The following is a 61,208-nucleotide window of genomic DNA, read 5'->3' as shown; positions in this document are numbered from 1 at the left end:
CAGGTAAAAGTGGCCTGGTGCTTCTCTGAGCTTTCATACTCTTGTCTGGCAGTTTTTGTTTTTCCTTTTGGATTAGAGGGGGTCCCTGTTGAAGCTTGAACCCTCACCAGCCTTCCTCTCCCTGCAGCCCTCACCCCCACCATTTCTCCATTCCTGGTGTCTGCAGACCCTGAGGGTCAGTAGGCTTTTACTTACTAAGCAGTTGATTAAACCCAAGGTTGGGCTCATCTGCCACAGCCCTGGCTGTTCTTTCTCCTCTTTTTAAGCAATCGGGCTTCCCTTACTTTCTCACGCAGTTTGGTTAAATAAAGGTGTCTGGGCCCAGGTCTAGGGAGGCCATGGGGTTGTGGGCAAATCACAGTTACTTTTGAGGGACTTTGCAGAGAGGGATGTTTCTCCTCTTCATATAGGGGTACTCTGGTGAATTACCTAAGAACATTGGAGCCCTGACCCCACACATCACAGCTTTATCCCATCTGGGCAGTGAGTGAATGTGGTTGCTGTGATCTGTGCTCTTTCCCCTAGGAAAACCGTTTCCTGGTTTTCCTGGGGGGACAAGGTCTCTAGTCTGATCTAAAAAGCAGCCCTCCCAAATCCCACCCAAGTGATGAGGCATGGGGGTTTCCTTGACCCAAAATCTAACGTCTTGCTCTCTCTTCCCCTTGGTTCTTTCCTGCCCTTCCCTCCCAACCTCTCCCCATACTGACAGTGAGGAGAAGGAGGAAGTGACCATGGACACAAGTGAAAACAGACCTGAAAATGAGGTTCCAGAGCCCCCCATGCCTATTGCAGACCAAGTCAGCAATGATGACCGCCCAGAGGGCAGTGCTGAGGAGGAGGAGAAGAAAGAGGTAAATATCCAAGCCACCTGCTGGGGTGGGTGGGCAGGAGTGGACCTGGGGGAAAGAATAGAGCACTCTGGTGATCCCTCGTACACAGTGGGATAGCTTAAAGAAGGGACTAGGCAAAGACTTGGATCAGGATAGGGCCAAGGGAGAATTCGCTGGTTTAGCAAGGGAGACCCCTTGTGATGGGAACAGGGCTCCTTTATTTGCCTTGCCTTGTTGGGGAAGTAGTGCAGGTGGGGAAGTTTGTAACCAGCGGGAAAGTCAGTTAATGGCCCTTTAAGACCCAGGCTCAGCTTTACCGGCTACCTTTTCTAGCTTCTCCCTGTTGTAACCCCTCTAGCTTTCCCTCCTTTTTAAAAGTGTGTTGGCGATCAGCGCCATCTAGTGGGCCATGGTGGTTCTCAGCTGACCACCATGCTGAGGAATTTTTGTTCCTCATCTGCCCCCTAGTGGTCTCACTGCAGAGACGTAGCTACTTAGAAGCCAGCCCCTGGGGTCATCCCAAAGGCCCCTTCCCCATTTTTGTGACCTCTTTACTTACTTTTTTGGCATATATCTTATCTTGTGTCCTGAACCCAATTCAGGGGGCTCCCCCCATCAGAGCCAGCGAAGTCTTCTTGGCTCTTAAAGTAATTAGAGCAAGAATTAGCTGGGTTTGGGAGTAGGGTAATAGGGTGGGAGGGACTGTTGTGTGTGTAGCCTTTCTTTGGTGTGTGTTGCGGGGGTGGGGGCCGGTGAACGTGATTTGATGTGCAGAATATTATTTATTACAAGGTCCTTCTTCCCCGTAAAACTTTGTCCAAGTACCTCATGTACGGTAATCCGCCCGTAAAATATAACCCTGCCCAACTGGCCAATCGCTGATGCCGCCTCTTCCTCTGGACCCACCCGCTGCTCCTGAGCTGCCCAGTCAGCCGAGTCTGCTATCCAGGTGTCTTGGCCAGAGGGGGGCATGTGTATGGGATCCTGTGATGGGCCCCCTTTTGCCTCCCTGCCTTGCTTACATCAGGGGGCCAAGAAGAGCACTGTTCTGGAGAGACTTGTATTGAGAAAGCAAAAAGCATTTGGAAAGGGGTGGACTTGCATCATCTCCCTCTTTGGGACACCCCAAGAAGAGCTTGTGTCAGTGCTGGGGCGCCTGCCCACACGCCCTTGCCCTTTTGAGGACTCTGGGTTGCCTTATTTGCTACAGACTGTTGGGATCCCCATCTAGGGCACCAAGACCTCCTAAAGAGTCAATGTTTGTGATCACAGTGCCATGCTGTAAAATACTGAGTGGGGCTCTCGGCTTAAGCTGTGACGACTAGGAACCCTGCAGAGAAGTCTAGGGTCTGAGCCCAGAGATTTAAGGCTGATGACAGCCCAGCCATGTATCACCACTTGCTCATCAGATGGACTTTCCTTTGGTCCCTGTTGTCCATGGTGAAGGGCAGCATATGTTGGTTGCTCCAACTTCTCCTCCATCCCTGGAGGCAGGGGCTCATCCACCCACCTGACTGGAACCGCTGTCTCAGCTGGAGTCCCTGAGGAGATGCCACACACCACTCGGAAGAAAAGTATTCTGACCTTGCTGCTGAATGTGTGCCAGGTCCTGGGGCTACCCACCTACTACCCCCAGGCTGCCTTCAACAGAGGCTCCATGATCCCACTCGGTGAGAGGACCCCCTCCCCAGTTACAGGCAGAGGAGAAAGGGACTCTGGAGTCATCACCTGGATTCCAAGTATCGGGTGGTGGTGTTGCTGCAGCTTGCCACTGATGGACATAGGGTCCTGCCTCTCACGATAAAAGGCCAGGACCATTTCTGCTACTTACAGGCCATCTCATCAGGGACTGCAAGATGATGCCCCTACAGGGCTGGGACTGATGTCTCTGCCCCCTTTCCCCCTGTACCCCTCGCTGAGCCTGGCCACCACCAGTTGAACTGTCTGACATCATGGAAACTGGGCAGCGTCCCCCCACACGTTTCCCTCCCGCCCCCCCTGCGCCCCTGGGAGGACTCTGGCAGTGCCGTGCTGACCACCACGCCGTGCGCCCACCTTTTTTGCCAACCCAACCCCCCACCAATTGCACAGCGCCTAGCAGGGAGGGCTCATTCTGATTGGACCGGCGGTTGACTAGATACAGTACACAGTGAGGTGCGATTGGCTGAACTGAAGATCCCAGGTGTGAGATGGTACCTGGAACATTTGTCATATTCCTAGTTTATTTTCCTCTTTATTTTCTTCTTTCTCCTCTTTTTTTAATCTTTTATTTTAATTTTTTTCTTTATCTTTTTTTCTGATTTCTTTATTGGATTTGTTTATTTATTTGGTTCATGTTTTTCCTGTTTTAATTAAGACTTTTTTTTTTTCTCACTAACTTACCCATCGAGAGCGGCCTGGCTAGGGGTCAGGCTGGCCCTTAACGGAGACCAAGGAGACTTGGTTAGACGACACAAACGGGGCTGGGGGGTGGATGGGGAAAAGGGATTTCATCAAGAGGGTTCCTGCCCTACCCTTTAGAAGGGTGGTAGGTCTTAGTTTTTCCAGAAATAAGCACTTAAATCTAAAATGCTCTATTCCCTTTTTTGCTCTCTCTTCCTCTTTTTGCTCTGTCCACAGTCTTTCTCCCACTGAGTGTTTGGGGCAGAAACTTGCTCAAAAGCAAGTTTGGAAGTTTTTGGTCCTTGGCAGAGCCCCTAAGGCATAAGCCCTGTTTGGAGAAGAAACAGAAAGGCTCTGCTAGAGCCCTGTACAGTGGTCAGAAAGTCTGAAACTCCCTAGGGACTGTCTGCCCTGCATAAAAACTTGTCTTTACCAAAGACACCTTTCAATTCTTTCTGCTGGCAGTTGGCTCAGGAGGCTCATCTCCAGTGAGTCTGGTGCTGCCGTTTTCCACAGTGTGGTGGGCGTCCGGGCAGTCTTAACAGCCTGCTGTCCAAGCTACTCAGAGCCGATGTCAGGCTGGGCATTGAGAAGAAGAGAAGGGTTATGCTGTCAAAAGTCCCATCCCAAAGTTGGTTTTCCTTGTTTCCTCGTGTTTTCCTCGAGTTAGCAAGGAAGACCTTAGAAGGACTAGATGACCCAGCTCTGGACATAGCTTGTTGGGCTTGGCATCCTCTCGACCAGTAGAGACAGTGGAAGAGGGCATGACCAATGCTTTTAAAGGGCTGGGAGGCTACTGAAATTCTTCCAGCTTATTTCTGGTTAAGCTAATACATAGGTGTGGTATGGACTAGATGACTTTTCCCTGCTGTGATGTTTGGTTTTATTTTTTTCTCTAACTTGCATTGATTCTGCTTCGTTTTTGCCGTTTGCCGCTTCTGTTTTGGTCTCTGTCTGTCTCTGTGTCTCTCTCTCTCTGTGTCTTTGGAGCCTATGCTAAGACTGCCCCATCTAACCTCTTTCCCCCCTCTCTGTGGGGTGTGTCTCTTTCTCTTTTTTCCCCTTTTCTTCTCTATACAGAGCTCGCTGCCCAAATCATTCAAGAGGAAGATCTCCGTTGTCTGTAAGTCTAGCCCCAAATCCCTGATACAGGTCTGGAATACCATAAAAATCAGAGTTGATAGAGAAGTAGATTCCCATTCTCTGTCAGCGGCATTCTTGCGTCACCCCCTGCCATCCCACCACCTCCACCCAGCAAATCTACATCTTTCTGGCGTAGGTAGTGTTTCATTTTAAAATTCAGAACTTCACAAACAATCCTTGTTATTTTTCCCCAGTCACACTTCTTTCTTAACCCTAATGAGATACACCGTGAGATGTCTTACCATTTCTTACCTAGTCCTCCTGCTTTTATTATTTCAGATGTCTGAACTCTCAGAGTGAGGAGTGGGTTTGAGGGATTCCTATAAAATGCTTACCAGTTTATGCTTTATTCTAAGAGAGCATCTGAGAAAATGAGAGTGCCCACACCTCAAACAGTAACATCTTTAACATTTTCCCAATGAGGAACTCCAAGTTGACAAAAGTGTAATAGGTCTTTATGACTTAAATATATCAATCTGTAGTGTGAAAATAACCTAAAGCATGACCAGGTCACATCATGATCTAAAATTAAATTAACTTGGATTTTAGTATCACGTAGTCTTGTTTTTCTCATTCCCATGTCGTCCTCAATCTGTCTTCCCCAGTACGTTAGACTTTTCTACCACTAAAAGTTTAAATTGCTTACCAGCCTAGTTAGCTCTCCCTTGTTGCCTTCAGAGATCAGTAGTTTTCATCTTTCAGGAAGTGGCTCCAGGCCTTTTATTGTTTACTCTGAAGCATGGTTTCCCAAGTCCCCAAATATGGTTTCCTTAAGTTAACCTTTTTCTAAAATTCCATTCGAAGGCTCTCTGTGGGTGTTGTGGTGTGAACCAGCAGAGGGCCTGAGAGCATCTAACTGTGGGGTCCTATTTCTTGGGGACAGCAGCTACCAAGGGGGTGCCAGCTGGAAACAGTGACACAGAGGGGGGCCAGCCTAGTCGGAAGCGGCGTTGGGGAGCCAGCACAGCCACCACACAGAAGAAACCCTCCATCAGTATCACCACCGAATCACTCAAGGTGAGGTGGGAGGGGCCGGGGAAGGGAGGATGAGACATGACGTGGGAGTAGACATGGGCCCAGTGTAACGGGGTGGGGGGTATCTGTGTCCCAGAGCCTCATCCCCGACATCAAACCCCTGGCGGGGCAGGAGGCTGTTGTGGATCTTCATGCTGACGACTCCCGAATCTCTGAGGATGAGACAGAGCGTAATGGTGACGATGGGACCCATGACAAGGGGCTGAAAATATGCCGGACCGTCACTCAGGTAAGGCTCCTGCACCCCACTTTGGGGGAGGGGACCATGGATGCAGAGTGGGCAACTGAGTGAGGAGCTAAGGCAGAGTCCTAGAAGGGAAGTCTGCCATCTGTGCAGAGGGTTGTGTTAGTTGGCCCTTGTAGGGTAGGGGTCAGCAGGCTACCAGATCTAACCTGTAGCCTGTAATAAAGTTCTGTAAGAACACAGCCACCCCAGTTCATTTACTCTTTTTTTCGTTTGTTTATTTTTGGCTGCGTTGGGTCTTCGTTGTGGTACGCGGGCTTCTTTCTCATTGCGGCAGCTTCTCTTGCTGCAGAGCACGGGCTCTAGGCGCACGGGCTTCAGTAGTTGTGGCACATGGGCTCAGTAGTTGGGGCGCACGGGCTTAGTTGCTCTGCGGCTGTGGGATCCCCCAGACCAGGGCTCGAACACGTGTCCCCGGCATTGGCAGGCGGATTCTTAACCACTGCGCCGCCAGGGAAGCCCAGTTCATTTACTCTTGTCTCTGGCTGCTTAAGTGCTATAATATCAGAGTTGAGTAATGCAACCATATGGCCCACAGAGTCTAAAATGTTTAATATCTTGCCCTCTACAGAAAAAATTTGCCAATTCCTGCCTTAGTTTTCCTCATGGCAGAGTTGAGGCACTACAAATCCCAGGATCTGGTGGAGGTGAACCTAATAATGAAATCTCCTCCCTAGTGGAAGAAGCATGTTAGGTTGACTTACCACCATCTCTCCCCGAGAAACCAGAAACTGAAAAGAATGTACCTGTTTGGTGTTTAAGAATCCCTCTGTAGGGACTTCCCTGGTGGTCCAGTGGCTAAGACTCCACACTCCCAATGCAGGGGGCGTGGGTTTGATCCCTGGTCAGGGAACTAGATCCCACATGCCGCAACTAAGACCCGGGACAGCCAAATAAATAAATAATAAATAAATAAATTTAAAAAAAAAAAAAAGAAGAGGAATCCGTCTGTTTTCTGATAACCTTACAGGTGGTGCCTTCCGAGGGCCAGGAGAATGGGCAGAGGGAAGAGGAGGAAGAAGAGAAGGAGCCTGAAGCAGAAGCCCCTGTACCTCCCCAGGTCTCAGTAGAGGTGGCTTTGCCCCCACCTGTGGAGCATGAAGTAAAGAAAGGTAGGTGCAGCATTATGAGTGAAACATGCGGCCCCCTGAATTCCCAGAGCACTTTATTTGGACCTCTTTTAAAGCATTTAATGTTTTCTGCCTTGTGTTCTAGTATTTTACACGTGTCTTCTCCTAATTATCAAGCTGCTTGAGGGCTAGGTTTGATTCTGTTTAATTTTTGCATCTCCATAATGAGATCAGCCTGGACCGTACGTTGCACAGTGCAGGTGCTCAGACATTTAGATGGAACAGTGACTACTGGTAGGGAATTTTAAAGTCCTGCTGGAGGTGAAAGAGCCAGCATTGCTCCCTGCTGAAAGTCATTCTTGTGCTCTATTTGATAGTGACTTTAGGAGATACCTTAACTCGACGTTCCATTAGCCAGCAGAAGTCGGGAGTTTCCATTACAATTGATGACCCAGTCCGGACTGCTCAAGTGCCCTCCCCACCCCGGGGCAAGATCAGTAACATCGTCCACATCTCCAATTTGGTAAGTCATTTTTTTCCCACAGTGCAGCTTGGTTTAGAGTCTGAGCTTTGGACTCATGTTTCTTAGGTTCAACTCCTGGATCTGCTGGTTACTCACTCATTGAGTGAGTTATTTAACCTCACAACCTGTCTCATCTGAAAAATGGGGAGAAAAAAGTATCACCCTGCAGGGTTGTCTTGAGAATTTGTAGAGAGCCTGGCCCATGATGTCTCAGACAGTGTTACCACTCTTCTCACATTCCTGATGGAGGGTTCCTAACCTCTCTGGCCTCACCCAGACTTGGAAGCTGTACTCCTGTGACAGTGGTGTGGGAAATCTTCAGACTAGTTACATGAGTATAGTTCTTGCCTTCTTTAAGACCCTGAAATTTCATTTTCATTGGCAGGTTCGTCCCTTCACTTTAGGCCAACTGAAGGAATTGTTGGGACGTACAGGAACTCTGGTAGAAGAGGCTTTCTGGATTGACAAGATCAAATCTCACTGCTTTGTAACGGTGAGGGGAAGAAGCTGATTCTCTAGGTTTTGGCCTGTATTTCCTTTTGTGACCATCGTGGGCAGATTTGAGGGCATTGTGGCAAGTGGGAAGGGTTGAAGGCCTGTTATGACCCTCTGCCCTCTCCCTCCCTCTGTCAGTACTCGACAGTAGAGGAAGCAGTTGCCACCCGCACAGCTCTACATGGGGTCAAATGGCCCCAGTCCAACCCCAAATTCCTCTGTGCTGACTATGCTGAGCAAGATGAGGTAAGAAACCAAGGGAAAGGAAGGAGGCGGGTAGGGGCAGGGGAGGCTGTTATCCGCTAGATTCCAGCTGAGATCCCGGCCAAACCTGCAGTCACTGAGATTCCTTTTCCCTCCTCTTCGGTTCCTTTAGTTGAACCATGGGGCTCCAAAGTCTGTTCACTGGGACCTGGGCTCCTTCGGTGGGAGTGATGTCATCTTCATCCTGACTATCCTTGTCCCTCCTCTACCCGCAGCTGGATTATCACCGAGGCCTCTTGGTGGACCGTCCCTCTGAAACTAAGACAGAGGAGCAGGGGGTACCACGGCCGCTGCACCCCCCGCCCCCGCCCCCAGCCCAGCCACCACAGCACCCCAGGGCAGAGCAGCGGGAGCAGGAGCGGGCGGTGCGGGAACAGTGGGCAGAGCGGGAACGGGAGATGGAGCGGCGGGAGCGAACGCGATCAGAGCGTGAATGGGATCGGGACAAAGTTCGAGAAGGGCCCCGTTCCCGATCACGGTCCCGTGACCGCCGCCGCAAGGAACGCGCAAAGTCTAAAGAAAAGAAGAGTGAGAAAAAAGGTACTTAGCTATGGGGGGCACACATACTCAGTAGTAGGTGGGAAAGGGACCCAGATGGGACGGGGCACAGAGTCATATGCATCAAGTCTGACTCACTTTCTTCCACCTCAGAGAAAGCTCAGGAGGAACCACCTGCCAAGCTGCTGGACGACCTTTTCCGTAAGACCAAGGCAGCTCCCTGCATCTATTGGCTCCCACTGACTGACAGCCAGGTGAGCGCATGCCTTCCTGCCTTGAGGGGCACTCTCAAGCTCAGGAGGACCCACCTGCCAAGCTGCATCAAGGCTTGGGAGTGAGCAAGGGGAGAGTCATGTGACTGCGAGAGTGACTAGGCCCAGGTATTGGCTTAGAATAATAAGGCAGAAGCTAAGCATCACAGAAAGAGGCAGTTTTAAGACCCAGTTGATTGAGTGGGCCATAGAGAAGCCAGACCCAAAAGGATAGAGGTAGACACAAGATCAGAACTCTGTGTCCCAGGAAGCTGGTGGTGCCAGCCGTGCTTCTTGGAAGTTCATTTTAGTTAGCTGAGAAATCTGTATTTAATAAACTCAGCCGTTTCTCTTTCTAATTTCTAGGGGTTTTAGCTTTTTAAATCTATGTTTCTTTGTGATGGGCCTTTTGGGAATTGTAGGCTTATGCTACTCCACTAGAGAGAATAGAGATTTGTTCACATCTAGTTAGCTTAGGAAATACCAGAGGCCAGGCATGGATGGTGCCACTACCTGTCGTGGGCATAAAAGATGAAGACTGGGAGGAGGGCTTGGGGCTCTGAGACGAGGACAGATGTGACTGCTGAGGCCCTCCCCCTTCCTGCATAACAACAAGGCTGACAGTGGTCCCGAGCTAAGAGTACAGGGTCCAGGTGCAGGGAGACCAGGTGAGACTCATGTGAGCAGGGCTGAGGTACCTGTTCTCTGCCTTCCCTGCCTGCTACAGATTGTTCAGAAGGAGGCAGAGCGTGCTGAACGGGCCAAGGAGCGGGAGAAGCGGCGAAAGGAGCAAGAAGAAGAAGAGCAGAAGGAGCGGGAGAAGGAGGCGGAGCGGGAACGGACCCGACAGCTGGAGCGAGAGAAGCGGCGAGAGCACAGCCGGGAGAGGGACAGGGAGAGAGAGAGGGACAGGGAGCGGGACAGGGGAGATCGAGATCGGGAGAGGGACAGGGACCGGGAACGAGGCAGGGAGAGGGACCGCAGAGACACCAAGCGCCACAGCAGGAGCCGGAGTCGGAGCACGCCTGTGCGGGACCGGGGTGGGCGCCGCTAGCCGCTAGCCGCTAACCGGGAGAACACTAGGGAGAGCTGCAGGCATCGGCCACCCTGCCCCAGGGGGGGTTCAAGGCCACAGAGGGATAGGTACAATCTCCACCACCCTGGAACCAGGGGTCTTTCATACCATTTGCCCAGTGCTGAAGTCTGGCTGCCACCTGTCCCCACATACCAAATGGAGCAGTGGGCATCTTCCCACCCTACCCCCGTAATCTGTCTCTTGGGACTTAGCCCTCTCCTCCCTCTCATTTCCCATTAAGTCTGTGAGAGGGAGGAGCTATGTTAGGGAGGGAGGTGGTTGGCCCAGAGCTGGGGAACAGCCAGGAGCCCCAAACCTCTCTCTCGTTTTTCCTCCATCTTGCTCACCACCTCCTTTGGTACTTGCACCCCCCTTTCGGGAACAGCCGGGGCCAGGACTGGGTCACCTATGAGCTGAATCAGCATCTCCTCCTGAGTCCCAGGGCCCCTGCAGTTCCCAGTCTCTTTGGTCCTGCAGCCCATGCCTCCTGCCCACCGGTTCCACTTTATATCCACCTTTTCCTTTTGTTCAATTTTTATTTTTATTTTTTTTATTATTAAATGATGTGGTCTATGGAAAATAATAAAAATCTGACTTAGTTTTAACTAGTGTGATTGAGTGGCTTTCCTTGGGCAGGGCCTGGGTGAGAGCCATGTTGAAGGGGAGGCTGCAGCATGCAGTGCAGCCAGCATTGCTTGCATTCCATACACTTAGGCTGCTGCTTCCTGGAGCAGGGACTTCCCACCCTCCCTCCATCCCTGCCTCGGCTCTGGCCACACACAGCTGTGGATCTTCCTCGCTGGAGGGCCCAGGGGAGGACGCCCTGGGAAGAGGGGTGTCCTGGTGCTGTGCTAGAGGCATTTGGTCACCTGCTCACCACCTTCAAGGTGCCGCCCATAACTGCCACCAGGGGGCGGCAGCCGCTCGCTCAGTAGGCTCCTGTAAATGAGCTTCCCAAAAAGGCTCCGTGCCCTCCCGCCGACGTCGCCTCGGTCCCTGACCTGTTTGTTCCCTGGGCCCAGACCGCGGACTCCCTGGACCTTTCTGCTGTGCTTAAGGCCCCCAGCCGGCCCGCTACCCTTCCCTGCACAGGTTCCCAAAGTGCCGCCGCCTCATGGCCGGGGTCCACAGCAGCCCCCAAGGCTGGTCCGGCGGCGGCGAGCCGGGCCTCCGCAGTGGGCTCCAGATTCCCCTGCTCACCGTGCGCTCGCCCTTCGCCCAGCTGCGGGGGGCGTGCGGGCCGCTTCGCGCTCCCGGGTGCGCCTTCTCCGCTAGCTCTTCGGAAACGGCCTGGCGCCGTGGCCTGGAAGCCCTCCCGCCCGAGTGGCCCTCCAGGCGTTGCGGGCCCGGCCCGCGAGGGGCACTGCATCTGTATGCGCCCGGCAGAGCCGAGGGGGCGGGCAGCAGGCACCGCCCCCGCCCCCCGCTGCGCGGCCAGGGCTGGCCGGGGAGGGTCGGAGGCTGGGCCCTCCCGCGCGGCGCGGAGGCGCCTTGCTCCTCCGCAGGCGGAGCCTCCTTCCCCCGCCCCCTCCGTCTCGCTCCCTTGTTCTAGCCGGGGCTGCTCAGACCTGCAGCGGAGCCGCTGCGCCCGCTCCGATCGGCTGGGGGCTGCGCCCCCGGGACCCGGCGACGGGGGCGGGTGGGGGCGCTCCCCACCGGGCTGGGCCCCTTGGCACTGCCAGGTAAGGGCGCCTGCCCTGGAGCCCGCGGTTGGGAATCCTCGGAGGGGCAGCAGGGGGCCCGCAGCCTGCGGGTGTCTTCAGAGCGGTGAGCGGTGCGCTCCGCGACTGGGAGCCCACTGCCGGCTCCCTTCTCCCGCGCTCTACCGCTTTCCCTTCTTCCCTCACACCTCTCTCCCTCTTTTTCCCATCTTCCTCTCCCTCGATTTCTCTTCATCCTGCCTTCTCTCTGCCTGTTTGCCTTTTCTGCCCCTTCCCTGGCTCCCCAACCCTTCTCTCTCCCTCTTGCCCTGTCTTGCTCCATCTCCTCTTCCTCTTTGCCTTTTTCTTCCTCCACCTTTCTCTGCTCTCCTGTCTTTTCTTTTTCCCGCTTTCCTTCCCCGTTCCTTCCCTCTGCTCTCCTCTTCCCTTCCGCTCCCGCTATCCTGTTTCCCAGTCCTCTGTCGCCTTCCTTCTCTTCGTCCCGGCTCCCTCTCTGGCCCCCGGCTTCCCTCTTCCCTCGGGAAGGAAAGGACTGTCAGGTGTATGTCTGCTCTAGGGGAGGAGGGGCGCGGCCACAGCCACCTGAGGGCTGCCCCTTGGAGGAGAGGGAGGAGACAGTGGTGGGAAGGGTCCTCTAGCTTCCTTCCCACAGCCCCTCCTGGCTGCCCCTTCTCCCAGAATGAAGTTCCGCACCGGGGCGGCCTGGTCTGACCCCGGCAGCTAAAGCTGCCCCTTCCTGGTCATCACACGTACTGAAAGCCCCTCTGCCCCCTCTTCCACCCATTCTCAAGCCTGGCACCCGTGACTCCTCTCTGCCTTTCAGGCACCCAGGCTACCTCCTTTGATCTCTTTCCTCCTGTCTCTTGCTGCCATTCTGTCTCTGTCTCTGACAGTCCCTGAGTCTTGGTCTCACCCTTAATCACACTGTGTCTCTAGCCTCTGGGTCTGCCTCTGCTCCCCCTCCCCAGTCTTCGGCCTCTACCACCCCTCTTCTTTCAGCTCTGGCCCCCCACTCTGCCTCTGGAGCCCAGTCCCCCTTCAAGGACTTCAGCTAGCTGTGTGCCGGGGGCAGGTTCTGGAGAGGCGGAGTTCCTGTGGAGGACAGAGTTTCACAGGCTCTCAGCCCTGTCTGAGGCTGCCCTGCTTGTCATCTCGGCCTGACCTAGGCACCCTGAGACCACACCTCCATGAATCCCAATCCCTGGATTTTAAACCCTTTCCCTGGTAGCCCCCACCTCCTCCAGCCCCAAGCTGCGTGCCCACCCTGGGAGCAGAGGGGCCACTTTGGGGTTCCAAGCCCTCCCAGCATCCCCTCGCCTATTTTCGTCCCAAGCTTCTCTACTCAGAGTTGAGTGGCCAGAGATTTATCATCTTGGAGGGCTGGAGGTGAATACGGGCAGAGCCTGGGTGGAGGAAAAGATCAGACTGTCTGCTTTCTGTCTTAGTCTGGGTTCTGGGCAGTGGGGCGTCTGGTTCCTTGGAGGTGTGATCTTCCGCATCTAACTTTGAGGAGGGGAGGTTTAAGGGTTTCCTTAACCGTAAACAGCTGCCCATCCTGCAGGTGTGGATCCATGGGGCAGCCCCAAAGCATCTGCCCCTCTGCCCCAGCCAGCTCATGCCTCAGCACCCGGGAGCAGTGAAGAGAGCCCTGGCTGAGCCCAAACATGTGGGGCCTGGTGAGGCTCCTGCTGGCCTGGCTGGGTGGCTGGAGCTGCATGGGGCGCCTGGCAGCCCCAGCCCGGGCTTGGGCAGGGTCCCGGGGGACCCCAGGACCAGCACGGCTTCGGACCCGACGGAGCTGGGTGTGGAACCAGTTCTTTGTCATTGAGGAATATGCCGGACCAGAGCCTGTCCTTATTGGCAAGGTAAGGATCAACCCCTCCTATGTCTACCCTGACCCTCAAGGCCCTGCCCTGCAACTTCATCACTTCTGCAATGACCTTGGTCCCTCAGGACACCCACCACTCCACCCAATCCTAGATTTACATTCTAACTTTCTGTCCGTGTGCTTGGAACCCGCTGCCATGTTTCCCCGATCCCTACAGCTGCACTCAGATGTGGACAGGGGTGAGGGCCGCACCAAGTACCTGCTGACCGGAGAGGGGGCAGGCACTGTATTTGTGATTGACGAGGCCACAGGCAATATCCATGTCACCAAGAGCCTGGACCGGGAGGAGAAGGCACAGTACGTTCTACTGGCCCAAGCTGTGGACCGAGCCTCCAACCGACCCCTGGAGCCCCCATCGGAGTTCATTATCAAGGTGCAAGACATCAACGACAATCCACCCATCTTTCCCCTTGGGCCCTACCATGCCACAGTGCCCGAGATGTCCAATGTCGGTGAGTACCCCAGGTCTGGACATCCCGGATCCCATCTCCTAGAGTGCCCTCACCTCTCCTTCCCCCACTGCCTTCTGCCCCAGAACCCACCTCCTGCAATGCAGCCCCGCTCAGGTCTGGGTCCCGCCCATCTACCCTTCTTCCCCACTTGGCTCTGCCCCGGCTGAGCGGGGTGCCGGGGTCCCCCACAGGGACATCAGTGATCCAGGTGACTGCTCACGATGCTGATGACCCCAGCTACGGGAACAGCGCCAAGCTGGTGTACACTGTGCTGGATGGACTGCCTTTCTTCTCTGTGGACCCCCAGACTGGTGAGGATAGAGCTTGGGAGGCGGGTAGGGCGGCCGTGGCGACAGGCACCCCCTGACTCATCGTCTCTCCCCCTATAGGGGTGGTGCGGACCGCCATCCCCAACATGGACCGCGAGACACAGGAGGAGTTCTTGGTGGTGATTCAGGCCAAGGACATGGGCGGCCACATGGGGGGGCTGTCGGGCAGCACTACGGTGACGGTCACCCTCAGCGATGTCAACGACAATCCCCCCAAGTTCCCTCAGAGTAAGGGACAAGTGCCCAGCCTGAGCCGCCCTTTGACCACCCCCAGCCCTACAGCCTCGGGAGAAGCCTCCCCCACCCCTCCCCCAGCCAGGCCTGGGAGAAGGACGTGCTGGGGGAGGGAGGAGGGCCGGGGACCTCTCTCAGAACGTCTCCCTCCATCCACTCCAAGGCCTGTACCAGTTCTCCGTGGTGGAGACCGCTGGGCCGGGCACCCTGGTGGGCCGGCTGCGGGCCCAGGACCCAGACCTGGGGGACAACGCCCTCATGGCATACAGCATCCTGGATGGGGAGGGGTCCGAGGCCTTCAGCATCAGCACAGACGCCCGGGGTCGAGATGGCCTCCTCACTGTCCGCAAGGTTAGCCTCCCGTCTGCTAGCGCTGCGGACCCACTCACACCTGCCTCCTGCCCCACGGGACACGCTTCTAACTGGGCTAGAACAGGCTCGGTCGGGATCCCTGTGTTGGAGCTTAGAGATTACGGTCATGTCCTCATCTTTCAGATGAGGGCCTAAGGCCCAGAACGGGGGAGTGACTGGCTCAGGACTTTGCACAGAGCAAGTCTGTGATGGAACTGGGGGCAGACCTAGAGTTCTGACCGAGTAACCCATGCCCCACCCCACCCCGACCACCGAGGCCACTGCCCCTCTGGTGCCCACCTCCCGGGTTCCCCCCTGCCTCAGTCACTCCATCCCCCTCACCACAGCCCCTAGACTTCGAGACCCGTCGCTCCTACTCCTTCCGTGTGGAGGCGACCAACACGCTCATCGACCCAGCCTACCTGCGGCGAGGGCCCTTCAAGGACGTGGCCTCAGTGCGCGTGGCTGTGCAGGACGCCCCAGAACCACCCGCTTTCACCCAGGCTGCCTACATCCTGGCAGTCCCCGAGAACAAGTCTCCCGGGACCCTGGTGGGCCAGGTGTCCGCCGCTGACCTGGACTCCCGGGCCAGCCCAATCAGGTGAGCTGGGGTGCAGGCGGGCTCAGGGCCAGGGCCCAGCAGCAGGCTATTCCCGCCCGAGGATGTGCCCCCTTTACTGCAAATCACGCTCACCTCCTGGCAGAAGTCTCCCTCGCTGCAGGCCTGGGCCCAGGGCAGGGCTAGAGGACCTTGCTAACCCCTCCCACACTCTCCACCCATCCCTCTGGGTGGATGATAGTAGCGCCTCCCAGTGGCAGTGCGAGCAGATGGAATCTCATCTGATGAGTGCGATGGATCAATTGATGGCCATGGCTATTGATCACTGGCTCAGCGCTTCACATTTTACCCACTTGATAACATTTCCTTCTCCCAACAACCTGTGAGAGTCGGATAGTAGATAAGGGTAGTAACCGTATCAGCTCCGGTTGCTTTAGAGCTGCGGTCCCCAACCTCGGCAGCAGGGACCGGTTTTGTGCAAGATAATTTTTCCACGGACGGAGGGGGGTGGGGGGGCGTTGGGAATGGTTCAGGTGGTAACGCAAGCGGTGCGGCTCAGCTCCTAACAGGCCATGGACCAGTACTGGTCTGCAGCCCGGGGTTTGGGGACCCCTGCTTTAGAGGCTTGGCCCTGAGCGGTTGAGTACTTTGCTCAAGGTCGCACAGTCAGTAAGTAGCAGTGCTGGGATTCAAATCCGGACTTGTCGGCCCCAAGAAGACCCACTCTTTCTACCGCCCCAGCCAGCATCCCTGTCATAGCACTGAGGGAGTCATTCCCATTTTGTAGTTGAGGAAACAGGTTAAAAGATTTGCCCGAGGTCACACAGCTGGCCTGAGACAGAGCAGGGCTAGAACTTGGGTCCCTGGTCCCCAGAACAGAGCCCCAGAAGTCGGAGAGACAGGCAGTGTTTACCCGACGTCGCCTCTGTCTCTCTGCACGCCCCTGAAACCCAGTCCCCGGCATGTTAGGACAGGTGTTTAATGTTGATGACTCCCCGGGGATATTTGTCTTTTGAGGGGACCCTAACGTGAACTATGGCTCTGGGTGCGCGTCTCTGGCCAGCTCAGGCCCTCTGCCCAGCTGAGCCATGGGGCCCAGCAAGGTGAACAGAGGGAGGGAGGGGTAGCTGCAAGCTCTGGCCCCGCCGCAGATCAGCCCCCAGCCCCGCTCCATCTCCCCAGATACTCCATCCTCCCCAACTCGGACCCGGAGGGCTGCTTCTCCATCGAGCCTGAAGACGGTACCATCCGCACGGCAGTGCCCCTGGACCGCGAGGCTCGTGTCTGGCACAACCTCACAGTGCTGGCCACAGAAGTCGGTGAGGAGTCCTGGGCCCCCGGGAGACCCGGGAGGAGGCAGCAGCCTCCCAGCAGAGGGGCCGTCCCTGGGGACGTATGGGGGTGGGGGAGGGCAGCTAGTGCCATCCCACCCTCACCCAGCGTACAGCCACTGGGTCCCCAGCCTGCATCATCACCACCAGGCAGGCCTTCTGGTCTCCTGGCTGGGCTGGGCACAGTGGGTCTGCCTGAGCATTTCCCCTCACCTTCCGTTGGCTCCCATACCTGACTTTCCCCGACCCGGAAATAAACCTAACCTTGAATAGCTTCCTGCACCCTGGGAGACCCTGCCTGGCCCACTCTCTGCTTCAGGCTGAAGGGGCGTCAGGGAGGGGCTGGGCCCCTCTTCTGCGAGCTGACCGGGGCTGGGGTGGGGAGGTGGTGCCAGGAGCCCCTCTCTGGGAAGCCCTGCCGGGAGCCCTCAAGGGTGGGGAGAGGGACCAACTCCATGCACTGCCCACGTCAGTCACCGGTCACCAGTAGTGTGGTTCAGCCTTAGACCTCCCTCCCTTCTGTGAAGTTCTCCTCACCACGCCAGCTCATGCCTCAGGGTCTCCTACGTTTGCCGTCTGTGTCCTGTTTAGGGGAGTTGTCACTGTGTGCATACGTACTTGTACATGTCAGTGAAGAGCTATGTGTGTGTGTACACGTGGGTGTGTACTTACGTGTGTATGATTCCATACGTGTGGAAAATACATATACATACATACCCATATGTTTGTGAGTATACGTCTATAGCTGCATATATGTATATGTAGTTGAGTGTATAGAGTTGTATTTATATTATTTGTGCATATGTGTAATCGGATGTGTATAGTGATAGATACAAGCAGCTGTTTGTATATATTGTTTTGTGTGCGTGAGTGTTTGTGGACAGATAGTAATAATTTACTACTTATTGTGTATCAGACACTGTTCTAAGTACCAAATATGGATTAATTCATTTAATCATCACCACAGCTTTATGAAGAAGGTACGATTTTTCCCCCATTTTAAAGGGAGGAAACTCGGGCAAAGAGAAGTTAAGTAACTTCCCAAGGTCACGCAGACGTTAAGTGGTGGGGCCTCAGTTCCAGTCAGGCTGCAGAATCTCAGCTGTTACCTCCTCTGCTATACTGCCTCTCATACGTGTTGAATTGTATGTAGATAGGCTTATGTTTATGACCATGCAGCTGTGTGGCAGTGCGTGCGTGTCTGTCCGTGTGAACATCTCTGTGTGTATTTGTGGTATATGTAGTGTGTTTGTGGCTGCCTGTGTATACGTAGCCCTGCGTGTGTGTGTGTGTGTGTGTGTGTGTGTGTATTCCCCTCAGAGTCTTCTCATCTCCTGCCAAATCCTGCTCCCCACCCCTAGAAATCCCAGTATGGACTAGCAGGCCCTGGGCCTTAACTGCAGCGAAGGAATGGCCCCCAGCCCCGTCCCATCTCAGGGTATCCCAGACCCTTTAGCCAGGCAGTCTGCTCCTCTGCCCAGGCTGTCAGCTCAGCACCTTCCCAAGAGCCAGCCAGCTCTCCCTCAACTCGGGGAAAAGATTAAAGGAACCAAGAGGTTTAGCCTAGAGGAGGTGAACACTGGGGCAGGCAGGGATGCACAATTTCCATTTTCTCTTGGATGCCACTGGCAGTGAGAAGCAAGGCAGGGTAATGGTGGGAGCCACCTCATGACGAGGGGGCCTGTGTCTGGCTGTGGTACCCAGGCTGGCGTGGCTCTGCCCCTGAGTATCACGTAGCTCCTCCCTCCCCAAGGTCAACTCTAAGTGATACTCACTGCTACACCACAGCCTCCCAGACCTCTGATGGTGTGTTTGTGTGTGTGTGTGTGTGTGCGTGTGTGTGTGTGTCCATCCACCGGTTTTGTGCATGAAAATGCATTCTCTGCATCCTGGGGGTCGTGATACTACATTCACTGTATATATCGAACATTCACTTCATGTATGTTGCATTTGTTTTAAAACACTGAGTGTACATCAAATGGCTCTATGAATGTGTTTGTATCTTTCATGGCTACTGTCTGTGTGCATCTGGTATGCATCCTCTGTCTACCTTTCCTTTATGGCACGTGTACCCTGCATGTGGGTTATTGTGTATGTATGTTATGGGTGCTACACTCCTGTTGAGTGTATATGGTATATGTATTGCACATATCTTGGGTACCACATGGCTGTTGTATGCACTTGTTCCATTCATTTCACAACATTGTTTGCTACTTGCATATTGCATGCATTATCTCATGTGTCCCACATGCATGCTATGTGCTACGTGTGGCATCCATGCCCACACACCCCGTGTGTTGTGTGTAACTGTGATGTGTGTGCTTGCATGGGGTGTATGTGTTTGTGTTCTGGCTTCAGACAGCTCCGCACAGGCCTCCCGGGTGCAAGTGGCCATCCAGACCCTGGATGAGAATGACAATGCTCCCCAGCTGGCTGAGCCCTACGACACCTTTGTGTGTGAATCTGCAGCCCCCGGCCAGGTGAGCCGCTGAGGCAGCGGGGTTGGGAACTCAAGACCTCTCCAGCTGTCCACTCCATACAAGGCTTCTTTTCTTCCTCCCAGCTGATTCAGGTCATCAGGGCCCTGGACAGAGATGAAGTCGGCAACAATAGCCGTATCTCCCTCCAAGGTCCTCTGGACCCCGATGCCAACTTCACTGTACGGGACAACCGAGGTGGGTAGCCTCCTACAACCGTGCCCATGCCTGCTTCCCTCCTCTCCTCTACCACCCTCGGCCCTGCCTGCCTACCTGGGCCCTCCACCCAACAGAAGGTGGATGTGGTTTGGGGAGTTCCCTGGTGGCCTAGTGGTTAGGATTCTGGGCTTTCACTGCCGTGGCCTGGGTTCAATCCCTGGTTGGGGAACTGAGATCCTGTAAGCCGCACACGCAGTGGGACAAAAAAAACAACAACACAGGGTGGATGTGGTTTTGCTCTTTGCAGACCTTCCCCACAGAAAGCTGTCTCCATGGGCTGCACCGACCTTACTGGGAACGTGTCCCAGGAGGTGACCCAACACCTTCCTCTCCCACAGATGGCTCTGCCAGCCTGCTGCTGTCCTCTCGCCCCGCCCCGCCCCGCCAGGCCCCCTACGTGGTCCCCATAGAACTGTGGGACTGGGGGCAGCCGGCACTGAGCAGCACTGCCACAGTAACTGTCAGCGTGTGCCGCTGCCGGCCCGATGGCTCCGTGGCCTCCTGCCGGCCCGAGGCTCAGCTCTCACCTGCTGGGCTCAGCACCGGGGCCCTGCTCGCCATCATCACCTGTGTGGGCACCCTGCTTGGTGAGTCAGGCCACAGTGGGACATAAATGTGGGGTCCAGGCCTGCAGGGTGTGTGGAGAGGAACGAATACACTGGACATAGGGAAATCCATCCTAGGTCTTGAAGGAACCCTCATGCCTGGATTTTCCCACTGCCTCATGCGTCCGAGACAAAAGCTCTGGCCTCATATCCCTGGCCTGTCAATCTAATGACAGTCATGAGCCATAAAAACTGTTTATTGAGCCCTGACTCTGGGCCCCATGTGGCGTTGGGCACAGCACTTGGTATTTCATCCTTTCAACAACGCTGAGGGGTAAATAAGTTTTCCCTCTTCTCTACACAAGCAATCTAAGGGCAAAAGAGGTTCAGAGAAGTTAAGCAACTTTCCATGGTCACACAGCGAGTGAAGGGTTGAAGTCGGGATTCAAACGAGCTTTGCCAGATGTCAAACCCAGGGCTTGCCACCCCTAGGCCGTTCTGATTGGAACCAGGCTGCCCCATGCCTGGCCCTGCTGACTCAGCAGCCCGTGTGCGTCTCTCCCCCAGCCCTGGTGGTGCTCTTCGTGGCCCTGCGACGCCAGAAGCAGGAAGCCCTGATGGTGCTGGAGGAGGAGGACGTGCGTGAGAACATCATCACCTACGACGACGAGGGCGGCGGCGAGGAGGACACGGAGGCCTTCGACATCAGCGCCCTGCAAAACCCCGACGGGGCCGCCCCGCCGGCTCCCGGCCCGCCCGCGCGCCGAGATGTGCTGCCCTGGGCCAGGGCGCCGCGCCAGCCCCGGCCCCCCGGCCCCGCCGACGTGGCGCAGCTGCTGGCGCTGCGGCTGCGCGGGGCAGACGACGACCCCAGCGTCCCACCCTACGACTCGGTGCAGGTGTACGGCTACGAGGGCCGGGGCTCCTCCTGCGGCTCCCTCAGCTCCCTGGGCTCCAGCAGCGAGGTCGGCGGCGCCCCGGGCCCCGCTGAGCCGCTGGACGACTGGGGGCCGCTCTTCCGCACCCTGGCCGAGCTCTACGGGGCCAAGGAGCCCCCGGCCCCCTGAGAGCCGGCCTGGCCCTGCCCGCCGCGGCACGGTGGCCGCACAGGCCCTCTGAGTGAGCCCCCGGGGTCCAGGCAGGCGGCAGCAGCCCAGAGGTCCCCAGGCCTCCCCGATCCCCGTGTCCCTCCTCCCCATTCCCCAGGGCAACCTCCTCCTTATCTCCCTCGTCCTGAGTCTTCTGTTCGTCTCTCTCCAGGGATATCTGTCTCTGTCTCTGACACTCTCCCTGTCTGGGTCTGTGTTGTGCGGCTCAGACTCTGAATCTCTCCATTCTCTCACTGTGATTCCACTTTCTTGTGGCTCTGTTTTGGTCTCCCCCGTTCTAAATCTGTCACTCACGGCTCTGTCTGTCTCCCGTGCCCGCACACATGTTCTCTGTCTGTCTCCTGCCCACATCTGCTCGCATTCTCTGTGGGTCCCTGTGACTGGCTTTTTGGTTTCTTCCGTTGTCCATCCTAGAAACAAGAGAAACTTCCAGCCACTGCTGCCCACCCTCCTGCAGGGGATGTTCTGCCCCAGGTCAGTGTCCCTAGACTATGTGGAACACAGGGGTGGCCCAAAGCCCTCGCTCACGCCCCACCCCTCACTCGGGCTGTCCTGTCATTGCAGACCTGCCCGCATGGTTCCATCCATCACTCATGGCCTCATCCTGGCTCCACTGGCCTCCGGCAGAGAGAGGGAGCCAGCCCACCTCCCGGGGCAAGAGCTCCAGCCCCCAACGTGGCCGCCTCCCTGGAGCTCTGCCCAGCTGTCAGCTGGCCCTGGGCATCCTAGCTCTGGGCATTGTCTTGTGTGCTTCCCAGGCCCCAGGGGGAGGGATGGGAAGGAAAGAGGGAGGCAGCTGGGGAAGGGGAAGAGGGAGGAAGGGGAGGGGCCTCCATCTCTAATTTCATAATAAACAAACACTTTATTTTGTAAAGCTGGAGTCCTGCTTTCCTTTCTGCACTCAGGTGTCTGTAAGAGCGTCACTGTGCCAAAGGGCTGGAGGAGAGGCCTAAGCCCACCCCCTCAACTCCTTCTCCTTTCTCCTTTGGGGGCCAGTCGCTTCAAGTCCCTTTAATAGAGGAGGCTTTGGGTTTGACACCATTCAGGGACGAAGGAGATAATGACATGTACCTCTACCCCCACGACCTCTGGGTTCTCTGTTGGTCTCAAACTGTCCAAGGAAATTAAGATGTGGAGATTGGCCAGAGGGAAAAGTGGGAAGGAGAAAGTGGAGAAAAGGGGGAGCTATAAAAGACTAAGAAGAGAGGAAGAGGAGCTCTAGACTAGGAATAATTATGAGTGGGGAACAGCAGAGGGGGGCAAGCCAGTGCCTCCTGGGGCCTGTGGTCCCAGTTGGAGAAAGGGTGGGCCAGGGCGAGGTGGCACCGTCACAGTGGATCTGGGGCCCGCTGCCCCACCTTTCATTCTTCCCAGTCTCTGGTCTTACTCTGTGGGCACAAAGAGGAGGGAGAGGGACCAGGGAGGCGGGCTGTTCGAAGGGCTGAATCGAAGTCAACTGGGGTGGGAGCCCAGCGGGTGGCCAGCATCTCTCACCGTGCACTCCCTAAGCAGAGAAGGGGTCTACCCGGCAACCAGAATTAGCACCCACGCCTCGTAACTCCAGGCAGGGCTCCTGGGGACTCAAGTAGATGGGTCAGGATAGGTCCTTGTGACCTTCCCCTCCAAGTGCGGAGTGCTGATAATCAGGGATGGCTGCTCTAATGGGAAGACGCCTTCTTGTACCTTCCACGCCGTTTGGTTAGGGCAACCAGGCGGTGGGAGGACAAGGACCCTGCTCCGATGCTGGCATTGTCATTGACTCTGCTGACGGCTGGAAACTGGCCCCTGCCTGCCTGAAGGCCTGTGTGAGAGCAGACTGTCTGCCCCTGAGGGAGACGATTAGGAGGTGGCACTCCAAGCAGGGGCCAGAAGAACAAGTCTTCCTGTTCAGAGCTAGATCCACCCCTTGGGTCTCCCCTGATGTCTGCATCAAGCCTCCAGGAGTAAGTGGAGAGAAGGAGGGACTGACTCGTGGGCCGCCCCTGGGTGGGGAGGGTTGCATTGAAGTGGGATGCAGGCCTTCGCCTGCTCTCCCAGCCCTCCTTAACACCCTCCTGAGGCCTTCCCCAACTCATTAAGCTTCAAGGAAAACAACAATGTAGGGAAACAGGCTTTTCAGCTAGACCCTCAGGCTTATCTCTGGTCTTAAATACCTCACCATTGGAAACACAGAATCTGTCAAAGGGAGTGAAGAAGGGCAGAACCATGGAAGGAAGAGGAGAGAGAGGAGGGGAGAGGTGATGGGAGGAGACGCAAGAAGAGTGGGGCTCCCCCCACCCCGTTATGCCCTCCCTATCTGGGTTTAATCCTCCTTCCCTGATGAATGGGAAGAGGAGGGGCACAGAGTGTTCCTGGGGGGTGAGCCGCATGTCGTTCCCAGGGAGCCTTGGGCTGGGCTCAAGGGGCGACCGCAAGCTAGCCCGCCCCTCCCTCCCTGCCTTTTCTCACCCCTGGGGCTTCAGGGCAGGGGTGGGAGGATGCAGAAGTATCGCCCCAGTGGGGTGAGCCCTGCCCTACCCAACTCTGGACCTCTTTTCCCCAAAAGAAGTGATAAGACCCGTCTTTCTCCCTGATAACTTCCAGCCTGTTTCCTGTCTCTGCACATAGGAACTGCACGTGCATCGCCTATCCTGGATCACTCACATACAACAGGTCACAGACGCACACTCACCTCTGCATGTGGAGGTGCCCCACCCCTTATGTCTGGGTCAATCAAACCCTTGAACCCTGGGCAAAAGCTGCCCTTCCTCCTGGGTTCCTCCAGGACCAAGCTGGCCTAGGGCTCCCTGACCTCTAGTGATCATTCCCAGTGTCCTGCACCTCCTCCCCTGAGGCTGAGGAGTGGGAGAGGGATGAAGAATTGCTATGGAGGCCACCAGCCAGATTCCCAGACCCGGGCTCGAAGCCTAGTCCTCCTGTACTGGGCACCTTTCTGCGGCCCCCTCCCCCTGGCCATTTCCCCCCACTCCCCTACTGCTTTCCCTTCTGGGACTCCCTCAGCTTTCTTCCCTCCTCTCCCATCATCCCCTGAAAGCCAGAGCCTGCTGGGGCTCCTCTGTCTGGCCAGCTCCTGCCTGGAGGAATTCTTAGCCTGAGGTGCAGGCTTGGGGCTCACGACTGGGCTGGAGGCTGGGAGGAGGGGGTGTCCAGGAGGGAGGAAAGGTACTGTCCATCTTGGGACCGGAAGCTGTAGGAGTGGGATAGAGAGAGAAGGTTCAGGAACCTCCAGGTGCCACCTCCTAGGCTGACCGTGCTTTCCTCCCTCACTTAGCCTGGGGGTGGGGGAGGGCGGGGAGGCATCCCTCCTGGAGCTGTCAGCCTGTATCGCCAAGTCAGGGCTCACAAGGGAGCGACAAGGGGACAGGAGGGGTGGGAAAGGATGTGCTAACCCAGCAGTTCCCACTAGCACAGCCACTTCTCTCTTTTCTTCATGCCCAGAGGGAGCTACTGGAAAGAGAGGCTGGAGAGAAGGCAAAGGGACAGCGGGAGGAGAAGTCGGGCAACAGCCATGACATGCCTGGAAGCCAGAGTGCAAGGGAGGGGGGAGGTGCCTGGGGCGATGGCTCGGGCCCTGACAAGCGGGGGTAGAGGGGGCTCAGTGGAGGTTGCTTCCTGGGCTCAGCCCTCCAGGCCCTCGGGCTCCTCTGGGTTCCTCCTTCCCTGGCCACCAGGCAGGGGCACGACCCAGCTGCTCTCTTCCCCACGTCACTCCCCAGACGCCTGGCAGGAAGAGGCCCTGGGAGAGAAACTGAGCTGAAGAAGCACAGCCCTGGAGCGGAAGGCCTGCATCCCAGCATCACCTCTGCACTGACTGTGTGACCTTGGGCAACTCACATAACCCTTTGAACCTGTTTCCTCTTCTGTCAAGTGAGGATCACTTTTACCTCAAAGAGTTATCATGAAAACTGCATTCAGTAAAGGAGTCTGCATCATAGTCATTAGGGTCACGTCGGGGAGGGGGGCAGAGAAGAAAAACAGATGTGGGAAGCCCATCACCCCCCCCAGGTGTGCATGCTGCACTGTCCCTGTCCCTTCCAGCCTGGGCCCTCTGGGCTACTATCCCCACCTCATTCTCCTCCAGCCATCTCCACTCACCAAGGTGAGAAAGTGGCAAAGACTCTGAAGCTGAGCTAAGGACTAAAACGAGAGGAAGAGAGACCGGGGATAGGAGGGGAAAAAGCAGAAAGGAGGATGGCAAGAAAAGAGGGTCTAGCACCTAGCACAGCATCTGGCGTGCAGCCGGTGCGCAATGAGTACTTGCTGAAACAGGACTCGGTGCTGAGAAGGAGGCTGGATCAATCTATTGGGCGCCAACAGGAACATGTCGGAGAGAGCTGTCAGTGGCTCCAGGAGGAGAAAGGGATGGAGACTTGCAACAAATGAAGCCGGCAACCCACAAGAGCAGGAGTCAGACGCCGTGAGTCTGCCCCCACTGCGGCCCCATCTGCCACCCACTCCCTGTGCCGGGCCCCCCAGGTCCTGCTGCTGCTCACGGCGCCTCTGCGGGCATCCTCGAGTCCCCCGGGGCTGGCGCCACAGACGGTTCTCTGCCTTCACCGGCTCTGTCCGGGGTGGCCTCCTCCTCCCGTTCCTGCTCTGGCCCCGGCCCTGGGAGCTTCCGCAGTTCCGAGTACAGCACCCAGGCGTCGTTGCGGGACACATATTCCCACCCACTCTCCCGCACGTGGAAGAGGTCCACGGAGCCCCCCGAGTAGGCATCACGGTGGGTGGCATGGGCCACAGCACGGCGGGCCAGGGCATAGGCTTCCTGGGTGCTCATGTCATAGTGGTAGCCGCCATCTAGCACACCATAGGCATAGGGAGATCCAGAGCCCACCGAGAAGATGTCCCCCTGCAGGCAGGTGCCGTCGCTGTAGACGTAGAAGAGGGCAGGGCCGGAACGGTCCCAGCCGCACAGGGCAGTGGCCACGCACAGATCCAGCCCCCGATAGCGCGACATCATGACTGATAAGAGTCTGGCGGCGCCGGCCACACTGGGCAGCTGACCCTCCCTCAGTGCCCGCAGCCGCAGCTCCCGCCGTAGCACCCGGTACCATGTGACACAGTCAGCCGAGGTGCCAGAGGTGGTGCCCAGGAGGTGCTGATGCACAGGGATGACCTTGCGTGAGGCTGGACAGGCCACGTAGTCGCCACAGGAGGACCGCGTGTCAGCCGCAGCGATGACTCCATGACGGAAGCGGAAAGCCAGGGTGGTGGTACCATGGGCCAGCCTGGGGCCATGGATCTGCAGGAAGGTTTGAGGGTCCCAGCCCTGGGGCACAGCCCAGCCACCAGCCCGAGGCAGGTGAGGTGAGGCTTCTTGGGTGTCGGGGGCCTGCCACTTGCACACATCCTGCAGAGCCATCCCTGGGGTCCAGCGAAGGTTGGAAGGAACAAGGCAGGGATTTGTGAGCTGGGTCAGGCGGAGGAAGAGAGAGAGCAAGGAGGAGCTGGGCTGCAGCCAGAACCAGCTGGGAAGGCGTGTGATCTGTGGCTTCCTTTCTCCCTAACCCCAAACCAGGCTTTGGGACTGGCCCTCTCCCTCAGAGGACTGCTGAGGGGAGACACAACGAGGCCAGTAGAGTCTCCAGCGCTGGGGAGACGCTGCCCATGACACACCCAAGCGTCATCCAAGGAGTCTCCTGTCTGTCATCCTCCAAGCACCTGGAGTTGGGTGGTGGCTGGGTAACTGAAAAGGAAAGGGGGTACCAGTGGAAGGAGCAGAGTTGGGTTCCTCTGGGATTTCCTGTGGGGGGCACTGGGCACGCAAAGATAAATAAGGCCCTGCCCCTGCCCTGAAAGGGCTGCCAGCCTAGGGAAAGGTGGAGACAAGTCAGTGCAATGGCACAGTCAGAAGAGATTGCCATGGGCGTTCCCCGGTGGCCTAGTGGTTGGGATGCCGGGCTTTCACTGTCGTGGCCCGGGTTCGATCCCTGGTCGGGGAGCTGGGATCCCACAAGCTGCGCGGTTTGGCCAACAAAACAAAACAAAACAGAATAGATTGCCATGGACCCACCGTGGCAGGAGTCCCTAATGCTGGGTTCTCTCTTCCGGGGTGTGGGGTCAGGGAGCTATGATGCTGAGCTCACAGGTTCACCTCATGGTCAAGGTGAGGAAAGAGAAATGGACTGGGGTAAGGACAAAAGAGATAAGAGCAAGAGAGCCTGGTATGGGGTGCTCAGATACCTTCAGAAACGCAGAGTACTGAGGGGCCAGGTGAAGGGGAACTAGAACCTGGAGATCTTTTTCTCCTCTGCTTTGGGGGTGAACATGAACTTCCATCTGCATACAAACGTGGCACTTCTGACAGTTCTCTGGCAGTATAGCTTCTCTGGCTGGTGTTAAAGTTCTGAGGATGTAGCTGAAAGGATCTATTGGTCCCCCTTCTGCCCAATAGTTCTCAATGGCAAGAGACTGGTTTGTGGTTCCAAAGCAGGAGAAACAACGGACTCTGATGCCATAATGCCGAGTCTAAGTCTTAGACCAACCAAGGGTGGACCCTGACAGCTGGCCCTTCAGAAACATAAAGTAGATGGGGGCAGAGTGACAAGCTACAGCTACTTCCATATGCAGTATGTTTTACTAAGCATTACAGCTCAGAGAGGTGCTATGGGAAGGGGTTTATTCAAAGAAACAGATGTACATGCAAAGGCAAGAGCCCGGACCCTCCAGACATCATGATGCTGAGGCTGTGGCATCATAGTTTCCTGGAGTCTCAGTACTAAGGGCAAGTGTAACATGTCAGGGGAAGACTGGAGAAACCAGGAAGTCACACAAAGGTCCAACTAGTCCTTCTTTCTTCCTTGGTGTAGGACCACATGGGAATCTTACTGAAGAGATAAGAACGTCTCCTCTTTCTAAAAACTAAGTCAGACTATATATGGCTGGATCGCCACGTCTCCAAGTCAGGCCATTATTAAGTCAGATCTGCGCAGGTGAGTGGCCCAGTAACTGGCCACCCACCAGTCTCCCCCTCTAACCTTATCCTCCACACTGACATGATTTCCTAAGGTATCACTCAAATCCCATGTCTCCTCTAGTGAGAAACCTTGAAGGGTTACAAGATCAAGTCCACCCCAGGCTGGCATTTAAAGCCCACTGTGGTCCAATCCTAATCCATCCACCACAACCTCTTTTCACGCAATTCCTAACACATCTCCCACCTCCCCTTCATCTTTTTGAATCCTATCTTTCCAAGTCTGGCTTAAGTACCACCTATTCTGAAAATACTTCCCAGATCCGGGCTGAAAGAGGAGAGGCTGTGAGTTTGAGAAGAAAGGGGATCTAAGTGATATTTAAGGAAATGATCCAGACCTCCTTGGCAAAGGCTTCCTGGACCCCCAACCTCACCCCAATCTATACCAAACTCTCTCACCTCTGAACTACAGCACTTATCATTGTTTTCTTCCCCCAACCCCTGCTTTATTGAGATACAGTGGACATATAGCATTGCGTAAGTTTAAGGTGTACAATATGATGATCTAATACCTCTGTGTGTGTGTCTGTGTATTGCAAAATGTTTACACCATAAGGTAAGTTAAATCCTTCACCTTACTTGGTTACCATTTTTGTTGTTGTTATGATAAGAACATTTAAGATCTACTCTCTTGGCAACTTTCAAGTATACAAGAGTATTGTTAACTATAGTTGCCGTGCTTGTACATTAGATTCCCAGAACTTATTCCTCTTATGACTGGAAGTTTGTACACTTTTGACCAACATCTCATTTTCTCCAACCCTGAGCCTCTGGCAACCACCAATCTACTATCTGTTTCTAGAAGTTCGGCTTTGTTTGACTCTACATATAAGTAAGATCATACAGTATTTGTTTTTCTCCATCTGACTTCTTGCACTTAGCAAAATGCCCTCAAGTTTCATCCAAGTTGTCACAGATGGCAGGATTTCCTTCTTTTTTATGGCTGAATAATGTTCCACCACATATATAACACTTTATGCATTCATCCATTGATGATGGATATTGTTTCCATGTCTTGGCAATTGTGAATAATGCTGCAATGAACATTGGGGTGCAGCTATCTCTATGGGATAGTGATTTCATTTCCTTTGGATAAATACCCAGACATGGGATTACTAGGTCATATGGTAGTTCTATTTTTTATTTTTTTTTTGAGGAACCTCCATACTATTCTCCATAGTGACTTCACCAATTTACATTCCCACCAACAGCAGCACTGATCACTTGTACCTCTCCTCTTTGAGGTCTCCCTGAGTGGGACCTTGGAGCAGAGAACTAATGTAAGGTAAATTGGGAACAGATTATGGAAGGCTTTGAATGCATGCTGAGGAGCTGAACCTTACAGACCATTTTTAAGCAGGCAAATGATAAGATCAAGACGATGTTTCAGGAAAATCAATCTGGTGCTGCGCAGAATAAATTAGAGACATAGTTTGTACCCAGAAAAATCAGGAGAATATTTCAGTAATTCAGGAGTGAGGAGATAAGAAGCCAAAGGCGGTATCAGTTGCAATGAAAAAGAATGTGAGAAGCACTGTAGAGGGAGAATGAACAGGACTTGGCAACCTAGTGGACGTGGAGTAAAGGAAGGGGAGTTGTCAAGATGAGCCAGGGCTTCAAGCCTCTGTGACTGGAAGAGCATTATTGTCATTCTTTCATGTGTTCATTTTGCAAACTTGTATTAAGCAAACAGCGGGCACAGAGATAAACAGTAGAGAAATGCCTGTCTTTACAGTTGTTGGGGGTTTTTTGGCCATGCCATGCAGCTTGTGGGATCTTAGTTCCCTGACCAGGGATTGAACATGGGCCCCTGGCGCTGAAAGTGTGGAGCCCTAACCACTGGACTGCCAGGGAATTCTTGAGAAATGCCTGTCTTTAAAAGCTCACAATCCAGTGGGAGAAAAATGTATATTTATAACCAGGTAAAATGTGAAAGTGCCTTAAGAGAGGCAGACAGCATTAGTGGCAGAGTGAAAGAACCACTGAGAGAAGTCAGGAGGATTAGTTGCATTGCAGGAGTGACTGCAAAATAATACATGCTCAGTAAACAGAGGCACTCTGCATTTTCCACACCATCCAAGTGTGAGACCCACAGAAAGATCTTCTGCTTCATTAACATTCTGATGGTTGGGTTTGGAAAGAGCTGCTAAATTTCAGCATTAAAAATACAACACTCTCAGAGTCTGTTGGGAGGAGGAGGGGCTGAGTTGGGCATCAGAGGAAAGAGGAATTTAGATATATATATTTTTTTAAATAAATTTATTTATTTTTGGTTGTGTTGGGTGTTCATTGCTGCACACGGGCTTTCTCTAGTTGCGGTGAGTGGGGGCTACTCTTCATTGTGGTGCGCGGGCTTCTTATCGCGGTGGCTTCTCTTGTTGCGGAGCACAGGCTCTAGGCGCGTGCTTCAGTAGTTGTGGCACACGGGCTCAGTAGTTGTGGCTCACGGGCTCTAGAGCACAGCCTCAGTAGTTGTGGTGCATGTGCTCAGTTGCTCCACAGCATGTGGGATCTTCCCGCACCAGGGATCGAACTCGTGTCCCCTGCATTGACAGGCGGATTCTCAACTACTGCGCCACCAGGGAAGCCCAGGAATTTGGATATTGATGGATATTGCTCCTGGAATCCAACAAGGAAGGGCAGATGCTGACTTCATAGAACCATAAAGCAGGAGGCAACATTTCATACACTTGCCCACTTCCTTGCTTGTTATGGTTCCCAAAAGGGTTGAAAAATGAAGGTGGGTGAAGAGAGGAAGAAACAATGAAATACAGCACATTCCTGAATAAGAGCGGGCCTCTCACTGCTGTGGCCTCTCCCGTTGCGGAGCACAGGCCCCGGACGCACAGGCTCAGCGGCCACGGCTCACGGGCCCAGCCGCTCCGCGGCATGTGGGATCTTCCCGGACCGGGGCACAAACCCGTGTCCCTTACATCGGCAGGCGGACTCTCAACCACTGCGCCACCAGGGAAGCCCTCTTTGTACATTTTTTTTTTTTCTTTTTCGGTAGGCGGGCCTCTCACTGTTGTGGCCTCTCCCGTTGTGGAGCAAAGGCTCCGGACGCGCAGGCTCAGCGGCCATGGCTCACGGACCCAGCCGCTCCGCGGCATGTGGGATCTTCCCGGACCAGGGCACGAACCCGTGTCCCCTGCATCGGCAGGCAGACTCTCAACCACTGCGCCACCAGGGAAGCCGTGTGTGTGTGTGTGCGTGTGTGTGTGTGTGTGTGTGTGTGTGCGTGTGTGTACGTGTGTGTACATCTTTATGGAGCCACCAGGGAAGCTGTGTGTGTGTGTGTGTGTGTGTACATCTTTATGGAGCCACCAGGGAAGCCGTGTGTGTGTGTGTGTGTGTGTGTGTGTGTGTGTGTGTGTGTGTGTGTGTGTACATCTTTATGGAGCCTCAACTCTCCTCCGGGCTCTGAAATGGTAAATTACTATTGACTCAGTTATTCAGGCGCTGAATTGCGAACCCAGTCTGTGGATTAACTGGACCCTTTGCTTTTCCTTCTTTATTTTCCTATCTGCCTTTTGGTCAATTTATTACTCAGTAGAATTTCCACCTGAGGGTGGGAGTAAAGACAATGCTGAATCTTAAAAATTAGTTACTGTTAGAGAACGTGGGTAGCGTGGCGATTGATGTTATCAAACAAGAAGCTGTATAGCGCTCTTATTTTGTTGCGCTTTTTAGCACAAACTACTGTGGTTTTACTAACTTCATAGGAAAATGGCCTCAGCGTAGATCATTATTTTACCCAGTATTAGAGAGTGCCCTTACACAAAATGGCAACTTCAGTCGCGTTAACAGACTGCTGAAGCAGTAGTGATGTAATTGTTGCTTGGACACCAGGCGGGGCGGGGCGGGGCTGATTTACCGCTACCGGTTTAGAACAGGTTTTCATCCAGTCACGCCCTTCTGAAAGATGGCCGGCCCCACGTCCCTCCCTCAACCTGGAGGTTTGAGATTGCTTCCTATGAATTTGAGGTTAATCTAATCCCGTGTTGTTTACGTGACCAAAGTCAAGATGGCAGCCACATCCCTTTGTAATTTAAGAAGAGTGAAGCCATTTATTTTTTCCTCCTCGCGTCTGGTTCTTGTGTTTGGAGGCGTGGTTGCCAGGAGTTAAAATGGTTGCTCCCTGTGATAGATTTAATAGGGAGTGAAGCTGTGACGACGAGGCGTTGCCCGGCCGCTCTTTGCTAGGCGTTCTGGCAGGCAGTTCCCTTTGCCCTTACTAGACATGGCGCTGGCCAGCGTGTTGGAGAGGCCGCTACCCGTGAACCGGCGTGGGTTTTTCGGGCTCGGGGGTCGTGCGGATCTGCTGGACCTGGGTCCAGGGAGTCCCAGCGATGGGCTGAGCCTGGTCGCGCCCAGCTGGGGTGTCCCAGAGGAGCCGAGAATCGAAATGCTTCATGGAACCACCACTCTGGCCTTCAAGGTGCGGACCCGGCCGTCGCGCCGGGCTGAGTTCCGCGCGCCCGCGCCCTTCCCGACCTCCCAGCTGGTCCGGAACCCGCGGTGGTCGCGGCCACGAAACCCAGACGGAGGCTCGGGCCTCTCACCGCAACCCCGGCGGTTTTGCTGTCTCACTGCCCCGAGAGGCCTCGGTTCTCGCTCTGGCCGGAGTGGGGGGCGATGGGGCTGGAAGGGCGGGGAGTGTGGTAAGTGGGAGAAGGAGCCCGAGGCTGCTCGGGTTAATACCTAGGCGACCCCAGGGTGCTCCTGTCCAGGAAAGGCCGCGGCAGCAGTGAACACTGGTAGAGGGAAGGCTGTTGTAACCACCAAAGGTTTTAGAAACTGAGTAGCCCGTTAGGCCAGCGTTACCGAAACGTTATGGCTTGAGGAGGAAGGTTGGTGGGAGGAAGCACTGTATCAGGAGCCAGACAATTGGGATTCTTGGTCCAGCTTTGCAATAACTGGCTGTATGATCTAGGGTAAGTCATTCGATCTCATTCCTCAGCCATCAAGTGAAGGTAATACTGAAGGTAATCCCATGTCAAGGGATTGATGTGAAGCTCTAGTGACATTAATATGAGGGAAGGTATGTTGTGAAGTATAAAACGGCAGAGACAGAGATGTTCTGGGTTTGCACTGATGCATAAAGAAATGTCAAAGATGATGTTTTTGTGGTCTCATGTGGCCTGTTTTGTGTTTCCTCTGATCTTAACAGTTTCGCCATGGAGTCATTGTTGCAGCAGACTCCCGGGCCACAGCAGGCGCCTACATTGCCTCCCAGACAGTAAAGAAGGTGATAGAGATCAACCCCTACCTGCTGGGTACCATGGCTGGGGGTGCAGCGGATTGCAGCTTTTGGGAGCGGCTGTTGGCTCGGCAGTGTCGAATCTATGAGCTTCGAAACAAGGAACGCATCTCCGTAGCAGCTGCCTCCAAGCTGCTTGCCAACATGGTGTATCAGTATAAAGGCATGGGGCTCTCCATGGGCACCATGATCTGTGGCTGGGATAAGAGAGGCCCTGGTGAGTTAAGCTGCAACCATGTGATTCTTGGGTGGGCTGGCACTACAGAGAGGACGGGTTGGATGAACAGATGAATGGAAGAGCTTATGTCAGTGCTGGGGATGTGTTGGTTAGTTCTCAGTCCTTTCGTCTGTTTGTTCAAGGAAGGGCTGTAGTGTAGGAAGGGGCAGGGAAGTAGATCAGCTGTGTCATTGACCACCCATGTGACCTTGGGCAGGTTGCTTATTTTCTCAGACTGTTTCGTCATCTGTTACATAGGTTCCATGAGGTAACACATGTCAAGCATGTAGTGTCTGACACATAATGTGTTTCCTTCTGGCCTCTCCTGTAAAATGATAAGACCTGCAAAGAGTTGTATTTAAGAATTAAATCGGCTAGTAGACATAAAAACTCTAGTCAGTGCCATCTGATAGAAATACAATGTGAGCCGCACATGTAGTTTTACATTTTCTAATGGATGTATTTAAAAAGTGAAAAGAAATGGGTGAAATTAATTTTAACAGTTCTCTTAATCCAAAATAACTAAAATATTATCATTTCGGCATGTGTCATTAGCCCCATTTCAGGTGCTCAACAGCCACATGTCACTGTGTCTACCAGAGTGGACAGTGAAACTAAGTACCTACTCAAAAGTTAGTCATTTCTCTTCCCTTTTTTCCTGAAGAGAGTCTTTGGCCTAGAAGAGGGGGGTGCCCTTTGGGGCTCATCTCCTTTTGTTGCTTGATATAATCACCTAGGTCCTGTTGTCATCTCTGAAAAGAAATTCCTTAGCCTGTTTTTCTTTCTGGTATATAAAAACCTTGCCAGGAAATTCAGTCTTGTATCTGATATCAGTTCTTTTTCAGCCAATTTTGAATGTCCCTTTAGTCAAGCTGGGATACAGCTAGTCACTTTCTGTTTAATTTTCCCCTTTGGTGCTTAAAAATAGTTACTCTTTCCTCCTATTGGTTTTGCTTCATTCATTTACTTCCCTCCCCCCGCTTTTTTTTTTTTTTTTTTTGGACTGCACGGCTTGCGGGAATCCCTGACTAGGAATTGAACTGTCAGGGATTCCTGACCAATGTGAGCACTGAGTCCTAACCACTGGACCACCAGGGAATTCCCTCATTTACCTGCTTTCTAAATGCCTAGTTTTCCTCTTTTGAACAACTGTAGGATACTCACCACTTTTTCATTTGCTTTGGAGAATATTAGTTCATTACTCAATAGAGAATGAAATGGGCTTCCCTGGTGGCACAGTGGTTGAGAGTCCACCTGCCGATGCAGGGGACACGGGTTCATGACCCAGTCCGGGAAGATCCCACATGCCGTGGATTGGCTGGGCCCGTGAGCCATGGCCGTTGAGCCTGTGCGTCTGGAGCCTGTGTTCCGCAATGGGAGAGGCCACAACAGTGAGAGGCCCGCGTACCAAAAAAAAAAAAAAAATAGAGGATGAATGAGCAGAGATTTAAAAGTGCATGTGATAGAGGAGCTCAGTTTGTTACTTTGGAAATTGAAACACTTTTCTCTTTGAAAAGTGTGAAAGAACAGTTCCATACATCTTGTGTGGTCTAGGGTAGCATTTCAGAAATGTTGTTTTGAACCCTTAGCTATTGGATTGGTCCCAGGTGGTGGAAAACAGTGTAAGAGAGTACAGAAACTGGCTAGCAAGGAAAACCCAGGAAGTCATAGCATAACCTAAATTGTACCATCTCAAGAAGACTTCCTGACAAGATGTCCCATTCAGGATGAGTCAGCCCCTGGCCTCAAGCTGACTGAGAAAGGGTCACAGATTACTTAATGCAAGGCTGAATGAGATGAATGCCACTTTAAAGAGAACCAATAAAATGCTGAAGGAATTTGGGGGGTGGGGGGGGTTGCTTCTGATGGGAGGAATTGAGGAGGACTCATTTTCCTGGATGTGAAAATGAGAGAAAGGAAACAGAATGAACAAGAGAAGACGGAAGAAGCATGAGATTTTGGGGGAAGTAACTGGACATCTAATTTAATTGGAACTAAGGTCTAGTTTAATTGTGAAACAATTGGAACCAGATGGTGTGCTGACTAGGCAAGGTAGTGGCAATGGGACTTGACGAGGGGCTCCATGTTAGAACCATCGGAACCTGAAAACTGATAAGGGCAGTGCTTTTCAACCTGGCTTGTATCATAATCACCTGAAGAACTTAAGAATCTAGATCTGTGCTTGTCCCGCACCCAGACCAATTGAAAAAGAATACCTGGGGTAAGTCCTAGGCATCTTTTTAAAAAACTTCCTGGGAATTCCCTGGTGATCCAGTGGCTAGGACTTAGCACTTTCACAGCCGGGGCCTGGGTTTGATCCCTGATCCAGAAACTAAGATCCTGCAAGCCGCTTGCTGTGGCAAAAAAAAAAAACAAAAAACTTCCTTAGATGATTCTGATGCATAGTGAGTGTTGAGAACAACTGAAATAGGAAAAAGATTAGTGATGCATTGACAGAATTTGAAAATACAGAAGGATTGGTGGGGCAGAAGACAGATGAGTTTGGTAGGTAATGGAGAACCACTAAAAGTATTTGAGGACAGGAAATTTAAATATGAATTTGGTGACAAAGGCATCCAGCTGGAGAGGCCCAGCGGGCAGATGGAAATGATCAAAATTTTACTACATCTTTGTCTAAACTTTTGTCTATACCAGAGGTTGGCTAACTTTTTCATAAAGGGCCAAATATAAGTAAATATTCTAGGCTTGCAGGCTATATGATCTTTGTCTCAACTACATAGCTCCATTGTTTTAGCAAAAAAGCAGTCATAGACTGCTTATATATATATATATATATATATATATATATATATATATATACACAAATGGCTGTGGCTATGTTCCAATAAAACTTTATAAAAATGGTGGTTGAGGGAATTCCCTGGCAGTCTGGTGGTTAGGACTGTGCGCTTTCACTGCTGAAGGCCCGGGTTTGGGGAACTAAGATCCCACAAGCCACTCAGTGCAACCCAAAAAAAAGAAATTAATTTTAAAAGTTTTAAAAAATAGGCGGTTGACCTGGCCTCCCACTGTACCAGCACTGTCCAATAGAAATATAGTGTGAGCCATACATGTAATTTTAAATGTTATAGTAGCCACATTTTTAAAAATAAAAAGGAAAATTAATTTTAATAATATATTCTATTTAACCCAGTAGATCCAAAATATTATTATGACGTGGTACTAGCTAGCATGTGGTACTAGCTTCATTTCAAATGCTCAGTAGTCACGTGTGGCTAGTGGCTACCATACTGGACAGTGCAGGTCTTTACAATATGATTTAAAATTATAGGCTTTATTCTCTTACTGTGTGATGTATGCCTTGCGCTCCAGATGGTCTAAACTCTGAGGGTTAGGATTGTCTTTTTGGGTTTTTTTCCTTCATTTTTTGGCTGCACAGCCTGTGGGATCCTAGTTCACCAACCAGGGATCGAACCTGCACCCCCTGCATTGGAAGTGCAGAGTCTTAACCACTGGACCACCAGGGAAATCCCAGGATTGTCTTAAATATTACCTCTCACAGTGCCTGAAGTTCTGTGCTTGAAACCTAAGTCATTTGAATTATACTTGCTTTTTGGTTGTACAGAGAAGACAGACAAGGCAGTTACTGTAATGTGAGGTAAGATGGGATGGTATGTGTAGAATCCTGAAGTCTTAAAATTTAATTTGATTTCTTCACCTTTTTTTTTAAAGTAATTTTATAGAAGTGCTATTTTCTTGTATTTCTGTTGGTCTCCCCTGGGTTTCAACAGGAATGGAGAACTGTTGCCTTGGAGGATGAATCAGATGTCAAAAGGGGTGATCATTTTTTTCTTACTAACCTCATCTCTCTTTCCAGGCCTCTACTACGTGGACAGTGAAGGAAACCGGATCTCGGGGGCCACCTTCTCTGTAGGTTCTGGCTGTGTGTATGCTTATGGGGTCATGGATAGGGGTTACTCCTATCACCTGGAGGTGGAAGAGGCCTATGATCTGGCCCGTCGAGCCATTTACCAAGCCACCTACAGAGATGCCTACTCAGGAGGTTCCGTCAACCTCTACCATGTCCGGGAGGATGGCTGGATCCGAGTCTCCAGTGACAATGTAGCTGATCTACATGACAAGTATAGTGGATCTACCCCCTGAAGGAGGGCAGATGTAGCTGCTTGCCTTGCTTGGGGTGACTGTTGTTGGTAATATGGGTACAGCTCCCCATCCTCTAGTGGAGGGGTCCCTGATTGTATCGATCATTTTTTTAAAATCTCTGGTGCGTTGACCTCCATGTGTTACCCATTGTTAATGAGCTACTGCAGAGGTAATTATTTGTTTTACTTTCTTGGATGTTAACATTACACTACTCGATCTCAGCCTGTGTTGTGTCTTTTCTCCACACTGTCCCTCCTCCAAGCACTTTACAGTCAAATCAGCCGGGACAGTGGGAGGGAAGTGACTGTAATTACAGGAAACAGCAGTGTGAAGACATTGTCTAGTGAATACATTAACGTCCCCACTCATGAAGCTAATAACAAAGGAGAAGGAGAGGGAGGGAGGAGGGAGAGACTTCCTGATCCTGTCTGCAAGGAGATGAAAAGTTGATGAGGTGGAAAGATGCACAGGGCTGTACCAGGCCGAGCTGCGGAGGAAAAAAAGCTCTCCTCCTGTGGTGGGGGAGGGGAGGCTGATGCTACATGCAGAGCAGAAAGGTGAAGAGGGTAAGCCAGTTGGGAAGGGAAGGCTTTGACTGGGAAAAGAGAGGACAAAGAGGTGTGTGTGAAAGCAGTAGTGACCACCAGCCTGGTGATCCCTGTCCTTCTGGCCCTCCAGTGTGTGCCAGTGTGGGAGACAGGGAGATGATGGTGGACTTACAGTCTCCTGGGCAGGAAGCGGCACAAAATTTTCACTGGAACGTGTGGGTGGGGAAGAGGCCCTGCTGAGAGCAGAGATGGCTGATTTATCACACCCAGCGCTGAGGGGCTTCCCAAGCTGTGGTGGCAGCAGATGGCAAGGCCTTCTGTTAAAGAGAAGACATAGGACGTAGGGGAGATAGAGGAGGTTGATGGGAGAAACTTTTAAGAAATGGGAGAGGAGGGCATAAACACTGCTTTGTATTAGTTGGCAAGAAGGAAGAAAGTGGTTGGTGAGGGTGACAATGCAGTGTCGTCTTTTGAGGCCAAGGGGCTGGGAAGGGTTATCCACAGAAATAGAGGGGTAAAGCCTCTTCTCCCCCATACTGCAGCAACCTTCCCTTCTTGCACCTTCCCTCCCCCTTCAGCCTCCTGCAGTCCGTATTGACTGATGAGGACTGTCGGCCAGGAACTGATGGAGGCTTGTTAATTGCATTTGTCAAATGCAGGGAAATTGGGAATTAGACCAGAGAAGGGAGTTTGGAAAACAAATGACTCTGGTGCCTAAGGAGATTCATTTTGCTGAAAGGTGCCTCCAGAGCCCCTGGAGCCGAGGAGCTGCCAGCGTGGACCTAGACCTGCTCTACAGTCAAAGCAGGCAGGAGCCACACTACAGCTCCCTTCTGCGCAGCCATCGGCAGATGCTTAACTGCAAGAGGCAGAGACACAGTCATCTTCCTCTCAGTTAGGACAGTGGTTTGCAGACCTTATACAAAATTAGAACTCTTTATTTATTTATTTTTGGCTGTGTTGGGTGGGTCTTCGTTTCTGTGCGAGGGCTTTCTCTAGTTGTGGCAAGCAGGGGCCACTCTTCATCGCGGTGCGCGGGCCTTTCACTGTCGCGGCCTCTCTTGTTGCAGGGCACAGGCTCCAGACGCGCAGCCTCAGTAGTTGTGGTGCGCAGGCTCAGTAGTTGTGGCTCGCAGGCTCTAGAGCGCAGGCTCAGTAGTTGTGGCACACGGGCCTATTTGCTCCACGGAATGTAGGATCTTCCCAGACCAGGGCTTGAACCTGTGTCCCCTGCACTGGCAGGCAGATTCTCAACCACTGCGCCACCAGGGAAACCTGGGACTCTTTTTAAAAAATGAACTCTTAGGAGAAATCCAAGCCCCTGAAAGAAATCAAATCAGATTGAAGTAGAGTTGAAGGGCCCAGCGCCTCAACCATTGAGCTTCCCCCTCCAGCCACTTCCCACATCGCCCCCCCCACCCCACGCATACTCCCTGGAACTTCTTGGAACCCCAAGGAACACAATTTGAAAATAACTGCCCTGGGAAATAACCTTCAGGAAGAAAAGAGAGTTGAAGATTGGAATTCTTTTACATTGACCCCCAGAGAGCATGAGACTTCCTGGGCTCTTTTCCCTTGAAAGAAAATTCAGTCTGGAGAGAAGAGATAGTCATGAAGCAATGCTGCCCTTGCCTTGTTGCTATCTGACACCTGACTTTGCAGTGGTCTAGCTGTTCAGTGTAAACACCTGTTCTGCACTGGCTGAGTCCTTATGTTCAGACAAAAAACGCATATCCTAGAGTCCTGTTTTCTGGCATATCCCTGCTTCTCTGCCTTCCTGCATTTTGGATAAAAGAAAGACTCGCTTAATGGAAGAGATCAATCTGTGGTAGGTTTTCTGGAAAGAAAGTAGAGCAGAGATAGAGGAAAACTGCAAGTCTCCAGGCCCAGTGATGCTTACTCTGCAATTGCAGTTTCTTGCTGCTGGGACTGGTGGGGAGTTGGCTTTGCAGTGATGTGTGTCTCTGCTTGTGCGGGGATGATGGATGCTGCATAGCACTGGAGAGATGCTGTTGAGTGGAGTGTACCAGTTCAGGGACTCCCATCAGATTAATTTCCCAGTGCAGTCCTCTTGACAAAGGACGATGGAAAAGAAATTGCCTTAAATAGCCAGAAGATTAATTTCTGTCTGCAATTCCCAGGCATCCAAGGGCCAGGGCTTTTTAAGTGATGTCTGACAATTTCTCCTTCCACAGATAGCTCAGTAACACCAAAATCTGACTTCTCAGGGTAGGTGATGGGACTAACCTGATTAAACAGGGAACAAAACACTCCTAGAGGCCCCATGCTTCCTCTTGCTGGCAGGGAATGCTGTGGGGTTGAAGACAGATGTGCCTTATAGCATCTCCAAACCAGGCAAGGGAGGGCTGCAGGGAGCAGCGGTGCCCTGTGGGGTGAGTAGAATGTTCATGAGGGAAGGTGAAAAAGTAGGCGAGGACATGAGGAGGAGGGAGGAAGGTCACAGTTAAATCAGGGACTGAAGCATAATAGTTACTGAGTGTTCCCTCTTCCGGCAAAACCAGAAGGTCAATGTCTCTTGATATCCTCCTCAGCTAGCAAATGAGAAAACTGTCAAAGCCATTTGGGGAATGGAAAGTTACATCCTTTGAGGGGAAATAAAACAACTGATTTGTTATGGTCCACAGGTTCTGTGTGGACTCTCAGGGGAGTGAGGCAAGAGTGGGGATGGAAAGGGAGTAAGGTGAAAAAAGGTGGAGGGAAACTGGGGGAGCATTTCCCTAGTCTCAGAAGAAGGAGGATGGTTGGGTCAGTGATGAATTCACATGAGCGTATCTAATTTGGTGAATACAATTCGGTTTTTCATTTTCTGTTAGTTTTGATTGTTTTGTTAAGAGCCCCTCCTGCCAGGGCTCTAGCAGTAGATTAGATGCTTTGAAACTGACCAGCAGCAGTGACCTCAAGACAGGATTAACAGCTTTATGATTTAAAACACACGTATAGGGACTCCCCTCGTGGCGCAGTAGTTAAGAATCCGTCTGCCAATGCAGGAAACACGGGTTAGAGCCCTGGTCCGGCAATATCCCACATGCCGCAGAGTAACTAAACCCGTGCGCCACAACTACCGAGCCCGTGCGCCACAACTACTGAAGCCCGCGTGCCTAGAGCCCGTGCTCCACAACAAGAGAAGCCACCGCAATGAGAAGCCCATGCACCGCCATGAAGAATAGCTTCCGCTTGCTGCAACTAGAGAAAGCCCGCGTGCAGCAACAAAGACCCAACGCAGCCAAAAAAAATTTTTTTAATAATAATAAATTTATTTAAAAAATAAAACATGTATATGGCAACTAAGCATCTCTGCTATTTTGGGGTATTTTTTCTTGTTTGTTTTTTAAATTCTAGTTTCCCTTTAGGAAGCCAGAATCATATTGGGAAATCTTTAATTATAGTGGGCAAGACGAGAGAGCAAACACAGCAGTCACAACTGCCCTGATGAGCAGCTGTTGCCACCTCCTGCCTGACCCAGGCCGCCCCCCACCCCTGCATCAGCCAACTCTCCACATCCCCGCAGTGCACCCCAGGCCTGGCCTCAGAGCCAAGTTCTTGCTTCTCGGGGCTATGCCCCACTGAAGCACTTCAATAAAAACCATTTCTAAAATGTCGCATTCGCAGTTGTTAATGGGTCAGGCAGAAATTCTACCCCCGTCAGCTTCTTGGGTTTATTTAACCCAACTCATTTCTCCCTGAAGCTCTGCGTCTGAGTCAGGTGCCAAGCCTAACTTGGCTCTTCACACTTTATAATGCAGACTTAGCTGTCATCAGCCATGAAGATCTGAACCAGTTTATGAGAAAGGAAATTAGACACCGTGGGTTCAACCCCTTCTGATGCCTCTCCCTATATCAGCCCCACCCCCATCTTCTCAGGACGCCCCTTCTTTCTGTTGTCTCTCTGCTTGATTTCATGTTTTCTCTCTGCTCTCACTTTATAAAAATTCCCTTCTCTTTCCTCCACAGAATTTAAATAAAAACTAATCAATCCATAAACCAAGTGCTGCTTATGGACATTAATGTAACAAGAAAAGTGTATTGCTAGCTTCAGGGTACCCCAAAAAACTGGTATTACAGAGGGAAACACAGATGGAATGCGAGAAAGTGAGCTAGAGAAAACAAGAGACAAATGAGACAGAAAAGCGACTCCTGGACAGCAAGAGTGAGATTGAGCAAAGAGGAGAAGGAGACGGGTCGAGGCAGAGAAGATGGATGGAGACATTGATGGGCAGAGCTGGACTGTGAATGGGGGTGTGGGTCAGGGAGTGGGAAGGGAGACTCAGAAGGACAAGTGATAGAGACAGTGGGCAGAGAAATAGGGAAGAAGGAAGCAGCGAGAAGCTAATGCACAGTGAAACATGTCCCCCTGAAGACAGATAATTTCTCCAGCCACACATAATGAACACGTGCCTCTGTGTGCTGCCCCTGTACTGTCACAGTCACTTACATTCTGCAAGAATCTCTCTCTGTCTACTCTGCTTGTGCAAGGTTGGAAAGAAGGTTTGAGCTCTCTCAGAACCACCTTTTCTCAACCCAGCCAGGAAGACAGAAAAGCAGCAACCTCTCTCATAAGAGCAGGAGGGTAAATGAGGCAGGATCACAGATTCAGTACGTTTTAACATTTTATTTTTTGACTCACAAAGAGGTCCTCTCTCCCCGCACTTTCATACCCCCTGGCCACACACCTCACACATACATGCCCACAGGTCAGGACCAAGGCTGTTCAAACGGCGAGAGGGAGGCCACAAGTTCCCAGGAAAACAGGAATAGCAGGTGCTTCTGGTAAGAAGGAAATAAGAAGGTACACGTAGGAATGTGTGTAGCCCACAAGGGACCAAAGTCAAGGGGATATTTTTGTACCTACTGCAGCTCTTTTCCTAGCCTCTCCACAATATCGTCACTATCCCAAGGACATCAGACATTCTTAGCTTCCCCATGCACAGAGTTTCACAGAATACATCGACCCTTTTTTCATGGTAGTTCATCTGGAGTGGTGATGTGCATTGTTGTCTGATAAGAGGGAATCCACTGAGCACCAGGGTTCTGTGGGAGGGCTCATAAACACTGTTTCCCTTGAGTGTTGAGGCTGCATTCAAAGCTTAATCTTTAGAAAAGAAAGCAGTGGAGCAGTTTAAACCAGAACAACAGATTAAGCATGGTCCCACATCTCTAAGTACGTCCCAGAGAGGGAAAATGGCACATAAAGGTGGATCAGCCTTGAGTCAGTAGAGCCCAGGTGTGGTCCTCGGCTGCATGCGCTACATCCATGAGCATCTGTGTAAGGTCTCTGATGTTTTATGACACCTGTCTTCCTTTTCAGTTAAACACTTAACTCTACTACACTTTTTGTTTATTCCCCAATGTCTAGCATGCTGCAGGCTACTCAGTAGAGATAATAAATGTATTTTTAATGAATAAATGAATGAATGAAGGATTTCACTATGGTGTCTTAATGCCAGTGATGCTTACCCTTCTCAGCATTGTGACTCCCTATTATTGTTGCATTTCAAGATGCTGTTTGCTCCTCTGAAACATACTATGAAATGTTATATTAATTTTTAAATTAAGACAAATTAAAATCACTTGCTTTATGAATCTTTAAAAAATGTTTTGCCAACCCCCTGCTTATAAATGACTACAACTAGGTGTCATAAAAGGCAGTTTTGAGAAGCATTCCTGCCCATCCCCACCTTGCCTGGATTCTGCAGTCCTGCTCTCTTTCTCTTCAAATGGCAGGATTAGTCTCACACAAAATACGATCAGCCCCTGAAGAACTGAGCTCCAGGTGTAGCTCTGTAGGTTATCTCCCTTACCATATTTTGTTTTATTTTGCTTTCTCTTCAGTCCATGGACAGAGGCTTAGCCAATACCCAAGGCTGGTTCCTGGATGTCAGGCGCATGAGTGACTTGCTCTTTATAAGGGAAGGACTAATGGTGAAAGAGAGGAAGTTGTGCCACCAAGCCCCACACCCGAAAAGGGAGACAAGCCACCTTTCTTTGGGTTTTGGTTTCCTTCAAAATCTAGAATTGTTGCCACTTGTCTTTCTTCCACCGATTTAAACAAAATGTTTTGACATCCTAGGTGGTGTTCATTAACATGTGCTTTAGAATTTTCTGAAGAATTATAACGGAGTCCTAAAATAAATCAGAGAATTCCAGAGATCTTAAGACCCTAAACTTGTCTTGAGAAAGGGCTGAATCTAAATATCTAAAGCAAACAATTTTATCTATATTTTAAAAATTTTGAAATGCTTGAAAACTTCAGAGAAGTTGAAAGAATAGTACAATGAATACCCACTTACCCTTCACATATGTTCACTGATTGTTATCATTTTGCCACATTTACTTTATATGTATACATCCATTTATTTATTAATATTTATTTTACTGAATTATTTGAAAGTAAGTTACAGAGATCATGACATTTGACCCTTAAATATGTCTCCTGGGCTTCCCTGGTGGCGCAGTGGTTGAGAGTCCGCCTGCCGATGCAGGGGACACGGGTTCGTGCCCCGGTCTGGGAAGATCCCACATGCTGTGGAGCAGCTGGGCCCGTGAGCCATGGCCGCTGAGCCTGCGCGTCCGGAGCCTGTGCTTCGCAACGGGAGAGGCCACAACAGTGAGAGGCCCGCGTACAGCACAAAAAAAAAAAAAAAAAAAAAAAAAAAAAAAAAAAAATATGTCTCCTAAGAACTAAGATATTCCCTTACAAAACCACAGTACTGTTAACACACCAAGAAATTTAACATTACTATGATCGTATTATCTAATACCCTGTCTGTATTCAAATTCACCAACTGTCCCAGTAATGTACATTATATATATTTTTTCCTGATCCAGGATTCAATCCAGGCTCACACATCACATTTAACTGTCGTGTCATTTCAGTTGCTTTAATTTAGAATAGGTCCTCATATTTGTGTGTGTGTCTCTTATGACATTTATACTTTGAAGAGCACAGACCATAATATGTCCTGTGAAATCTGGATTTGTCTGATTCTTTCCTCATGATTAGATTCAGGTTAAACATTTTTAGCAAGAATATTGCCTAGGTGATACTGCATACTTCCCATTGCACTGCTGCTGGAGACACATAATGTCAGTTTGTTACATTATAGATGACGCTGAAGTTTGCCTGCTAGGTTTCTCCATTTGGGGACTTCCCTGGTGGCACAGTAGTTAAGAATCCGCCTGCCAATGCAGGGGACATGGGTGCGAGCCCTGGTCCGGGAAGATCCCACATGCCGCGGAGCAACTAAGTCCATGCGCCACAAATACTGAGCCCACGTGCCTAGAGCCCGTGCTCCGCCACAAGAGAAACCACCGCAATGAGAAGCCCATGCACCACAACGAAGAGTAGCCCCCGCTCACCGCAGCTAGAGAAAGCGCCAGCGCAGCAACGAAGAACCAACACAGCCAAAAATAAAAAATAAATAAATAAGTTTATACAAAAAAGAAATAAAGGTACATTATTTGCCCTTTGTAATTAATTAGTAAACTAATAATAAGTAGAGTGATTATTTGAAATCATGGGAATATCCTGTACTCCCATAGTCTTGCACCCATTGGTTTTAGCATCCACTGATGATCCTTCCTGAATCAATTTTTGCATTGGTGGTTGCAAATGTTGGTTTTTCAAATTCTGTCATTTCTTCTACCTATATAAGCTGGCATCTATCTTTCTTTCCCTCTTCCTCCTTTTACTTTGCATTTACCTATCTTTAATTTTTTATTTTATTGCATTTTAATTTATTCTTTATTTGCAGGTCCTTAAAGAAAAACTTCCCAGATGTTTATACAATTTATTTTGCATTTAATAAATCGTCAAATCCATAACTTTTTTCTTTTAAAATCTAATCGACCCTCACTCCTGCTACAACATAAACTCCTTTCTTCACTCTTCCTTGAGTATGCCTCTCTTCCTTCTCTTTTCCTTTGCATTATCTTCCACCTTTCTGTAACCTCTCTCATTTCTCCAAATCTCAACTCTCTCAGACACTTCCCTCTCCAGTGTCTCTGAGGACACAGTCCCAACTGGCTCTGGGATTTCCTTCCACTACTGTTCTAAAATGCTCTTGGGTGTGGTAATGAATAACTGTCAGAAACAGCTTCCTGGCCTCATGCCAGGGGAAGTTAGATTTCACTGTGTGGAGAGGCCCCTTTGGGATCTCACTGAACAGAAACAGCTTAAAATACTAAAGAGATATGTTTGATTCAAAGCTAAATAAGTAGCTTTTCCTCAATTGACAAGTCATCTGTGAAGTTTAACATTTGAAATCTCAAATGCTTTAGAATTTTAAATTATAATTAGGTGAAAAAGGTGCATTTTCTCCCTATTCTCATTACCTAAGAGCACAAATGGTTTACTCAAACTTTCTACCAAAGATTCCCCTGTGACAATAAGGAAAAAAAAAAAATAAAAAGAAATGACAGGACTTCCCTGGTGGTCCAGTGGTTAAGACTCTGAGCTTCCACTGCAGGGGCGCGGATGCCGCATGGCGTGGCCAAAAAAAAAAAAAAAAAAAGAAAGAAAGAAAGAAAGAGGGCTTCCCTGGCGGTGCAGTGGTTAAGAATCCGCCTGCCAATGCAGGGGACACGGGTTCGAGTCCTGGTCCAGGAAGATCCCACATGCCGCCCGCGCGCAGCAACAAAGACAACGCAGCCAAAAATAATAAAATAAATAAATTTTTAAAAAAAGAAAGAAAATAAATGGCTTTTCCATCTTAACTCTGACCTTTGTAGAAATGGACTCATAATTAAAGATATATCCCAAGAGAGATGTTGTATGGGGGTTGTGAACATTCTACTGATAATCAGAGGGAAGACAGGCTTCTCTTTCATGGATTCAGAACAAGAGAGCAAAAGAGTATAACACAGCAAGGCAGAGTGGATTGCAATTTAGGCAGAGACTAATGAATGGTCAAGAGCACAGGTCCTGGAGTCAGAAGACCTGGATTCAAGTTCTGACTCCACCATTTAATGAGCTTAATTACCTTGAGGTAAGTCACCCTCCTCCCTCTCTGAGTCTTAGTTTTCTCATTAGTAAAAGAGGCAAATATAATAGTACTTATAGGCTTGAGTACATGAAATAGAGTGGCTGGCACCAAGTAAACCCTCAATAAATGTTGATTATAATAATTGTCATTAACAGTTTTGTTTTCCCTTCATCCTAACGTTTTTGAAAATGATCACCTGTACACCTGAGGATATGAGATGTCCTAATATATTCCTATCAAAAGTGAATGTTTTTCCGGGACTTTTCTGGTGGTCCAGTGGTTAAGACTCCATGCTTCCACTGAAGGGGGCACGGGTTTGATCCCTGCTCAGGAAACTAAGATCCCGCATGCCACACAGTGCAGCTAAAAAAGAAAAAAAAAAAAGGTAAAAAGTTTACTTTTCTAGTGATTTTCCTGGCTTATATTATTATTATTATTTTATTTATTTATCTTTTTTGGCTGCTTTGGGTCTTCGTTGCTGTGTGCGGGCTTTCCCTAGTTGCGGTGAGCGGGGGCTACTCTTCCTTGCAGTGTGCGGGCTTCTCATTGCAGTGGCTTCTCTTGTTGTGTAACACAGGCTCTAGGGGCGTGGGCTTCAGTAGTTGCGGCATGCAGGCTCAGTTGTTGTGGCTCCCAGGCTCTAGAGCGCAGCCTCAGTAGTTGTGGCGCACGGGCTTAGTTGCTCCGCAGCATGTGGGATCTTCCCAGACCAGGGATCAAACCTGTGTCCCCTGTGTTGGCAAGCAGATTGGCAAGCGCCACCAGGGAAGTCCCATATTATTATTTTTTTTAAATAATGGAAAACATGGGAAAGGAAACACAGGAAGTCTATAACCCTTAAGAATATAAGCACTGCCACCTCATTTTCATGTAACAGGCAAAGCTGTTGCCTGGGTTGCCATATAAGCCAGGGTACTGCTAGGGTGAAAAAAACACTTGGACGCAACAGGCCTTTCTGCTGAGAAGCAGATCCTACCAAGAACATCCTAGACTTTGAGAACCAACAAGTGAATGGAGGAGACATTTCAGCACTGGGGGGCTGAATATTCAAGACAGCCGGCTTGGGGCAATGAGACCTTGTAGTAACCTCTCTCTGATCCTGTTTCCTGTAAAATTGGGATGCCAATAACCTGCCTGTTTAATACTGATACAATCACATTATCTAGTTTCATATATTTCATTTATCACATTCGATTTTCCCCAATTATCCTGATAATGTCCATTATAATTTTTTTTCCTAACCCTGATTCAATCAAGTATCATATTTTGCATTTAGTTGTTATGTCTCTTTATTGTCCTTTAATCAATTTATTTATTTTTTAAAACATTTATTTATTTATTTTGGCTGTGCCGGGTCTTAGTTGCAGCACACAGGATCTTCGTTGTGGCCATGTTTAGTTGTGGCAGGCGGGCTCCTTAGTTGCAGCATGCACGTGGGATCAAGTTCCCCGACCAGGGATCGAACCCAGGCCCCCTGCAATGGGAGCGTGGAATCTTACCCACTGGACCACCAGGGAGGTCCCCTGTTGTCCTTTAATTTAGAACAGTCCCCTCATCTTTGTGTGTGACTTCATTACATTGATATTTTAGAAGCGTTCAGGCCAGCTGTCTTGTGGAATGTTGTGAGAATGAAATCAGATAATATTTTTTAAAGCTGTGTTTTGATCCAGTGAGGCATAACGGTTAAGAACTTGCGCTATGGAGCTAAATTTTCTGGGTTCAAGTTCCAGGTCTACCTCTTACTAGCTGTATAACCTTAGTCAAATTATTATACCTCTCTCTGTCTTAGTCTCATCTATAAAGTGAGGATAATGAGTACCTCCCCACTACTGTGGTGATTAAATAAGTAAATACATGTAAAGTGTTCACAGCAGTCTCTGCACAGTAAGTGCTCATGAACTGTTACTGAAGAAGGCAAATTCTTGTTGTGGGATCTGAGTTTCAAAATCTGTGTGTGTTTAGCTAGAAAAAAAATTCACTCAATTATAAATGATTTTTTTTCAGTGTTTACTAAATGTCTATAATTATGCCAGCTGCTGCAGTAAAAATTTAAAAAATAGTTCCTGAAGGGAAAAAAAGAAGTTTAAGGTATGATCTCAGATCTCAAACAATTTACTAGTGTGAAATTAGTAAAATATGGGAAACAATCAAGGTAGAGTTAAGCACTGCTAACCTGAGTAAACATGAAGTTCATGCTGATAGTTGAGAGAAGGAAGTGGTCTGTGTTGACTGAAATAGCTGAAGAGTGTTTAAAAACTGACTAGTCAGAGAAGAGGAGACAGCCATTACTCCAGGCAGATGAAACCGCTTGAGCAAAGGAATAATACGGGAGTGAGGGCAGCGGGAAATAAGTACAAACAGGGCCCTGGGGCCAGATTATGAGTGGTTTAAAATCCAGGTACAAGCAACCAGGTCTTCATGCAGGAGGTTAAGGGGGCCCATTTTAGGTTCTTGAGAATGTAGTGTTAGCCAAATGGAGAAAAAATTGGGGACAAAGGCTGAGCAAAAATCCTCGCCCAAAGTGTAAGACTACTTTGTCTTTCACCTGAAGGATGTCACGCACTTGCATGAATGTTCATTTAAAGGTGGGAGGGTTAAGCAATAGACGTGACCCAGAGACGTTCCACCTGGAAATCATGAGCTCGGCCCACGCACCGAGTGCTTGATGCTTAATCCCAAACTAGAATTTTACTGACTAGTTAACCAACTTTAGCAAATTGTCAGAAGGTGCTCGCTCACTAGTTTTTTATGCTGGTAACGAAGGCCTGGTTTCACTGAGGAACAAACATGGGAAAGGGTGAGAGGAGGGTGAGAAAGTGAAAGGAAAGGGAGAGAGGTGGGGAAGTGTATAGGTGCCAACCGGGCCGCCAGGGTCCGAGCGGAAGGGGGCCAGGGTCGGGGGTCGGGCGGCCCTTGGGGGCCCCCTGGGCCCGCGCCTCGGGCGCTGCGCGTGTGCTCGCGGGCGGGGCGCCCAGCGGCCGCCAGTGACCAATCCGGGCGGGCGTCCGGGGAGGGGCGGGGCTTGCCGGCTCTGGCTCCGCGAGTCCTCCTCTTTGCACACACACGAATACAAAGAGCCATACGACCTTCGGGTATCCTTTTTCCATTTTTTTTCTCCTTAATCTTGTGTGTGTTTTCAAATTTTTTTTAAAAATAGAGATCTGTGGCAATGCTGGGGTGAGGAAACTGTTGCTAAGGGGAATGTGCGCTTTTCCCCATTTCTTTTTCTGTCTCTCTTCCTCTTTCTTTTTCCTGGTCAAGGTTTTAAATATACCAAGAAGTTGAGAAGCAGGATGGCCGTGTACAACTGTTTCCAGCCAAATTTATAGAGATTTTTTCTTTTTGCTATCACATTTTAAGAACTGGTAAATTTTTATGGTCAGGGGAATTTTAAAAATTTAGCGTCTTGGGAAGTGTAGGTTTCTTTTTTTAAGCGGGATGAAGGGATAATGTAAATTTCTGCCACTGGAAACGTGGAAGGAAGCGGAGATTTGAGACTCCCTCACAAAGCTGTTTGCGTGCGTTTTACACACCCTCCCCCAGAACCAAAACCAAGTGGCTTGAATGTGGCAATTGTCCAAGGCCAATAGGTTAAAAATGTTTGGATTTTATAATTGTGACACTCATTTCCCGGTGGGGGGGGGCGGGTCAAAGCCCTTCTTACAGTGTGTCTTACACACATTTTTCATGAGAACATTGTGTATGTGTGTTTCTTTAAGCAAGTAATTTCGTAAAGATTTATCTTGGGGTTTTGTGCTTTGTGTATATGTACAGTATGTGTATATGTGCCGTATCAGATTTTGTTTTCAAAAGCGATTGCCTTTGGTTTTTTGTGTGCAAAGGAGCCCCTAGGATGTGGATTTTTTTCTGTTGTGTTCCCAAATGTGATCCAGACAGCATTTCATGTGCAAATTAAAGCGTAGAAGAAATCCTATGCATAGAATTACTTAGGCATTTTCATTCCATGTGCATTTACTGTATTTTCTGCTCTTCTTCTAAAATATCAGATTAGTGAATAATTAAATAATTGCCAAGGAATATGCAGTCCATGTGGCAAATGAGGGTAGGCAATTTATTGAGTCTGGTTTAAAGCCGCCTTTAGTGACTGTTTTGCCTAAGTGGTTTTGCTTTTTATTGTCTCACGTTCTTAAATGTACAGCTGTGTATATTTTGGCCTTTATGTGTGGTTTGGTTGGTGTGTTCAGAAGGGAAGTTTTCTCTTGGCTTTTTGACAAAATGGTCGTTGATAGGTTGGGATTTGTTTGAAAAGCTTCACAGCTGGCAAAATATCAGGAAAATAATCCAGTCAAGTCCGATTCTCAAAAACTGTTCATGGTGGTGGTGATGGGGGAGGCACCAAGAGGAGGCAAAGGCAAATAATATACGGGAGGGATAAGAAATGCATTTTGGTTATCATGTTGCATTTTAAAAATGAAAAGCCTTCTCCCCATGCCAAGAGCCACGGAGAGAAGTGTATGAATTAGAGAACAACAGGCTCAGAACAGCACCTCCGGTTACAGTAGACGTATTCTCACTTTATTCTGTTCCAGAACCATCGTCTCCTATTAGGAGTCATACGGAAAATATTTATATTCAAATCTCTATTGGCAGATTGGAGTGAAAGCATAGGAGGTATATGGGGTGAAGAGGGAGAAACTGGAATGTCACAAGTGAAGTAGCGACCAGGAGATAAAAAAAGATCTACTGTAGAGTTCAAATTTCAGGACAACAAAACCTCTGTGTGATAATACATTTCCATTCCCCACCTCGCGTCCCACTCAGTTTCAAGCAGTATTTAGGACACCTAACAACGGCGATTAAACTGTACAGGTCTTGACATTCACTATAATGGAAGTAGCCCGTGTGGGCTCTCTGGGTTTATCTGTATTGAGTGCATTTTTATTCCCTAACAATACAAGTCAGATCAGTCTCAAATGTGGATCATTCCACACGTTTAGGCCTGCGTATCTTTGAAATCTAGTCAGTCTAGTGACCTTTGTGATGGCAGCAGTGTTGGGAATTTTTAATGGAGTTTTGCTCTTAATCTTTTTCGCCTCACTGCAGGTCTTCACGTATACTTTTTACCTTCTCGGAAAAGAGGGAGTTCTTCTAGAGCAGTACACACAGCCCAAGCCCCTGTCTTCCTAGGCTATTTAATTTTTAGTAGGATTTTAGGCTCAGAGCCAATGTCCTTGCTTTAAATTTCTTTGTAAGAAACAAAATTCCTCCCACGAATATATCGTTGGCTTGGCCCTCCTACCAAAGCAAAGCTAAACTCGGTTGGTTTTGCTTGGGAATCCGCGAGGCCCCTCGAGATGAAAACTTCTTTGAAGTAAAGGCAGCTGCCACCCTGCTGAAAGATCTGCAGCTGAGGCCGGCAGGAACGAAAAGCCTTCCGCCACCAAATGTATGAGGCCGACTTGTGGCCACTGTACCTATAATCGTGTACACGCAGCTTTGTGAGCAGAAGAGAACAAAAGCGAGTAAACAAAAAAAAGCAAGCTAAAGATGGCGTCTGACGGCTTTGAAAAAGCCTCGCAGTCGTGTCCCTCCCTGAAGAGGCCCCACCCCTCCCTGGCTTGTTGAGTGATTGTGGATTGCGGCCAATAACGTCCCCAGCCCTGCTCCGCCTCATCGTCCAACCGCCAATCACCGGGGGCCCGGAGACTGGTGGGGCGGGGCCTCCCCGCGTGCGCGCGCTGGCCGGGTACACGAGCCGCTCCTCGGTCGTCCGCGGCCCCCCGCGCGCCCTTCTTGGCGCCGCTCAGTCAGCTGGCGCGGCGCGCGGGGCACACGCGGTGGGACATCCTTAGGGCCGCCAAAGCGGGATCGCTGCGGGAACTCTCCCGCCATACTCCCCTCAAGCCCTCCGAGCTTTTTTGGCCACGTAGTCTACCCACGGTGACCCAGATCCCCGGCCGCGCCTCGGCCAATCTGCTGTCTGCGGGCCTTCTGAGGAACACCCCTTTCCCAGGACACCTAGGGCACAGTCTACCGGGGTCCTCAAGTGGAGGGTCGCCCTGTTCCTTGCGGCCTCAAGGGCGGAGCTCAGCTCTATTCTCCCTTGCGCCGCTGTGTTCTCCCTGCCTGTGGCTAAAACACACGCTCTTTTCGGAAATTGTTCTGCTGTCCCTCATGCCCACTTTGTCATCTTTGACTAATATTTAATCAGCTAACATTTACCGAGGGCTCGCTGGGCACACGATACAGCTTTAGGAGCTAGTTTTTCATTTTCTCCAGAAATGCAGGAAGAGTTATTTACGTCAGGCACGTGGATATGGAAACCTTAAACCGGTAATTTTAATCTCACCAAGTTGCATTTTAGCACATGTAAAGAAAAAAGACAGTGCTATATCGGGTTAAAAACTCCCGTACTACTATACAAACATACTTGGAATTTTCGGATTACGTGGGATCCTTTTCTTAGGAAATCATTCTGCCCTCTGGGTCTACATCTTTTTTACCCCTAGAAACGAGGTCTTAGATTTTGTTTTTTTGTAGATCCTTAGATGGGTCAGCCTTTAAAAATGTAGAAAAATACTGTTTTATGGTATTTACTTACCTGTTCTTGTGTGATAAGGAGCTCATGTCTGATAGAAATAGGTTTTGAGAGGACCTTCTATCCGGTGAGCCATTTTGCACCTTCAAGTGGGGGAGAAGGGCTGACTGGCACAGCAGGAACTTTAAGTGGCCATTTTCCTTTTTTATTTCTTAAAATGAAGATTATGGTATCAATTGCTATGCTTTCAGTAATCACATTTAAGGAAGTCCGTTGCTAGCATGACCCTGAATGAGTCAAGGGCCCATTATAAAAACGTATATCATCTGAGTGCTACCATATCCTACACACCTATTAAACAGTGGGAAAACTTTTATTTTTCATAGTTTGGAGGTGAACTCAGTCATGCAGAAAATTCAAACTCAGAATGGGTTGAAGCAAGCAGGGGAGCTGCCAAGGGTGTGATATATTTAGTTCTAACAAAAATACATGTCTTGGGAGGAAAGGGATAGTTAAGATTATGGACAGTCTCACCCTGAGCTGTCTGTCTAAAGAAGATGAGTTTTCTTTCTTCTTTATCTAAATATTTATTTTTAAAAAAAACAAAATTTTTGAAAAGTACATTTCTAGGCTCCTTTCACATGTACTAAAATTAGACCAATACAGAATGAACCCCAAACACACAGATTTTATGTAAACTTAAGTTTGACAGCTGCTGCCATTTTGTGTTGGCAGCTCATCATAGGATTGAAGATCTTCTTCTTAACATTCAATTCTAAAAGTTGATAGCATTTTGCAAAAGGCATGTATGTTATTCAGTGGTGGTCAATCTTAGTTTATTCCTGTTTTTTCTTTCTTGAACAAGAATGCAAACTCTTGGTTTGAGAATAAATCAACAATCTGAAGTTGCAAAAGTTGACAGTATTAAAGTTTAATAATAATGGTATAGACACTGCCTGGATAATTTACTCCAGTTAACTGTTGCTTTGCCAGATGTTCCATGGATTGCTTCATGGGCTATTATATTAAACAGTTATACATTTTGAGAGGTAAAATAAAGATACCATAATAAAGTTTAGCTATGTTAGTAATGTTGGCAGGGTTAAGTGGGCTTTAGAACCTTAAACTAGTGATGGAAAAAAGCAAGAATGATTAATTATGGTAAGTCTGGAGTGTTAGAAAAGAATTTAGCAGGTTGTAGCAACAGATAATGCAGCACTATCTATAATAAAGTTCTTTTATCAATTTGAATTATTCAGACTGAGAAAAGTCTGTAAAGTAAAAAGAGTGTCTCAATAGCATATATCTTTGCCTTGCTCTCTCCACGTCAGTGAATCTTGGCCCCTGAGTTCATCTTTTTCTTCTCTGCGGTCTCAGGGAAGAGCTTGCCTTCCTTCCTTCTCACATTGGGCGAATCCTTGCTAGAAGAAAACTTAAATCCTTTCCTAATATGTTCATCCTTCCTTTTTCACTGGCCTTTTTCTTTCTGCTTTTAAAACATACTGAGGCTCTAGTGCCCTTTCTGACTTCCTATTTCCTTCCTTTCGTAACTAAACTCTAGAAAACTTGACTTCATGTCTTGCTTCCATTATCTCTCCATCACGTTCTCTTTCGTCTACTGCACAGTATTACTTTCACTACAAAAAATACCTCTCTGGTCATTGCCAGTGACCATCACAGGCAAATAAAATGTATTTCCTTAATTTGCATCTTTTTAACCATTCTGCTGCACTTGTCACAGTTGATTGGATCCACTTTCTTGATATTCTTTTTCTTTTTAATAAATTTATTTATTTTTGGCTGCCTTGGGTCTTCGTTGCTGTGAGTGGGCTTTCTCTAGCTGCAGCGAGCGGGGGCTACTCTTTGTTGTGGTGTGCGGGCTTCTCATTTCTCATTGCGGTGGCTTCTCTTGTTGCGGAGCACAGGCTCCAGGTGCGCGGGCTTCAGTATTTGCTGCACGCGGGCTCAGTAGTTGTGGCTCACGGGCTCTAGAGTGCAGCCTCAGTAGTTGTGGTGCCTAGGCTTAGTTGCTCTGTGACAATGTGGGATCTTCCCAGACCAGTGCTCAAACCCGTGTTCCCTGTGTTGGCAGGCGGATTCTTAACCACTGTGCTACCAGGGAAGTCCCTTGATATTCTTTCTACTTTGGCTTTCATAACACTCTTTTCCTCCCACCTTACTGACCATTCTTCTCTTTCAATGAAGCCTCTTGCAAGGATTGGCTCGAAGTGCTGTCCTTGGCCTTTGCCAAGGACTTTGTGTTTACCCCTTGGAGAGCTCATTCACTCTCTGAGGTTCAAATATAACCTCCTGCTAAAGTTTCCAAATCTGCATTCCAGCTCTGACCTTCCTCTTGTTTTTGTTTTTCAGTCCTAGCCAGTTGCTTTCAGAACATTCCATTTAAAGATGCTGCCATCAGTTTGAAATTTAACATGTTGTAAATACACATCTTCTCAAACCTGCTGGTGCCTCCTCTCAGCTTCCTCATTTCTATCATTCTGTCAGTGGTACCATCATCTTCTGACCCTCAGGTTTATAATCTTGAAGATGTCTTTAACCAGTCTCTATCCCCCACATATATTAAGTTAAGAAATATGATCAGTCCTTCCTCCAGGATGTTGAACCTTCATATCCACAATGCTGATTCTCATCACTTCTCTCCAGGATTAAACAGTCTCCTAACCTCTAACTATTCCACTTTAGGTATCTAAGACAGGGGTCGGCAAACTATAGCCTGTAGTCTTAGGTCTGGCCTGCCACCTGTTTTTGTATGGCCCATGAGCTAAGAATGGCTTTTATATTTTTTAATGTAAATATTAAATGTAATTTGTGACATTTCTGTGTCCATAAATAAAGTTTTATTGGAACATAGCCATGCTCATGTTTATGTATTGTCCATGGCTGCTTTGTGCTACAATGGCAGAGTTGAATAGTTGTGACAGAAACCACATGGCCTGCAAAGCCTAAGTTATTTACTATATAGTCCTTTACAGAGAAAGGTTTGCGGACCCCTGCTCTAAGAGTTTCCTTAACTTGATTTTCAAAGTCCTCTGTCAGCTTTCTCTACCTTTTATATAAGCCCTTTTGCTCTGATCTCTCACATGTACCCTGTTGATTCTGTTATGTTTGTTCTTTTCCTCTTACTTATCACATCTTCTTACCACCCTCCCAGTTCATCCTATATCTTGCTCAAGGCTCAATTGTAGGTTTTTCTTCGATAAGCCCCCTTCCACATGATTTCATTCTGTTGATCTTTCTATTATTTTGAACTAACTCCTCAAGATTTTTTTAGTCTGTACCATATTTTTAAGCACATGTGTATATTTTGACTTGTTCTTTAGACATTCTATTCTCACATGCACTGTAAGCTCCTTGTGTGTAGGGACTTTGTCTTCCCTTCACTTGAGTGCTTGGAGGTGGCAATCCATTTTGGTGACTCATCCTTTAGCATGGCCTTGCATATAGAGAATTTTTAGAAACACATTTTTTCTGTTGTTTTTAACTTGCTCATCTTCTCTAATGGGGATATATGTAGCTAATGATATTAGTGTTTTGTTTTTAATAATTTATCCAGCATTTGAATTGGTGTCTGTTTAGTAAATATCATAATGTGAAATGTTCCTTTAATACCTGCCAACTCCAGTTTCCTCATGCTTTTATTTCAGTGTCTTAGAGCTTATGTGGGAGACCCTAGCAGGAGCCAGGGAAACTAAGTCAGCAGTAGTATCCATAGGAACCCCAAAAGAGTTATTTGAATGCCCATTATGCTACACTGCACTGTACCAGGTTTTTATAGACATATTAATTCAAGAAAACACCTATTTGTTGCTCTGAATGTGACATTCTAAAATGGACATAGGTAATACACAAAGTCGAAAAGCAGAAAGAAATTGAGGGACAAAATTATAGAGCAGATAGTATCATGATATTTTATGTCAACACAAATATGAAAATATATTTAGCATTAAAAACTAGCAGAGTTGGGCTTCCCTGGTGGCGCGGTGGTTGAGAGTCCGCCTGTCGATGCAGGGGACGCGGGTTCGTGCCCCGGTCTGGGAAGATCCCACATGCCGCGGAGCGGCTGGGCCCGTGAGCCATGGCCGCTGAGCCTGCGCGTCTGGAGCCTGTGCTCCGCAACGGGAGAGGCCACAATAGTGAGAGGCCCGCATACCGCAAAAAAAAAAAAAAAAAAAAAAAAACTAGCAGAGTTGAAATTATCCCTAGTCTAAACCAGGTCATGATAGTAAGTAAATTACAAATACTCTGTTTTCTCAATACCTTTCTAATTTGCATCACAAAAGGTTTTGTACTGATAAATGCATCTTTGTAGACTTGAATTCATTTTTTCTTAGAAATGTGATATTACATTTAGAGGGGAAACTCCCCAAATTCTATTTCAAGCCATTGTATTTTTTTTTTTTTCAAGATTAGGACATCAGGATGGATGTCCAGGATGGGAACACAAAAGTTTTCAGGAATCTAGCTGTTATGTGTGGAGCACTGACTGTGTGCCAGTATTCTGTAGGTGCCTTATATATATTATACACAGTCTTCACAAAAACACTCAAAGTAGGCAGAGATGAGAACACTGGGGCTCAGAAAAGGGAATTATATGCCCAAGTTCACACAGCCCATTTTAGTGCTGTTTTGGGAAGATTACCTAAGAAAGACCATTTAAGGGGAGGGAGGGGCTCAAGGCAGGCACAACGCTGGCAGGGGTAAAGGCCTCCTGCAAGAAAGAGTGAGTTTTGGGGGCAAGAGCGTTGCAGTTGTCAATTTGATCCAGGAAGTGTACCCACCCGGAGTCCCAACATGATGCATCTTCATTTATATATTTTTTTGATTTTTAAAAATTGAAGTATAGTTAATGTAAATTATATGTTACAAATGTACAATATAGTGATACACAATTTTTAGAGGTTGTACTCCATTTATAGTTATTATAAAATATTGGCTACATTCCCTGTGTTGTACAGTATGTCCTTGTAGTTTATTTTATACATTATTTATTTATTAAAAAGTTTTTTTTAACTGAAGTATAGTTGATGTACAGTATTATATAAATGACAGGTCTTAATTTCTTGTTGTACAAATCCTGAACCCAAGTGGTATATTACTGTTTACATAATTTTCTTTTTCTCACAACATCCATGTTTCAGATTAAACTCTGCATGATGTTGGTTTTAAAAAAGTTAAAAACCCCGCTGGAGCATGTAGGACCTTATTTAGGAAAGAAAAGGATATATTAATGATTCATCCACAAATTGACCTGGGAATCGCTTAGTGCTTTCCTTTAACCTTTCGTTTTTTAATTTGGCTTTAACCTTTATTTTTTGTTGTTGTTGTTTGTTTGTTTTATTTTTTTTGGCGGCGTTGGGTCTTCGTTGCTGCGAGTAGGCTTTTCTCTAGTTGTGGAGAGCGGGGGCTACTCTTTGTTGCAGTGCATGGGCTTCTCATTGTGGTAGCTTCTCTTGTTGCAGAGCACGGGCTCTAGGCACGCAGGCTTCAGTAGTTGTGGCACGGAGGCTCAGTAGTTGTGGCGCACAGGCTTAGTTGCTCCACACCATGTGGAATCTTCCTGGACCAGGGCTCGAACCCATGTCCGCTGCATCGGCAGGCAGATTCTTAACCACTGCACCACCAGGGAAGTCCTAACCTTTAGTTTTTTAGGTTTAACTATGCCTTCCAGTGACTCTAATGATAGAGAAGCAGTAAATGGATTTAAGTTCTTACAATATGTGAATATCTCGCACAGAAAAGCACTTCTTCGATATAAAGGGTAGAAAAAGCAAATTAAAAACTATTCTTTAATAACCAAATGTAATTAAAATGCATTGTCAGATTTACATGTTAGTACCTCAGAGGCATTGATATTGCCTGTTTCTGAAATGAGATTGCTGACTCAAAACAAACAAACAAACCAAATCTCGGAATGTGGAAAATTCTCCTAACCTTCTCCTCTCCTTTTAATTGTGATGTTATGATATAATTTACAGGGTAAGATAGAAATGTATCTCTTGAGGAAATTGTAAACATACTTAAGATTTTGTCACTTAGGGAGCTTCAGGCAGGAAGATTCTTTTTTCTGTAATCAAGTGTCATTTAGAAAATGACAATATGAAGTTCCTTGGAGTGTTCTCAGTGGTACAAACCAACCCTCCCACACTTTTTTTTTTCCTCCTGAAGTAGTTTAGTTGCTTAACTACAGTGATTCAAAAGAGAGGCAGTTTGGCTTATCATTGATATTCTGGTCTCTCCTTTTGGGGGCTGGTTGTGTGGGTAGAGTGGCATCATGTAGCTACTTAGACAATCCCGTTCAGCTCTGCCTCTCCCTTAAGCAGCATGAGAAGTGGAGTTGAGGGGCCCCAGTTGATTTCTCTGGGCTTCCAGCTGGAGGATTCAGAACAGCTAGTTTCTATTGCAGAGGCTGTAGGCCCAGGTGTACAAAGTGTGAGAGTAGGGGGCTGTGCAGCCCTGGTTACTGCAGCTCAACTCTCCTATCCAGCTTTTCCTTTCATTTCCCTGCCCACCCCCAAAACATTAATGATATAATAGTGTGAAGCTGGCAACATGTTGGGGGCTGCATTGATTGGCCTTTTCCTTGTTTAGGAGTCTTACTCTGAATGCATCTGTATGCAAATTATAGAGACGGTAGAATCATGATTTTTTTATGTCAACAAAAAGTGGTATCAGTTCAAACACACACACACACTAAACTGAAAGTAGCCATAACTGGATTCTTCTGTCTTTCCCTGACCTTGAAAAAGATACATAAGTTCTCTGCATGTCTCCTCTGGCCCTGGGTTAACGTGTTTCCTAGAGCTGTTGTATGGATGAGATTAACCTACGTGAAGTGTTCTGAACTCCTTAAGGAATGATGTCAAAGCAATAAAATGCAATACTGTTTTTACAGCCAAGATAGAGAGACGGAGAAGACAGGTCTACATTTTCTTCCTTAATTTTCTGATCTTTCCAGATGCCGGTGGGTCCTTTTGAGTCCCATCTCTGTTCCTTAGCTTGGAGTGGTGGGGAATTCCATGCCTTCCACCCTCTGAAACTGTCTTCCTCCCGAAGGCCTTTGTAGGCCCACCCTTTTGGGAAGGGGTGAGTGTGACCTCCAGTGCGTTGAGCTAGGGCAGCACAGGATCTGCACAGAGAAGAAGGCCCTCTGCTCCACGGCCCTAGGAGAGGCAGCCATGGACTGTGTGCGCCTTCAGGGCTAGCCCACTCCTCCTTCACAGAACCCAGCCCCGGGGGCCCAGGCTGCTCCGACCACCCTCCATGAAAAAGGAGAGTGAATCCAAAGAGGCCAGAGCTTTGTGCGGTCCGGTCGACTGGGGACACTTTTGGAGCAGTCCAGCAGCGTGAGCACGGGCCTTCCTGCCTCTGCCACCATGTCCTTCAGCGCCACCATTCTCTTCTCCCCTCCCAGTGGCGGGGAGGCCAGATGCTGCTGCTGTGCCTGTAAGAGCGAGACGAGCGGGGGCAGCACAGGCTGTCAGGGCGGGAACCCTCCTCCCAGCACCCCGATCACGGTCACCGGACACGGCCTGGCCGTCCAGAGTTCAGAGCAGCTCCTGCATATTATCTACCAGCGGGTGGATAAGGCCGTGGGT

General features: G+C 49.7%; 5 protein-coding genes across 5 annotated transcripts in view; 4 read left to right on the top strand and 1 right to left on the bottom strand.

Moving 5' to 3' along the window:
- Positions 1 to 701: 701 nt before the first annotated feature.
- On the top strand, positions 702 to 10,409 carry LOC307069984 (apoptotic chromatin condensation inducer in the nucleus-like). Its single transcript, XM_079728608.1, has 11 exons — positions 702 to 851; positions 4,293 to 4,335; positions 5,239 to 5,372; positions 5,467 to 5,619; positions 6,605 to 6,746; positions 7,082 to 7,227; positions 7,613 to 7,720; positions 7,861 to 7,968; positions 8,202 to 8,526; positions 8,638 to 8,738; positions 9,463 to 10,409. The coding sequence occupies exons 1-11, from the start codon at positions 732 to 734 to the stop codon at positions 9,787 to 9,789; spliced, it is 1,707 nt and encodes a 568-aa protein (XP_079584734.1). The 5' UTR covers positions 702 to 731; the 3' UTR covers positions 9,790 to 10,409.
- Positions 10,410 to 13,135: 2,726 nt separating this feature from the next.
- On the top strand, positions 13,136 to 20,969 carry CDH24 (cadherin 24; the record flags this gene model as incomplete). Its single annotated transcript, XM_079728611.1, has 11 exons — positions 13,136 to 13,336; positions 13,517 to 13,811; positions 14,003 to 14,122; positions 14,201 to 14,368; positions 14,538 to 14,725; positions 15,073 to 15,326; positions 16,467 to 16,603; positions 18,974 to 19,095; positions 19,179 to 19,290; positions 19,650 to 19,898; positions 20,424 to 20,969. 11 exons carry the CDS (start codon positions 13,136 to 13,138, stop codon positions 20,921 to 20,923), a joined length of 2,346 nt encoding a protein of 781 aa, XP_079584737.1. The 3' UTR covers positions 20,924 to 20,969.
- Positions 20,970 to 25,454: 4,485 nt separating this feature from the next.
- Positions 25,455 to 26,330, bottom strand: PSMB11 (proteasome subunit beta 11; the record flags this gene model as incomplete). Its single annotated transcript, XM_079728607.1, has 1 exon — positions 25,455 to 26,330. One exon carries the CDS (start codon positions 26,328 to 26,330, stop codon positions 25,455 to 25,457), a length of 876 nt encoding a protein of 291 aa, XP_079584733.1.
- A 5,851-nt stretch (positions 26,331 to 32,181) lies between these two features.
- On the top strand, positions 32,182 to 37,764 carry PSMB5 (proteasome 20S subunit beta 5; the record flags this gene model as incomplete). The annotated part of the gene is made up of 3 exons (XM_079728609.1): positions 32,182 to 32,379; positions 33,112 to 33,418; positions 37,257 to 37,764. 3 exons carry the CDS (start codon positions 32,182 to 32,184, stop codon positions 37,541 to 37,543), a joined length of 792 nt encoding a protein of 263 aa, XP_079584735.1. The 3' UTR covers positions 37,544 to 37,764.
- Positions 37,765 to 60,986: 23,222 nt separating this feature from the next.
- Positions 60,987 to 61,208, top strand: part of LOC307069986 (uncharacterized protein C14orf93-like) — a gene marked incomplete at both ends in the record, with an annotated part of 600 nt that continues 378 nt past the window's right edge. Inside the window, one exon of the mRNA XM_079728610.1 lies at positions 60,987 to 61,208. This exon is cut by the window's right edge and continues 378 nt beyond it. Coding sequence (XP_079584736.1) covers positions 60,987 to 61,208 — 222 coding nt within the window.

This window comes from Hyperoodon ampullatus, assembly GCF_949752795.1.
Source record: "Hyperoodon ampullatus genome assembly, contig: scaffold_695, whole genome shotgun sequence".
Taxonomy (NCBI): domain Eukaryota; kingdom Metazoa; phylum Chordata; class Mammalia; order Artiodactyla; family Ziphiidae; genus Hyperoodon; species Hyperoodon ampullatus.
This window is presented reverse-complemented; position numbering and strand designations above follow the sequence as displayed.

Bases quoted from the DNA above. Each gene is read 5' to 3' on its own strand.
- LOC307069984 (XM_079728608.1), top strand. From the start codon at position 732: ATGGACACAAGTGAAAACAGACCTGAAAATGAGGTTCCAGAGCCCCCC. The intron at 852-4,292 runs GTAAATATCCAA...TTCTCTATACAG, and splicing joins AGGAGGAGGAGAAGAAAGAG to AGCTCGCTGCCCAAATCATT. The intron at 5,620-6,604 runs GTAAGGCTCCTG...ATAACCTTACAG, and splicing joins TATGCCGGACCGTCACTCAG to GTGGTGCCTTCCGAGGGCCA.